At 40.2% G+C, this 55,992-nt stretch overlaps 1 protein-coding gene across 1 annotated transcript; it reads right to left on the reverse strand.

Annotated features, from left to right (window-relative positions):
• Positions 1–3,109: 3,109 nt before the first annotated feature.
• On the reverse strand, positions 3,110–46,798 carry FAXDC2 (fatty acid hydroxylase domain containing 2). Its single transcript, XM_043985799.1, has 9 exons — positions 46,660–46,798; positions 15,875–15,922; positions 12,091–12,182; positions 11,845–11,948; positions 9,818–9,939; positions 6,454–6,659; positions 5,792–5,897; positions 5,174–5,340; positions 3,110–3,867 (listed from the first exon to the last, which is right to left on the reverse strand). The coding sequence occupies exons 2-9, from the start codon at positions 15,920–15,922 to the stop codon at positions 3,711–3,713; spliced, it is 1,002 nt and encodes a 333-aa protein (XP_043841734.1). The 5' UTR covers positions 46,660–46,798; the 3' UTR covers positions 3,110–3,710.
• Between the last annotated feature and the right edge of the window lie 9,194 nt (positions 46,799–55,992).

Here is a 55,992-nt window from a genome sequence, read left to right on the forward strand (position 1 = left end):
TATGACTTTGGGCCTCGGTTTCTTTTATCTGTAAAATGAGGGAAGTGGGCTCAATAATCTCTAAGGGCCCTTCCAATTCAACTGTACCGTTCTATAGGCTCACCCTGCTATGGACCTAGCTATAGGATGAGAGAAAGAGCTGGCTGTCAAGCTGGTTCCCATCTTAAGTTCATTTCAGCAGCTGCAGGATATTCTGGGGCTGGTCCAGGGCCCCTTTTTGGATTCTTTTGGGTCTGGGGGGGTGATAGGGAAGGAGCTTCTGCTTAGGATTTCAGCTGCTTCCTTCCTGTCCTAGCTGTTCAGTTACCCCCCCCCCCCAGGAAGTGAGGGGAAATTGAGAACATACCATTTAGGGCCCTGGCTGGCTGTGTACCAAGGGCTAAAACCTTTGGAATATTATCCCCTTAAAAGTCTCATGTCGGGGCACTGTGACTAGGGCATTTTGGGGACTCTTCTGATGCTCAGCTGGGTAGCCGGGGCTTAGTGCTGGGGTTTATTCTAGCTTCTTTGCTATCTTGGGTCATGAACCCAGGGGTGCTCTATAGGTCAGAGTTTTGAGGATTGCTCAGGAGCAGAGCCAGAGGCCTTGTTCTCCTAAATGAGAGAATGTCTTAGCTAGCAGGTTGGGGGAAAATTGGACCATCTTTGGCAGGAGCCTGATCTCTTGGCATCCATCCTTGATGTAGTGGGTCTCCTATTTATTCAACCTGTGTGACGTTGGGCAAGTACCTCTCTCAGGCCTCAGTTTCTTCATCTGTAAAATGTGTGGATTCAACTAATATCCTTTCCCTAAATCTCATTCCTATGATGGTGTCTATTCAGGGCCAAGACAGAAGAAGTAAAATCAGCCACTTCCCTGACTTAGAACCTGAAGAACAAGAAGGCATTGTGTCCATCTCATTTTCCCCTTTTCCTTCCTTTCACCATACTACTGGAAAGGCTTCCCATGGCAGTTTCTGGCAGCTAAGAGTAACCCTGAAATAATATCTGATTGCAATAAGCCATTTATCCAGTCTTAAAGGAGACTATTAGATTAACAAGATTTCCCCATAAATTGGAATTTAGGGGCATACTTTCTTTTCTCCCTCCTCAGCTCTGCTCTTAGAATCTGAAGGGAACTCGAGGGCATTTAGGCCATATATAAGCAGGTTTTCCTCAAGTACTCATCCAGCCTACACTTGGAGACTTTAGGGCTGGGGAGCCCACTTTTGGATAGCTCTAATTGTTAGTATGAATTTCCTTACATTAAGCCTGAATCTGCCTCTGCATCTTCCCTCTATCCATCTGTTCCTAATTCTAACATGAAAAATTTAATTTAATCACTCTTCTACACGACAGCCCTTAAAATACAACTAGGGGACTTCTGGGGTGGAGCCAAGATTGCAGGGGAAAGGCAGTGAGCTCTCAAACTCATGACACGATCACTCTAAAAAACATCCAAATAACACTATAGGAAAATGCCTGGAGCAGCAAAACTCACAGAAGAATGTGCTGAAATCATCTTCTAGCCAAGAACGGCTTGGAAGGTCAGAAGGAGGGAGCTGCTGTGCTGATACAGGAGTCAAGCCCAACCCCACAGTCACCCTGACACAGATCCAGTCCCAGGAAGGCCTATCCAGAGAACAAGACCCCCCAGAGCCTCTGAATCAGCTGAAAAACCAGTGTCATCTGGAACTAAGCTCACAGTTTGGTGAGAGGGCTGAGCCCTGGGCAGGGGGGAGACTACAGGGGTCTATACTGGTGCTGAGGCAGAACTTGGATTTTTCACCCCTGCCAAGAACCAGGAAGTAGGCTTGAGTAGCAGTGGCCCAGGTGGGGGAGGGGCACAGGCTTGTCAGAGCTAACAACCACAACTCACAAAGCTGGTTGATTAGCAAGTTGGTCTGGGGTCAACCACAGACCAGGGAACAGGCCAGGCAAGTGAAGAACCTAATCCTCCTTAAATCATACCAGCTGGGACTTCTTAAGCTTGGGATACTGCAGCCTGGAAATAGTGCCCCACTTTAAGGAGCTAAAAGTCTAGTAAAAGAAAGGCAAGATGAGCAGACAGAGAAAGGTGAGGAGCATAGGAAGTTTCTTCAGTAACAAGGAAGACCGAGGTGCATCCTCAGAGGAAGATGTCAACATCAGGGCCCCTATATCTAAAGCTTCCAAGAAAAATATGAATTGGTCTCAGGCCATAGAGGTGCTCAAAAAGGACTTTGAAGATAAAGTTAGAGAGGTAGAGGAAAAAATGGAAAGAGAAATGAGGGTGATGCAAGAAAGACATGAGAAAAAAGTCAACAGCTTGAAAAGTCAAATTGGCCAAATGGAAAAGGAGGTACAAAAGCTCTCTGATGAAAATAATTGCCTAAGAATGAGGACTGAACAAATGGAAGCCAGTGACTTTATGAGAAACCAAGACACTATAAAGCAAATCTAAATGAATAAAAAAAATAGAGGGCAATGTGAAATATCTTCTTGGATAAACTGCTGACCTGGAAAATAGGTCCAGGAGTGATAATTTGAAAATTATTGGTCTACCTGAAAACCATGATCAAGGAAAGAGCTTAGACATCATCTTCCAAGATATTCTCAGGGAAAATTGCCCTGAAATTCTAGAAGAAGCTAAAATAGAAATTGAAAGAATCCACCAATCACCTCCAGAAAGAGATTCCAAAAGGAAAACTCCTGGGAATATTATAGCCAAATTCCAGAGCTCTCAGGTCAAGGAGAAAATATTGCAAACTGTCAAAAAGAAAGAATTCAAGTACTGTGGAGCCCCAGTCAGGATAACACAAGATCTAGCAGCTTCTACATTAAAGGACTGGAGGGCATGGAATATGATATTCCAGAGGGCAAAGGAATTGGGATTACAACCAAGAATCACCTACCCAGCAAAACTGATCATAATCTTTCAGAGGAAAAAATGGGACTTTAATGAAAAAGAACTTTCAGATATTTGTGATGAAAAGACCTAAATGAATGGCAAATTTGACTTTCAAATACAAGAGCCTAGAGAACTATAAAAAATTGGATTTGGGGGACATGCCTGGGGCCGTACGGTGGGTGACTGTCTTGTGTCTGAGGCTGGGTTTTGGCTGGGATACCCCTGGGTCCAGGATTGATGCTTTGTCCACTGTGTCACCTAGCTGCCCCATGATAACATCTTTAGGGTTAAATTGAGGGGTGAGGGTAATGCACTGGGGGAGGGGGAAGGGCAGAGGTAAAATCCTACATGAAAGAAAATACAACTAGGACATCTTTCCTCAGGTCTTCTCTCCTCTAGATTCAACATCCCTACAACCAGTTCTCATCTAACATGGCCTGCAGCCCTCTAATAATCCATTCTTCAGTCAATCCAGAAGTGAACCCCAACACATCACCTCCTTGTTCTCAAGGCTCTAGTGTTCTTCCTACATAATAGTGCTTGATGATACCCCCCCCCTTATTATGGCTAATTGATAGAGGGTGTTCACTATGGCATAGCTCTGGGAAGAGAATTGGGATAGGTACTGTCTCTAGGTCCTTTCTCCTACTTCTCTAGGAAGCCATGGCCCCCCCCCCCAATCCTGTTACAATCAACCAGTCATCAGGGAATCTACCTGTTTCATTAGAAAGTCATTTGGCAGAATTATCAGCTCTGGTTTGTCAAAGGAGACATCCTAGGTCTAATGGGGACAGTTCCCTGCTGGGAGCAGTGAGGATGGGAGCCAGTGGTCCATACCACCTCACTCTATCTTCTTGGGTGGGTCGGGGATGCTCTCAGATAGAGGAGTAAGGCTCAACAGCAACACGTGTCTTTCGTAGGCCTTTGTTTGCTTGAACGTTGCATCGGTCCCATGGAGATGGTCAAGTACCCCCAGCACTCCGTAGCACTGGTTGAATCTGGCAATGGAGCAGAAAGAGAGCTGCAGTTTCTATATCCAAGTAACAACAGTTCTCATTTTGATAGCATCTTATGGCTTGTAAAGCAGTTTACTCAAAGTAACTCTGGAAGATAGGGGACACTATTATTCTTGTCTCCATTTTATAGAAGAGGCTCAAAGAATGAAGTGACCTCCCCAAAATTGCTAAGCCGGTAAGCCACAGAATTCAAGAATTGAAAGGGACTCCAGGAGGCATCTCATACAAGCTCTACCTGGATAGAAGTTCTTTCTGCAAAGAATCTTTACATTGGAAGGGTCCCCCCCCAGAGAGCATCTAGTCCACTGAATGCTCAAAGCATGAACCTCCTCTGCTGAAAACCTCCAGGAAGTTAGTGGACTCATTCATTCACTCCCAAAGCAGTGCCATTTTTGGACAGGCTTTCATAGTGATGATTACATGAGGCAACAAATATAAAGACCTTTGTCAATGTAAGCTATTATTCTTATTATTTACTTATTTGCTTTTCTGAAGAATCAGAGTTGTGGGTGACCCATGATGGAAGGAGGAGGTGCATGGTAAATAGGGAGACTGCCTAAAAATAAGATATTGCATATTCTCAATAATAACTTGCACCAGAGGAGTGGCATGAAAGATGTTAGCACATACAGACATGACTGGAATAGAGGTGAGCCAGTTATGTAGCTTAGACATAAGTAAGGGCTGGATAATCCATTTGTCGCATTGATATGTATGAAATGTTTAAAAGACCTTGAAGAAAGACTCTGCCTTATTGGGTAGATCTTGCTATAAGTGAAGCACTCAGGAAAACACAAATGTGAGTTGTTGATATACAATTCCATCACTGGTATTTATTAACCCCTTACTTTGTTCAAGATGCTATGATGGGCACCAGGGAACCTTGTGCTCATACGGACTTTCTCAGCTCTGATTCTTGCTTCCCATTTGGATAGCAAAAAAGACAATTTAGTGGAAATAATAATAGGGTGCTAGTCATGGCTCTGACACAAAATAATGTTCTCACTTTGGGCAAATTACTTGACCATTCGGGGCTTCAATTTCCTCATCTGTAAATCTGGGGGTTAGATTAGGTGGTATCTAAGATCTCTCTTCCCTCTAAATAAATCACGTAATCTTTACTTATTTTCCTGGTTCAAGACAAGGACCAAAGCCCCATTTTGTGCCCCAACATGTGCCATGGTGCCAGCCATTCAGGCTGGCTGCAGGAGGTAAGGAAGTAGAAACTTCATATAGTTCACATCTGAGCTAATTCCCAGGGTCAGGGAGCTCTTGAGGAGAACCTTACTTGAGATGATGGTAGTCATGGAATTCTGGTGAAGGTAGAAAAGGCAGATGATAACCACAATGAGAAATTGTAGTGATGATGAGAGCCAAGGAAAACCACATGGTGATGGAAGACAGGTGAGAGCCCATTACCAAGGGACCTACCATGGCTGGTAGCATGTTGGAGACCTGCAAATAGGAGACAGCTTTATTTTGAGGAACAAGGAAGGAGATGTAGCAGTTGCTGTTATGAGAGGGGATAGTAGGGACTAAAAGAAGAAACTTGAAGAGGTCTGTCAGAAATACTTGAAGACCAGTGGTATGGAGGGTATATGCTGGGGAAACTGGGCACTGACTCTCCTCTCTCTTCATTCAGCCCCTTAAGACTAATTCTGCCTGATGGGCCTATGTTGTTTCTGAAAGGATGCTAAGACACCAGCGTTTTTCAGAAATTTAGGGTATGCTTGGATGATAATTCTGAGAATGGAGGAGGAGGGAGGGTAACTTAGAAATGAAGTGGCTTTTTGATGCATCCTAGACCACAGAACAAGAGAAGAATAAAACCAATCTGCCTGAGAAGTTGTAAATAAAGTCCCTCTCCTAGGCTAGGTGGGAAGGGAGTCATAGCCTGAGTGCTTACCACATGCTCTACTGGGTGAGCATAGAGAGAGACCACACCGATGGGGGCCGTCCACTCATGGTGTTTCTTATGGAATCGCTTATAGAATATGGGGTGATGAAGAAGCCTGAAGTGAAAAGGAAATAATCATCATTCTCCTGCTTGATAAATAGCATGGAGTGGCAGTAACAAGCCAAAGAATGGTAACTACTTCTAGAACACGCTTTTGATCTTTGTCCCATACTTCACAACTGAGGGACTTAAGAATGTTCTTGCAGCCATCCCAGGTTAGTGAGTTGGAGGTGGGGGTCCTCACGTAACAATCACCTGCATCTCATTATTCATTTAAGGTTTACAAAGTACTTTCCTCAACAATACTTCTGGATTAATAATCCCATTTTATGGATGGGAAAACTGAGACTCAGACAGGTGAAGTAACTTTTCCAAGGTCAATAAGTGTTAGAGATGAGATTCAAATCTAGGTCCTTCTTGGTTCAAATTCCAGAACTCTTTTTAGCCACAATGATGATCAGGTCAGAGGGAGGTTGGTCCTAGACCAGGGACTTGGGCTTTGGTCTCTTTAGTTTTGGCCTCTAGCTCTGAACTTTAGTTTCCTCATGTGTAAAATGTGGCCCAGACCACGGTGAAGAAGTCCTCTCTTCCCCCTTCCCAACCCAGCTCACCGGTGTGAATAGTAGAACATGACTTCTTCAATCAGTACGAAGACAGACAGCTCCAGGAGGAACCAGTGAAAGGTGGGCAGCTCAGGGCGGCAAGGATCTTCTTGCCACTTGAAGAAGGGATAGCAGAGCCCCAGCATGGGTAAGGAGATGATGTATTGGTTGAAGAGGACTGTAACAAGAGCCTGACGGAGTTTTGTGGAGTCTACCTGTACCAGAAAAGGAACATTCACAGCAAGGCAGAGGAGGCTGTGGTCTTTGGGTTGGGCCAGTTCAATCTGGCATAGGGCAGTGGGACAAGGGAAGGGAGCACAATGCCCTACAGATACTAAACACTCATTAAATATTTGGTGATGTTAATAATAGTAACAACAATAGTTGATGTATGTCTTTATAGTCTGGGGATTACAAAATACTTTCTTCCTGACAACTCTGTAATATAGAGGGTATAAGCAAGCCTCTCCCTTTTTGAGGGGAGAGAGGCAGAGCGACTTGTATGGACTGATCAGAAGCTTCACCTGTAAGGGCTAGAGTTGGGACTCAAAGCCTGGTCTTCTGACTGCTACTTCTACTTTGCCATGAGAATCATGGATACCCAAAAAAGTCACTTACAGCTCCATAGTTCTATGATGGTTCCACCCAGGAATATACTGGTAAATACTTAAAAACTGGCTTTGGGTGGGGGGAGGGGAGGAAAGTAGGTGTAAAACATTTTAAACTTTAGTCTACATTAGTAATATTTTTTCCATTACTTTCTTAAATCTAGACCAGGGGTGTCAAGCTCAAATAGAAAGGGATTCCTGGCAGCCACGTACTGACTTAGAAAATCACAAATTAACATCATCTATATTGTACTACATATTTATTTTGTTAAACATTTCCCAGTTATATTTTAGGTAGGAAGTTTTTCTGGCCCCTTGCTGTCTGTGGGCCACAAGTTTGATACCTTTGAGACCCTAGACCAAAGCTTCTTAAACTGTAGACTGAGACCCCATATGAGGGGTTGAGAAAAATTTGGCAGTAGATGTTTGATTTGTATAACTATTTTATATACCTGGGGTTGTGTAAAAATTTCTTGGGCAAAATAGGGTCATAAATAGAAAAAATTTAAGAAGCCTTGCTCTAGACCATGCCCCAATTTGTAGCAGCGCAAATGATCACACTGAAATTTTGACAGTCTGCAGCACACCCCAGGTTTTACCCATGAACATGCACAGTTGGTAGCTCCTCATAGCCTCAGCCTGCTTTCTCCTACAGATGCCAACAAGGCTGAAGTAGTTGACAACGTACTGCCATGATGGTTTACTGGTAAAACTCTGACTGGAAGTCTGCAAACTCAATAGCCTTTTTTTTTTTTTTTTTTTGGCGGGCAATGGGGGTTAAGTGACTTGCCCAGGGTCACACAGCTAATAAGTGTCTGAGGTCAGATTTGAACTCAAGTACTCCTGAATCCAAGGCTGGTGCTTTATCCACTGTGCCACCTAGCCGCCCCTCAATAGCCTTCTAATAGTTTCAGTCCCTTTGCTAACGTGGTTTTCCCTAAGGGAGGTCTGTTTTTGATCTGAGCGCTCTCTGGATTTCAGACTGCATCTTTGTCAAAGAGGAGGAAAAATAGGTACCTAGCACCCCACCCAGTAGGGAAGACAGATCTGGGGAGATCCCTGGCTATATCCCACCCAGAAGTTCTCATCATAACATTCTTTTTTTTTGGGGGGGGTGAGGCAATTGGGGTTAAGTGACTTGCCCAAGGTCACACAGCTAGTGAGTGTTAAGTGTCTGAGGCCGGATTTGAACTCAGGTCCTCCTGAATCCAGGGCCGATGCTCTATCCACTGTACCACCTAGCTGCCCCTCATCATAACATTCTACTGGGGAAAGGTCCAAGGTCCCAGAGTAATGCTTCTTGTTTAACTCTGTGAGCCTCACTCTGCTCTTGAACTATATACAGTAAAAGCTGCCTCTGGTAGCCAAGTAGGGCCTCTGGCCTCTACACATGGGGGCCATGTTCTTGGCAAATCCAAAATGGGTTAAAAAGAAAGGCAGAGCATGTCTTGTCCAAAGGAGGATGAATCACTCTGTGATATGGATTCTCACCACAGCTGTACTATCAGGCTAAAGGCACTGGATTTTTCTTTGTCCTAGAACCCTCATATCTGTTTTATTGGTCTGATACTACACACTCCCCGTTCCCCAGGTACCAGGGCACTGAGTAACAGTGAGTTTGTTCAGAGTCCAGAGGCCACCAGCTTTTCAACTCCCAACTAGTAAATAATGTGTGCTCTGATACCTATGGCCTATCTAGGGACAAAGGTAAGGAGGGCTGAAGCATCATGGAAAAACCAATGGTCAAGAGGTAGCTAGGTGGCGCAGTGGATAGAGCACCAGCCCTGGATTCAGGAGGACCTGAGTTCAAATCCGACCTCAGACACCTGACCCTTACTAGCTGTGTGACCCTGGGCAAGTCACTTAACCCTTGTGATGAAATAATGGGATTTAGTGGATACTCAAAGACCTACCTGGAGATTAATCTAGACTGATTGTATCAAGTGAGAGTGATTGACTGCTGATTAGCCTACTTCAAGTTAATTGGATTGTAATCACACCTGGCTATCCCTTAAGAAGGTATTGTTCTCAGAAGCTAGACTGTGAACTCAACTTGAGAACACCTTCAAAACCAATGGATTTGGATGACACCAACCAATCAGCTTGAAGCAGTGTGTAAGGACTGCCTCTGTTCCAGATCTATAAAAAGCTTCCACAATCAGCTTTCTGGAGAGTTCCTGATTAAAGCGGGCTCCTGGAGGACTTGAGGAAGAACCCAACCAGGCTGGAACTTTCGGCTAGGTAGGACTTCTTTTTCTTAACTTTCTGAACTCCATGTTAATACCTGTATGCTTTAATAAATGTTTAATGCCCAAAGACTGGTGCTGAAGCTTCTAATTTAAGGCGATCACACAATATAGATTTTAAACATCACACCCTCATTGCCCTCCAAAACAAAACAAAACCAAAACAATGGTCTGGGAGTCACTGGACCTTCAAATCCTACCACTCCTGTTTTCTGCCTGTGTGACCTTGGGCAAGTCACTTCTTTCTTGTCCTCAATTTCCTCATCTATAAAATGAGGAGGTGAGAGTTTTATTAAATGTCCTTTAATGTTCCTTCTAACTTTAAAGCTCATGATCCAATCCTATTTTGAAGCAAAAAGTCAGGTCACTAACAATTTATGATAGTTGTTTATACATGGACCTTAGCTTACCTAAATTTTTTTGTAGCTCTACCACCCTCCCACCCTATCCTACCTTCCCCCCCACCCCCAAAATTACATGAAGACCTCAAACAGTCAAAGTGCTGCTAAAAAGACTTACAGGATCATTCTTGCCATCTTGAATTCGGTAGCGGGAGATAAAATGTGGCTTCCCAGTTGTGTCCACCACCAGAAGAAAGGCATTAAAACTCCAAAATAATAAACTAGGAGTAATAACTGTACCTACACCAAGGGAGACAAAGTAAGTGCTTGTCAAAGCCAGCCCTACTTTTTCCATCCCTCCACCCCCAACTTTGGTTGTTAACAGGGTTGGACTACCTTTGAAGAAATAGGCCTAATTTTCTGATTAACCAAAGAGGGCAAGATGCCCTTTAAGCCTATTAACCTAACACAGGGTCTAGAGTGATTGAAACGGCTGTACTTTAGTTTCTGTGGGAAATAGACCATTAAAGAGCTCTCCAGAGATATTCTGAGCTGAGAGAATGAAATGCCCCCTTTCTTGGACAATGTTTTCATCTATAAACTAAATGGCTGAACTCAGTGCTTCCTTTTTCAGCCCAAATTGAGAGATGTGGTGGTGTAGAGAAAAAGAATACTTGGCCAGGAAAATCTGGATAAGTAACTCTACATCTGAGCCTCTGTTTTCCTACCTCATAAATGAGGACCCAACTAAACTGCATAAGGTTTTTGAGGATCACTTAGGATAACATATCATATATGAAAATGATTTCATTAAGTTCAGCAATCATGTATTGAGTCATATGTACAAGGCTTCAGAGTACAAAGAATGATGTGACCATAACAGGTTATCAAATGGCTTTTTGAAGATGCAATTTGAAAATCTCACACCCATTGGCCAGACATACTTCCAAGGTCATACCAATAATTAGTAGCAGAGATGGATTTAAAATAATCTGCCTCTCTAAAGATCACCTTTTATCTCTTCAAAAAAGCCTTCCTGTTCTACCCAAAGACACCACTTCTCCTTTCTCTGAATCTGGGTCTGCAGAATATGAGAGAGGCACGGGAGAAGTACTGTCTCCTACCATGAAGTATGATTTAGAAGAGAAACTTTTAGCTGCCCTGCTCCATTTCCTTTGCATTACCATGGAAAAGTCACTTGAATATCTGGAAGTATTGGTTTCCTCATATGTAGAATGCATCTATAAAATGGGGAGAGTAACTCTTGTATGACCTACTTCAACTGGACCATTGTATAGCAAATATTTTCTGAATGAAAGCACTTACAGATGCAAGCTTTGAACCTTAGTTTCCCTTTTTTCAAATGGGGGATAGGGGGTGGCTAGGTGGCGCAGTAGATAAAGCACCGGCCCGAGATTCAGGAGTTCCTGAGTTCAAATCTGGCCTCAGACACTTGACACTTACTGGCTGTGTGACCCTGGGCAAGTCACTTAACCCCCATTGCCCCGCAAAAATAAATAAATAAATAAATATCAAATGGGGGATAATTCTTCACAGCTCTGTTAAAGCTCCATTGACATAAGGACACGTTAGCAATATATTTTTGGGTGGCTAGGAAAGACAGTTCTTATCTTCATGTAATTTGCATTTGAAATTTCCTCATTTGCTTAGGCCTTTGCATGTGTCCACCTAATAATTATAAGAGTTCACAAGGTTATAATCTACAGTTTACAAAATTCTTATCTCACAACAGTTCCAAGAAGTGGGTAGGGAATATCTTATTATCCTCCTTTTTCAGATAAGGAAATTGAGACTCAGTACTTGCCCCAAACTCTCTTAGCTGATAAGTGAAGGAGTCTGGGGTTCAAGCCTAGGTATCTTGAGTTCAATACCACTAGTTATTCCCACTCCAGCAAGTGATCCTTCACTCTAATGATTTCTGTGTTTCTCTAAGCTCAGGACCTTGAACATAAGAGATCTTCAATAAACATTTGTTGGGCAGATAGTTGACACCTAGGAAGGTTTTTATTTCCCTTCTTTGAGCCATTTGTTTCTCCTTGGTCAGTATGTCAGCTTCCTCCCAAATGTCATTTTTTTTTTAAGTTGCTGAGCCTTTGAGGCATAAAGTGGAAGGAAAAACCAAGATCGTATGCCCACACCCGGGAGACTGCTCTATGGAATGGGACCACTGGGTAAGGGCTGTACCTAGATAGAAGAGGATCCACTCCTTTCCCGCAAAAGTAGAAAGTAACTTCTCCCACTGGGATTGCCAGAAGTAGCCTGAGGCACCCCAAAACTTCTGCAGATGCCTTCAAAGAGAGAACCCCCAGGGAAGAAAGGGAGTTTGGGATATGGAGGCAGGTCTCATTTCACCTCTTCTCTCCCTTCCCTTTCCCCTCTCCCCCCTCCTCTCCCCCCACCCCTTCCCTGGTTAAGTTCAAGCTGACTTACCAGGTGACAGAGTTCCAAAAAGCCACAGACAAAAGCAGACCAGAGCCCAGAATGAAGGCTGTCCTCTTCATAGAGCCCCAGATATGCCCCTCCTGCAGAGAGGGTAGGAAAGTCAGGCAGAGAAAGGATGGATTCCCTGTTAGCTCAGTTCCTTAGTCATTACTGAAGGGGTATGACAGTAAGGGCTCGTAATCAGTAGCCTGACACCACACACTCCCCATGCTTTTGCTCTTCCCCAGGCACCAGGGCACTGAGTAACACAGAATTCGCTTGAAGTTCAGAAGACACGAGTTTTTTAACCCAACTGGCTCTGCAGGCTGAATGTTAGACAACTACCAAATTAGGTTTGTTTTGATACCTTTGATGATCTCTTCTAAACATGATGAGAACATCCTTCTCATTGGAGTTTGTTTTTCTGAAAAATCTTGATGTTAGAAGGAATCCCATACTCATGTAGAGTTTCCTGGAGAGCATGAATTCTGGACTGAGGGGTGGGGAAGACCTTAATCCCAGAGAAGAGGGCAGGTAGGTGTTACCTAGGGAGTCCTTTCTAAAATATACTAGCTATGGGTTGTTGGGTGGGAATGAGCACATGGGGGTGGATTGCTCCACTAACTGTTCAGGGCTTGGGTTGCATGAGGTAAAAGAAAAATTACTGTTAATTGGAGTTGATTTCCAGAGTAAAGGAAACATTTGTGAAATGTCCCCCTTTCTCTAGCCTAGGAGATCCAGTGAAAGATACAGTGGCATCCCCCACTGCACCCCTCTTGGTTTCCCATCTATTTAACCTTGCTCTTGAGCCTTTCTTTCTCAACATCAAGAAAAAGCTAAAGGAATACAGATAGTCAATGGGTTTTGTTTTCTACCAATATTTTCTCTGGGGCAGTAAGCCTGAGTTAGAGGAACAAGATGATTAGAGAGTCAAAGGATTCACTGAAGATCAGAGTGTTAGAGGAAGAAAGGCTCAGGATATTGATGGTTAGAAGTTAAAGTAATCTTGGAACATAGTCTATCAGGGTAGAAAGAGTTTTCTTGAGTTCATAGTTGTGTTATTTTACTGAGATGTAAACTAAGGCCCATAGTTGTGAAATGAGTTGTCAGTGTTGTCTAATTAGCTAGTGGGTGGTAGAGGAGGGACTCAGACCTAGGTTTCCCAGACTGATGCTATTATCACTGTACTTCACTGCCTTTTACTGTGGTATGGTTTTAGTTTTTGTACAGAAGAGACAGGGTGGGTAATTATAGATTCCCTCCAGGAGACAGCCTGATTGAGGGGGAGTTGACCAAAAGCTGACAGGCATGTCACTGAAGCCCAGTGAGTCAGAGATTTTAAATATTCTTCACTCATCCTGTTGGTACAAGGTCAGATAAGTTTGTGTTCTTTTATATACTTTGACTCTTTGAGATCTAAAGCTAGTGGCTGCTGTAGTTTTATGATTCTGAAGCTATGTTTGTCATCACCATTAAGCTAAAGCAGTATATGACTGATTACTAACTGTCCTATGGAGTCACTGGTTTTCTGAGAAAGAGCCATATGCAGCTGTGGCTTAAGTATTTAATCACAGGGGCAGCTAGATGGTGCAGTGGTAAAGCACCGGCCCTGGATTCAGAAGTACCTGAGTTCCAATCTGGCCTCAGACACTTGACACTTACTAGCCGTGTGACCCTGGGCAAGTCACTTAACCCTCACTGCCCTGCCAAAAAAAAAAGTATTTAATCACAGACCTCAATATCATTTCAATTTCAAGCTGCCCCTGCACTCTGTTACATCACCCATTCCACAATCACTCCATTAGTGATGGAGATGTGTTTTCTTGTATGTGTGTCTCTTTTTCTGTCTGTTTATATATGGCTGGCTGCCTGTCTGTCTCTTAATGGACTGAAAAGTCAATATGAGATGACAAGGGGGATGTGGTAACCAAAAGGGCTAATATGATAAGTTACATTAATGAAAGTCTAATGTCTAGGACAAGGGACGTAATAATCTCACTATGCTCTACCCTGGTCATATGACATCTGGAGGGGACATTGACAAACTGGAATGCATGTGGAGAAGGTGGTCAGGATGGCTAGGGGACGATAGAAGATTATATGAAGGAACTGGGAATTTTTTACTTAGAGAGAAGACTTAAGGGACACATGATTGCTGCCTGCAAAATATGTGAAAAAGGCTGTGATGTAGGAGGGAGAATATACTTGTTCTGCTTATCCCCAGAGGGCAGAACCAGAAGACTTTTAGGTCTCTTTCGAGTACACAGGTTAACAAGACAGAGAATCTAGCCAAGAGTTTATACAACAAAAATACAGAAAATGCCTGTCACAGGAAGAGTTCGTGGATGGGTTGATTGCTTGTTGGGGAAACTGTAGCAGGGAGTCCTACTTCAGGTGTGGGTTGGCCTGGATGAATTCTGAAGTCCTTTTTGAGTCTAAGATTGTATTCTCAGCTTTGGAGTACATGCTGCTTCTTGTTTTCATTAATAGGGTGGCACAATGGTTGGAGCCTATTTTTAAATGGGCCAGTTAAAAGGCAGCCCCAAGCTTGCTGAACTGGTTGGTTTGGGCTTTGATAATTATACACTTTTCAGGGATTATGAAACAGAGGCAGGCCCCTCTTTTCTTGGCTACTGACCTCACCTTGAATTCCTAACCTTCCAGCTTTCAATTAAAACAACCAGGGGTAGTTAATGAAACAGCCATGAGCTGATGTTTCTCAATATGTTTTGGGGATCCCGTGAAAAGGATATTTACATTGAGGAAGAGGGTGTTTTGTGGATGTGGCATCTTTTGGAGTTGAGGTAAAATCTTGCTGTTGGCTTCCTTGGCCGAGAAGAAGCTAGGGGGTGAGAACAAACTTCCATCTCTAGTCTGCTTGTCCCAGAAAGAGTATGGGGTATAGAGCTCAACACTTAGTTACTGGGGGGAAAAAAAGAGCAGCTGCTGTACTATATGGTGGCCACACAGCAGTTGTCAGTTGGTCAATAAACATTTATTAAGCACATTCTATGTTCCAGGTACTGTGCTAAGCACTGGGGATACAAAGAAAGTCAAAAGATAGTCCCTGTCCTCAAGGAGATCACAGATGACTGCTGTGTTGGGAGCACTCAATTCCTGTGAACAGGTAAAAAGGGTAGTAACATAGCTGGTTTCCAAATATAAACTTGCAGACTCATGTTACTATGTGTAAAGGTGAATGATGCATAACTTTATCTTTATGCTGGGGGTTCTGGGGGAATGAAGCTTCTCTTACCTTAGCTATTATAACAGGTTATGTCAACACATGTTGTCCATATCCCTAAACTAAGCACCCCACCTTGAAGGAGAAATTGTCTGAATTCTTTTTTTTTTTTTTTTTTTACTGAGGCAATTGGGGTTAAGTGACTTGCTCAGGGTCACACAGCTAGTAAGTGTTAAGTGTCTGTGGCTGGATTTGAACTCAGGTACTCCTGACTCCAGGGCTGGTGCTCTATCCACTGCGCCATCTAGCTGCCCCGAAATTGTCTGAATTCTTACTTGGTGTACCTCTTCTTTTATCTCTAGTCAGACTAGAGATACAGGTTAGTGGAGGAAAGCAAAAGAAATGGGTTGGAAGTCAGGAGATCTATGTTCCAGGTCCAGCTCTGCCACTTCCTAGCTGGGCAACTCTGTCTCTGAGTCTTTCTTTAAAATTAAAATGATGATTTTTAAACTATCTACCTATCAAAGTTATAAAAAAAAGCAACCTGTAATCTGTAAAGTGCTATAAAAATATTAGCAGCTACTAACTCTAGTGGGATCTTGTTCTTACCTGCTTTGGCCTCTCACTTGGTAGTGGGTCCCCAACTTTTCCCTTCATCTAGAAGAAGAAAAAAACACAAATCAATGTCTCTTGTAATTATTATCTCAGGTAATACATAGAATGGATGAAGGCAAAAGAATAGCTAAATGTTAGTCACAGAACATAGAAATTTAGAGCTGACAGGAGCTTAAAATATAAAATGTTAGAATGAGGTGGTGCTTTAAAATATAACAGACTGGGGGCAGCTAGGTGGCGCAGTGGATAGAGCATCGGCCCTGGATTCAGGAAGACCTGAGTTCAAATCCGGCCTCAGACACTTGACACTTACTAGCTATGTGATCCTGGGCAAGTCACTTAACCTCCACTGCCCCACCAAAATATATATAACATAGACTGTCTGAGCTGTCAGTGACAGAGAAGCAAAGTGACCTACTTGTCCAAGGTCACATGACTAGTCTAGTCTGTGGCAGAACTGGAACTCCAATTCAAGTTTATGGGCCCAGTCTTCTTTTGACACTACAGATCCTACATTGAATTGGACTTTTTTCCCCCCAAGAGAACTGACTACCCTAAGCTGGCCTCTGGAACTGAATAGGCAGCCAAAAGGACTAAGCAGTTTTAGCTTGCAGTCTTCTGACCACAAACAATATAATGGTTTTGTAAGGAAAGAAACAGCATTGGGTAAGTTGGACTATAACAAAGCTAGCTTGGTTTATGAGTTGGTAGGAGACAAAAGAAGAAAAATATAGATTGGCCAAAGTAAACACAGGAGAAGAGAGTGTTATCTAAAATATAAAATATTTGTATTTTCATCTTCTACCTTCCCCATGTCAAACCTCAAGATTGAATTCAAATTAGTTCCTAGGAAGGCAGTGTCTTTCCATGTTTTCCAGGTTTGGTGAGGACAATGACATGACACCTTCACCAGGATGAAATCCAAATTAAACAACTCAACTAATCATCATTATTTATTAAATGCCTATAGTACTGGGTACTATAGGGAGATATAAGAGCCATCTAACACATGGCACCTCCCCTCAAGAGCTTTGCTTCTAATTGGGATATGATACAACAACAGAAGGCAGTATTTGATAAATCAATAAACATTTATTAAGTACCTACTATGTGCCAGGTATTGGGGATATAAAGAGAGGCAAAAGACAAGTTCCTCAAGGAACTTAAAATCTAGTGGGAGAGCCAATATGCAAACAAATATAAATGAAGTGAAGGAAGGAATGATGATAAATGCCAAACCTATTATAGAGAAATTGTGGCAGAGAAGGGAGAGGCCACTGGAGGCAAGGGTAATCAGGGATAATGAAGAAGAGCTATCACTACAGATAGTCAATAATCGATAAACTTTTATTAAGCACCTACTATGTGCGAGGAATTGGGGATACAAAAAGAGACCAAAGATAGCCTCTTCCCCCAAGGAGTCTAATGGGACATGATGTTTTTGGAGTTGCAACTGAGCAGAACAGCTGATGGAAGATGAGGAATTTAGCAGGAAAATTTTGAGCCCTTTATAAAGGAAAGCTTTGGGGAAAATTTATGGTTCTGCTTTCCAGCACTCTAATATAGAGTAGAGGCAGCCAAAGGTTCTGATAAGGTACAGGTTATCAAAGCTGTATCAATCTCTATGAATATGAGATATCTAGTGATGAGTTTATCCTGTGAGAGGCCTGATGTTTGTAGAATCAAAACCAAAAAGAGTAACTGATGGAAGATGAAGAGTTCTCTATTTACTCGTATACTCTCTGTTTTCATTTCCAGTGAGGGACAGCATTATAGCAGGAGGGAAGTTACAGAGTGATAATTCTGGAGTTGCACAGGATACCAAAGACCATTTGTACAGACCCCTGATTTTAGAGTCTGGAGATGAGGAAATTCAGACCCAGACGGGTTGTGAGTTCCTCAAGGTCATACAGGTAGCAAGTGGCAAAGCTAGTATTTGAACCCATGTCCTTTAACTCCAAATCCAGAACTCTTTCCACTGCACTCTATTACATCTTCCTAAATGATTGTAAATCCCTTTAGAGCAGAGACCATGCACATACAGACATCTGTATTATGTGTTTACATATGTGTGCATACATATATACACACACATACATATATATATATCAGCTCTGCTACTTTGGGCAATTCACTCCCCTGCTCTGGGTCTTTCTTTGATCTGTAAAACTGGGATGATACTACTTGTTTCATCCACTTCATACAGTTGTTGAGAAGATCAAAGGTACTCCAGTATCTTTGCCAAGAAAACCCTAAATGAGGTCATGAAAAGTCAGATGTCAGATGTGGTCTTTATGTTGGCTGGTTTTGCCAAAATGTTTGTTTTTGTTTTTCCTCTTTTAAAATCTTTGTTATAAGGGACAGTTTGCTACGGGTAGGTGACAGGAAAGGATATATTTGGAAATAATATGACATAACAAAAGGCATAATAAAAACTAAATTTAAAAGGAAAGATAGAAAAAGTTAAACAAAAATGAACAATATAGTTAGTAAATGTCTGCCAACAACATTCTATGCTCAAAGTACCCTCATGAAAGGAAAGAGATAAGTATCATTATTCATTCTTTGAGACCATTATTATTTTCCAATTATTCATTTTTTAAGACAATGTAAGTAAAAAGATCTCTCAAAAGGAAGTCACTGTGGATATTACTCTTCTAATTCTGCTTATTTTACTCTGGATAAGTTCATATAAATCTTTCTATGTTTCTCTGAATTCCTCATATTTATCATTTCTTTCCCTTTTTATCTGTATCTGTGATTTCATTGGTGTGGGGATCCCCCAGAAAAGGAAACTCCCTCTAGAAACCAGGGCAAAAAATTTTACAGCAAGTTTCTCTTACAAAAGTCTTATTTCTAAAATATTTAGGGAACTGAAATTTATAAAAATATCAGCATTCTCCAATTGATAAATGGTCAAAGGATACTAACAGGCAGTATTTAGAAGAAATCAAAGCTATCAATAATTGCATAAAAAACCCCTCTAAATTACAACTGATTAGAGAAATGCAAATTAAAATAACTCTGAGATACTACCTCATAACTATCAGTTTGGCTAACATAACATAAAAGGAACATAACAAATGATGGAGAAGATGTGGAAAAATTGGAACCCTAATGCTGTAGAATGGTGAACTAGTACAATTGTTCTGGAGAACAATTTATAGCCCCAAAGGGCTATATAACCCTATATTGCTGGGTCAAAGGGCTATATAACCCTTTGACCCAGCAATACCATTACTTGGTCTATATCTTAAAGAGATTAAAGAAAAGAGAAAAGGACCTATTTGTACAAAGATATTTATAGTGACTCTTTTTGTGGTGGCAAAGAATTGGAAATTGAGGGGATGCTCATTAACTGGGGAATGACTGAACAAGTTGTAGTATATGATTGTGATGGAATACTATTATGTTATAAGAAATGACAAGCAGAATGGTTTAAGAAAAACCTGGGAAGTCTTGTATGAATAGATGCAAAGTGAAGTCAGAAGAACCAGGAGAACATTGTACACAGTAACAACAATATTGTAATGATGACCAACTATGAATAACTTAGCTACCCCAATCAAGACAGTGATTCAAGATAATTCCAAAGGACTCATAATGAAAAATGCTACCCACTTCTAGAGAGAGAGAGAGAGAGAGAACTAATGAGCTCTGGGATCAAACTGAAGCAAACTTTTTCCCTTTTTTTCTTGTTTTTTTTTGTGGGGGTGTTTTTGGGGTTTCTTAATGTGTTTTACAACATGGCTAATATGGAAATATGTTTCACATGACTTCACATGTATAATCAATATATTTTTTTTTTGCTTTAGCAAAGGTTTGGGAGGGGACAGAAAGGAGGGAGAAAATGTTTTTTAATTAATTTAAAAATCTTTAAAATTGCTATTGGGAAATACTTAACAATTTTTTTTTAAAAAAGGGAACTCTATACTAATGCAGCTTGGCAACAGTTCTTTAGTTTAGTCTTAAAGAGTTGCTTAAAGGTACTAAGTGGTTAAGTGACTTGCCTAGGGTCAAACTGCCAGTGTGTATCAGAACTTGAAACTAGGTTTTCCTTACTTTGAGCCTGGCTCATTTCTTACTGTACAATAATATTTCATTACATTCTTACACCACAATCTGTTCATACTTTTCTCAATCCATGGGCACCTACATTGTTTCCAGTTCTTTACTACCACAGGAATTACTTCTATGAAAATTTTGAAATGAACCTCCTAATGGTTATATGCTTAGTAGCAAAATCAATGGATCAACAAATGTGAGTAGTTAAATTATTTCTCTCACATGTTCCAAACAGTTTTCCATTCATTTGACCAATTCACAGCTCCACCAACAGTCTTATTAAGTATACTTATTTCCCCATGGTCCCTCCAACAGTATATATTTCCGATTTTTTGGGTCATCTTTGTTGATTTTCAGGGTATATGGTAAAATCTCAAAGTTGTTTTGATTTACATTTTTGTTCTTGTTAATAGTCTAAGGCAAATTTGTATTTGGATTAGGGTTTCTGAAAATGAAAATATGATGTAAGATTAGGGGTGTGGCATAAGGTGAAGATAGGCAGGGAAAAGGTTTATAGCCACTCAGTGGCAGATCATGGGACCCTCTCCCATGTTGTCAATTGACTTGGCATCTCATGAACCACTCTTTTATAGTCCCATGGGATCACAACATATGTTTCCATAGATGAGGAGGAACTTGGCAGATGTGGGCCATGCCACCTGAATACTATATAATTGGAATACTATGAATATAACCATGAATTTATACTATAAATCCAATCTGGTTACAGTATATAGTCTTTGTGATATGTTGTATTTGTCTCTGTGTTAATATTTAATTTAAAATTTTTGCATGTATGTTTATTAGGGAGACTGGTTTGCAGTTTTCTTTTTCTGTTTCGACTCTCCCTTGTTTATGTATCTAGACCATAGCTATGCCATAAAATGGTAAAATGGTATGGGTGTTGGGAGAGAGTGCAACTCCAATGGGCTGGCCATGTTGTTCGAATGCCAAAGGTAAGTTTGCCTAAAAGACTACTGCTAGAGAGGGGAGCTAGGTGGCGCAGTGGATAAAGCACTGGTCCTGGACTCAGAAGGATCTGAGTTCAAATCTGGCCTCAGACACTTGACACTTACTAGCTGTGTGACCCTGGGCAAGTCACTTAACCCTTATTGCCCTGCAAAAAATTAAACAAGCAAACAAACAAACAAAAAACAGACTACTGCTAGAAGGCAAATGCTCACCTAGTGGTCAGAAAAAATAATATAAGGATACTCTCAAGGTCTCTCTTAAGAACTCTGGAATTGATTGCATCACATAGGAAACACTGGCGCAGGACTACCCAGCATGGTGTACCCTCATTAGAAAAGGTACTGTGCTCTATGAACAAAGCAGAATTAAAGTAGTTCAAAAGATACCCAAGATGCACAAATTTAGAGAATCTAATTCAAATGTTCACATGGATTATTTGTGCCCAACCTGTGGTAGAGCATTCCAAATTCCTATTGCTCTGGTCAGCCACAGTTGGACACACTGTAATTTGACTCTAACATAGTGATGTCATTTTGGTACTCTTTGAGAACAAAGGACAACAAACAACCAACCATTTCATGGAAGGATTTTGGCAGGATCCTTTATTTTGTTATTTTTGCAAGTAATTTATATAATATTGGAATTAATTTTTCGTTGAATGGTTGATAGAATTCACTTGTGAATCCATCAGGTCCTAGAATTTTTTTCCATTTATTTATGACTTGTTCAACTTCTTCCTCTGAAATTGGGTTAGTTAAATTTTCTATTTCTCATTCTATTAATTTTGGTATTTTCTATTTTTATAAATATTCATTTGTTTCTTACAAGAAACCTCATATGGAATGGGGGGATCTGTAAATGTTTGCAATGTAAAATAATATATGTCAATAAAACTTTTTTAAAAAGAAATAAAAAGAGTCCAGGAATTGTGGGGTAGTCTGGTTATTACTTATCACTCTTAGAAAACTGCAAAGGGGCGGATTTCAGAGAAACCTGGAAGGACTTAAATAAACTGATGCTGAGTGAGATGAGCAGAACCAGGAGAACATTGTACACAGTATCAACAACATTGTGTGTTGATCAATTATGTTAGACTCGACTCTTCTCAGCACTACAATGGTCCAAGATAGTTCCAAAGAATTCATGATGGAAAATGCTCTCCAAATCCAAAAAAAAAAGAACTGTAGCATCTAGATGCAGATTGAACCATACTATTTCTACCTTTTTTGGTTTTCTTTTTTGAGGTTTTCCCCTTTTGCTCTGATTTTTCTTTCAAAGCATGACTAATGCAGAAATATGTTTAATGTGATTGTACATATATAACCTATATCAGATTGCTAGCTGTCTTGGGGAGGGGGGCGGGAGAAAATTTGAAACTAGAAATATTATAAAAACAAATGTTGAAAACTATCTCTACATGAAAATAGAAAATAATAAAATACTTTTATGATAAAAAAGAAGAAAAAGAAAAAAAGAAAACTGCAGAGAGCCCAAGACCACATGGGAAGAAACAGGGAAGCATAACTTTGCAAGAATCCTGGGGATAATGCCAAAAATGGGCTCAGGTAACAAAACAAACTATAACAAACTAGGCTCATCTCTTAACTTATGAGAGTAATTATGTTGCAAAGAAAAGTTAAATTGAAGCCATGTCAGGTCTCTATTTTCAAGGTACAGACCCATGATCCTAAATGGGGACATCCAGAAAGACTTTTAAAAAGCTAGACAAATTGGGGATGTCTAATTTCTCAGATTGTTTCAATTTACTCCCAGTTGACCTACCCCTTACTATCTGTTCTGTCACTCAAGTCCAGACATAAATGAGACTGGGTGTCAGCTAGTCACTGCAAATTCAATTTCATTCGACAAACATTTATTAAGTGCCTGTTCTATGTAAAGGAGTTTTGTTCAGCACCGTAGCTAAAAAAATTAAGTTTCTGCCCTCGAGTAGCTTTCATTCTACTGAGAATACAAACATGTGATGAAAGAAATTATGTCTAGAATGAAATCTAGAAAATAGTTCACAAGGGTCCTCCTACACCTGGATAGGCAAAAAGTCCCATAGAAGTGACAAGGGCCCCACCAGGAGGACAGAAAAGGTTAGACTGGCTGGTTGCATGCTCTCTACAACTTGTCTCTAGCTTTGCAGTCAATTGAAGAACCTAAAATAACCTAACTGAAAGTGGATAGGACCTGTAGTCCTACAGGGACTACAGTCACTGGGACTTGAAGTGATTTCTATGTATTACCCTGCCCAGGGCCAAGGAAAATAACCAGATGTTTTAAGAGGCACTGAATCAATGACTCAGAAGTGATACCAGGACTCAAACTGGCACTGTTTCTTTTGTTAAACTTTCAGGAGACAAGTTAACTGAAGGAGTAATGGCGAAGAGCCTACCTTATCCCTGGACTACTGGGCCCCAGTTAGTACTTTGTAGTGCTCTCATTCATTCCTGAATAAATAATAGGAATAAATATATTGGCTAATTGGCACAAACCTTGTATTAGTGTGCTAGTTTTCTAATCCAGAGTATTAGAGCCAACTAGATGGGCTAAGCAGAATGATGCTTAAAACCCCTGAATGATGCATTATTCTCTACAACCATAAACCAAGAACTATCATTTACCCAGAGAAACAAAAGCTATAATAGGAGTCATCGAGAAATGGACAGCAAATGCTTTTTAGTCAATGATCAGTTTGGTGGTATGAAATGAAAAGGAACAATTGGCCAGCAGGAGATTACAGGGGTCTCTTTGCTAGCACTGAGGCAGGCTTCTGTTGCTATGCCCGTACTTGGATCCAGGTTCAAAGTCCTAGGTGGCAGTCCCAGGACAAGGAGGACCACTAGCATACCAGAGCTTGTGGCCACAGTGGAGTGGGGATACTCTTCACAGTTTCAGGGCAGAAAACCAGAATTGTGGTAACTCACAGACCAGGAGAGTAGTAAACACACCTCTCTTCAGATCATACCACCTTGGAAGAATTTACAGATCCCTAGAAGTATCTTACTTACAGATCTCTAGAAGTATCTTACAGATACTTACAGATCCCTTGAAGTATCTCTGGAAACAGATGCACAAAACCCCTGAAGCTTGGGACAGTGCATCCTCCACCCTGGAAGCAGAGCCCTACTTTAACAAAGAGTTAGAAGTCAAGAAATAGGCTGGGGAAATGAGCAAACAAAAGAATTCTGACTTGACAGTTCATTATAGGTGACAAAGAAGATCAAAACACACTCTCAGAAGAAGATAAAAAAGTCAAAGCTCATACATCCAAAGTCTCCAAGAAAAATATGAATTGGTCTAGGGCCATGAAAGGACACAAAAAGGACTTTGAAAATAAAGAGAGGCAGAGGAAAAAATGGGAAAAGCAATGAGAGTGATGGAAGAAAATTATGAAAAGAAAAGTCAAAAGCTTGGTAAAGGAGACACACACACACACAATAGACTAGGCCAAATGGTAAAAGAGGTACAAAAATCCAATGAGGAAAATTGAAAAGCCTAATTAGCCAAATGGAAAAGGAGATACAAAAGCTCAATGAAAAAAATAACTCTAAAAATTAGGATTGAGTAAGTGGAAACTAATGATTTTATGAAAAATCAAGAAATAAGAAAACCAAAAGAATAAAAAAATAGAGAGCAATAAGAAATATCTCATTGGAAAAAGAACTGACCTGTAAAATAGATCTGGCAAGCAGCCAGAAAGAAACAATTCAAATCTTGTGGAGTCACAGTCAGGATAACACAAGATTTAGCAGCTTCTACATTAAAGGATTGAAGGAATATGGTATTTCAGATATGATATTCTAGAAGGCAAAGGAACTGGGGTTACAACCAAGAATCACCTACCCAGAAATATTGAATATAATCCTTTTTTGGGAGCTGGGGGAAATGAGCATTCAATAAAAGAGGGGACTTTCAGGCATTCCTTTTTTTTTTTTTTTTTTTGCGGGGCAATGGGGGTTAAGTGACTTGCCCAGGGTCACACAGCTAGTAAGTGTCAAGTGTCTGAAGTCGGATTTGAACTCAGGTACTCCTGAATCCAGGGCCAGTGCTTTATCCACTGTGCCACCTAGCTGCCCCCTTTCAGGCATTCTTGATGAAAAGACTTGAGCTAAACAGAAAATTTGACTTTCAAATACAAGACTAAAGAGAAACATAAAAAGGTAAACAGGAAAAATAAATAATAAGGGATTTTAAAAGGTTAAACTGTTTATATTCCTACATGGGAAGATGATACTTGTAACTCATAGGAACTCTCATTATTAGGGCAGTTGGATGGAGCATCTATAGACAGGGGGCACAGGTGTGGGTTGAATATGAAGGGTTGATATCTAAAAATAATAAAATTAAGGGATTAGAGAAGAATGCACTGGGAGAAAGGGAAAGGGAGAGATGGAATGGGATAAATTATCTCACGTAAATGAAGTAAGAAAAAGCTTATGTAGTGAAGGGGAAGATGGGGGAGGTATAAGGAAGTGAGTGAACCTTATTCTCATCAGAACTGGCTCAAAGAGGGAATAACATGCACACTCAATTAGGTATAGAAATCTATCTTACCCTGCAGGAAACTAGGAGGGGAATGGGATAAGGAGTGGTAGTGATAGAAGGGAGGGCAGATTGGGAGAGGGGGTAGTCAGAAACAAAACACTTTTGAGGAGGGACAGGGTGAAAGGAGAGAATAGGGTAAATGGTGTGGGGAGGGAATAGGATAGAGAGAAATATAGCAAGAGTAACTGAAAAACTTTTTGAAGCATGTTTGTCTGATAAAGGCCTCATTTCCAAATCATAGAGAACTGAATCAAATTTATTAAAAGCCATTCCCCAATTGATAAATGATCAAAAGATATGAACAGTTTTCAGATGAAACAATAAAGCTATCTATAGCCATATAAAATGCTTTAACTCATGATTGATTGGAAAGATAAAAGTCAAAACAATTCTGGGGTACTACCTCATACCTATTGGATTGGACAGCAGAGGAAAATGACAAATATTGTAGGAGATATGGGGGAAATGAGATATGAATGCACTGTCAGTGGAGTTGTAAACTGATTCAACCATTCTGTAGAGCAATTTGGAACTACATTATCAAACCTTGTATATATTTTGACCTAGCAATACCACTACTAGGTCTGTATCCAAAAAGAGATAGAAAACAAAAAGGAAAAGGACCAATATACACAAAAATATTTATATCAACTCTGGGGCAAGGAACTGGAAATTGAGGGGATGCCCCTCAATTGGGGAATGGCTAGAACAAATTGTGGTGTGTGATTATTATTTTTCTTCATAAAAGTATTTTATTATTTTCTCGTTACATGTAGAGATAGTTTTCAACACTGTGGTATGTGATTATGATGGAATACTATTGTGCTATAAGAAATGATGAGCAGGATGCTTTCAGAAAAATGTGGAAAGACTTACATGAGCTGATACAAAGTGAAATGTACTGTGTACAAAGTTACAGCAAGATTGTAAGATAATCAGACTTCCAGGGGTGGAGCCAAGATGGCAGAGGAAAGACATTAAACACACAGAGCTCCTGACACAATTACCCCCAAAACAACAATAAAAGAACCACTGGAGCAGCAAAAACCACAAAAAGATGGGCTGAGATTATTTTCCAGACAAAGAGAGATTAAAGGAGGCCTTGCTGGGCTGCTAGAAGAGTCCAACCGTGCAATCACGTCAACACAGACCCCAGGCACACTGCACCAGTGGAACTTACCCCCAAACCTTCAAATCAGCTGTAGCACCAGGTCTTCTGGTAAGAGGGAGTTAAAAGTGAAGTAAAAGATAGCAAAATGAGCAAGCAAAGAAAGTTGAGAACTATTAAAAGTTTCTTTAGTGACAAGGAGGATTGAAGTACATCCTCAGAAGAGGATAACAACCTCAGGGCCCCTACATCCAAAGCTTCCAAGAAAAATATGAATTGGTCTCAGGCAATGGAAACACTCAAAAGTAACTTTGAAGAGAAAGCAGAAGAGATAGAAGGAAGATTTAGAGAGGTAGAGGAAAGAATGGAAAGAGAAATGAGAGCTATGCAGTAAAGTCATGAGAAAAAAGTCAGTAGCTTGAAAAGCCAAATGGAAGAAATTTATTGCTTAAGAATTAGGATTGAACAAATGGAAGCTAGTGACTTTATGAGAGAAACCAAGACATAGTAAAACAAATCCAAATGAATAAAAAAATAGAGGGCAATATGAACTATCTCCTTGGAAAAACAGCTGACCTGGAAAATAGATCCAGGAGAGATCATTTGAAAATCACTGAACTACCTGAAAACCATGACCAAAATAAGAGTTTAGATAGCACCTTCCAAGAGATTGTCAGGGAAAATTGCCCTGATATTCTAGAAGCAGAAGGCAAAATAGAAATTGAAAGAATCCACTGATCACCTCCTGAAAGAGATCCAGGAATATTATAGCCAAATTCAAGAGCTACCAGGTCAAGAAGAAAATATTGCAAGCAGCTAGAAAGAAGCAATTCAGATACTGTGGAGGTACAATAAGGATAAAACAAGATTTAGCAGCATCTATATTAAAGGACCAGAGGTCATAAAATATGATATTCCAGAAGGCAAAGAAGCTGGGACTATAGCCAAGAATCATGTACCCAGCAAAACTGAGTATAATCTTTCAGAGGAAAAAATGGGACTTCAATGAAAAAGAGGACTTTCAGGCATTTGTGATGAAAAGATCTGAACTGAATAGAAAATTTTACTTTCAAATGCAAGACCCTAGGGAAGCATAAAAGTGTAAACAGGAAAAAGAAATCATGAGGGATATTAAAAGTTTAAATTGTTTACATTCCTACATGGGAGGGTAATATTTCTAACTCATAAGAACTTTCTCAGTATTAGGGTAGCTGAAAGGAATACACTTAGAGGACACAGGTCTGAACTGAATATGAAGGGATGATATCTATAAAGCATTTATTTTTTGTTCATCCTGTTCATCCCAAGCAGGGTGGGGTGTCTTATGTCCAAGCCTGGATTTGGGCTCAAGGCTTCCTGGGTCCAGGGCTGGTGCTTTGTCCACTGTGCCACCTAGCTAACCCATGATGACATCTTTAAAATAGGGTTGAGGGGTAGGAGGAATGCATTGGTGGAGGAGGAAGGGGAGAGGTGGACTGGGGAGAGGTAGCTCACATGAAGGAAACAAGAAAAAGCTTATGGAGGGGAGGGAAAGAGGGGGAAGGAGTAGGGGAGTGAGTGAACCTTTCATCAAAATTGGCTCAAAGAGGGAATAACATACATACTCAAGTGGGTACAGTAATATATTTTTGCCCTGGGGGAAAGTGGGAGGGGAAGAAGATAAGGGAGAGGAGGAGAAGAGGGTAAGAGGGAAGGGCAGATTGGGGGAGGGAACAGTAAAAAGCAAACACTTTTGAGGAAGGTGAAGATGTTCTGCATAACTGCACATGTATGACTTATATTGAATTCTTTGATTTCATAGGGAGGGTTGAGGAGGGAGGAAGAAAAATTTAGAAAACAGAATTAGCTCAAAGACCTTAACCTCATCAGAGTGGGCTCAAGGAGGAAATAACATAGACACCCAATTGGGAGGGGTAATCTATTTAACCCTACAGGAAAGTAAGAGGGGAAGAGGATATGGAGGGAAGGGGGAAAGAAGGGAGGGCAGAACAGGGGAGGGGGCAGTCAGAAGTAAAACACTTTTGAGGAGGAATAGAGTAAAAGAAGATAGAAAATAGAGTAAATATCGCAGGAAGGGAATAAGATGGAGGAAACAGTTATGATGATTGACTATAATGGCAAAACGTATGGTACCTACTTTGCTGGGCTATTGTGAAGAAAATTCTTTGTCAAGTTTAAGGTACTCGATAAAAGTTCTGATGAACAGGATGCTATCAGAAAAACCTGGAAAGACCTACATGAACTGAAGCAGAGTGAAATGTACTGTATACAAAATAACAGCAATAGTGGAAGATGATCTGCTGGGAAGCACGTGGTTATTTTCTGTAAGGCAGTGATCCAATATAACTCTGAAGGACTTATGAAAATTGCAATCCATCTACAGAGAAAGAACTGATGGTATCTTATTGAAACACATTTTTTGACAATTCCTTAATCAGAAGTTTTGTTTTTATCTGTTTTCTCTCACAACCTAGCTAATGTAGAGATGTTTTCCATGACCACTCATGTATAGCTTATATTGAATTGCTTGAGTTCTTGGGGGGGGGGGGAGGGAGGGAGGAAGAGAAGTTGGAACACAAAGTTTTAAAAAATTGATGTCAAAATTTGTCTTTACATTTAATTTGGAAAATAAAATTCTAAACAGAAAAAAAAAGATTGTAAGATAATCAGCTGTAATGACTTAGCTATTCTCAGCAATGTAATGATCCAGGACAACTCTGAAGGACTCATGAAAAATGCTGTCCATCCCCAGAGAAAGAACTGTTGGTGTCTGAATACAGAGTGAAGCATATATTTTTTACTTTATTTTTCTTGAGTTTTTTTGTCTGTTTTCTTTTACAGCATGATTACTTTTGAAATGTTTTGCATGACTACATATGTATACCTTATGTTGAATTGCTTGCTTTCTCAAAGGGAGGAGTAGGGAAGGAGGAAGGGAGGGAATTTGGAACACAAAGTTTTAAAAATGGATGTTAAAAACTTTTTATATGTAATTGGGGGAAAATAAAATGCTAAATAAAGAATCAAGAAAAAAATTTAAAAATTTCTCGACTGAAAAGGAGTCATGAGTGGAAAAAATTTAAGAAGCCCTGTCTTAGACTATGGGATGCCAGTCCCAAGCGATAATGGTGTTTACATTATATGGTAGTTACTGTTGGGAGTGATTGTCAGGAGGAAATGATTTCCTTGTGAATTATGATCATTGCAAAGTTTTATTTTAAACCATGATTTGATGTACCTGCTCATATACTCAGGATTAACCACCATAAATTACTGTATTATTATAAAATGTATCTGTTCCTTCCCAATGAATTATCTTTCAAGGTATAATAGCTGAAATAAATTTGTTATTGTTGTTATTCAGTCACTTCTTATTTTTTGTGACTCCATTTCGGGTTTTCTTGGCAAAGATAATGAGGTGGTTTGCCATTTCCTTCTCCAGTTCATTTGACAGATAAGAAGACTGAAGCAAACAGAATTAAGTGACTTGCCCAGGGTCACACAGCTAGTAAGTATCTGAGGCAGGATTTGAGCTCATGTCTTCCTAGCTCCAGGCCTAATGCTCTATCCACTGCAATGGGAGTAGCAGGCCATACAATGTGTAGATAGACTGCAATCTCTTTGAAAGCAGGGAATGTTTCATTTTTGTCTTTGTATTTTTTTTTTTTGCAGGGCAATGGGGGTTAAGTGACTTGCCCAGGGTCACACAGCTAGTAAGTGTCAAGTGTCTGAGGCCGAATTTGAACTCAGGTACTCCTGAATCCAGGGCCGGTGCTTTATCCACTGCGCCACTTTGCATTCTTAACACCTGGTATAGTCCCTGGCAGAAAGTAGGATAAATGTTTTTGATTGATTAATATGGTGCCTAATTAGGGGGAGACAGCTAGGTAGCACAGTGGACAAAGTGCCAGGCCTGAAGTCAGGAAGACCTGAATTCAAATCCAGCCTCAAACACTTACTACCTGTGCGACCCTGGGCAAGGCACTTAACCCTGTTTGCCTCCATTTTCTCATTTGTCAAATGAGCTAGAGAATGAAATGAAAAACCACTCCAGTATTTTTGCCAAGAAAACTCCAAACAGGGTCACAAAGAATCAGACACAACTGAAACAACTAAACAAAAAGAACAAATTGGGGCAAGAAAGCGATTTTTCTCAATGGTCTTTTCTCAAACCTCATTCTTGATCTTTGTCAACAGCAATAATTACTCAATCTGGGGTCCATTCATTCATTCGTTTGTTTCTTTGTTCTCTGCAGGGAAATGAGTGTTAAGTGACTTGCCCAGGGTCATACAGCTAGTATGTGTCAAGTATCTGAGATCATATTTAAACTCAGATCCTCCTGAATCCAGGGCCAGTGCTTTATCCACTGTGCCACTTAGCTGCCCCCATTAATTAATTTAAAAAAAAATTTTTTGATAACCATATTTTACCATAATTGGTTCCAATTGTACTTTATTCTCTGTATTGCAAAAACATTATTCTGAGAAGGAGCCCACAGGCTTCACCAGAGGGGTCCATTACACCAAATAAGTTAAGAATTTCTAGTCTTATAGTAATTAGGTATTATTATAATACTGTGTTACATGGGTAATATCTAGAACTGACAATGCTGCATATATGATGTGGTATTTTTTATAATGTCCTTCATCATGTGTAAAGTCTGATGTGTGTGAGAAGTGAAGGGTTCAATGTATTAGGTAGATAAACTAAACAGGTTCACAGTACACTCATACTTATCGCGTGAATTTTGCTGTTTTTGCTGATGCAATGCTTTTGACATCTAAATATTCTCTTTTTATGATGGGAGACTATCATCTGGGCATTCCTCAATCTCCATCCCCAAACATATACAACCACTTGCATTCATCACTATTTCATTCTGTTGACTCATCAGCATTGCCCTGATAAGGATATAGTGTGAACTGTAGTAACAGATGGGTAAAGTTCAAGGTTTAAAATTACAAATTATATGTTGCAATGCCCTCCAGGAGGATTTTAAGAATTTAGCTCTTCCACAGTCTAGTGAAGTAGCCATTGGGCTGTATGTGTGACACCTGGCCTTGAATTCCAACTTATCCAGGATTGACTGGACCTCCAGAGACAAGCAGACTAGAGTTCAATGATACACACATACGTACATCTTTTTGAGTCCCTAGTACTTACTATATAAAAAGGCAATATAAGCCTAAATAAGAGTTAATGAATCAAGATCCAGGAATTTACAGGAGGAGGTAACTTATATACAACTAAGTATATATGTGATAATTTAAGGAGTGAATAAATGGGAAAGAAGCAGGAAGTGCTTCGTGGAGTAGGTGGCACTTGAATTTTGCCTTGAAAGAGGATGAGAATTTTGAGAGGTGGAGATGTGGTGGTAGTACATCAATTAATAAACATTTATTAAGTTCCTACTATGTGCCAGGTGTTAAGTGCTGGGGATACAAAAAGAGGCAAAAGACAATTTCTGCCATCAAGGAGCTCACAATTTAATGGTGGAGACAAAACACAAACAAATATGTACAAACTGTATAGAGGATAAACTGGAGATAATCAGCAGAAGAAAGGCACTGGAATTAAGAGGGGTTAGGGAAAGCTTTCTGTAGAAGGTGAAATTTTAGTTGGGACTTAAAGGAAACCAGAGAGGTCATTAGTCTGAGCAGAGAGGGAGAGAATTCCAGGCATGGGTGAGAGCCAGAGAAAATGCCTGAACAAAAGATGGAGTGTCTTGTTTGTGGAACATCCAGGAGATCAGTGTTACTGAATCAGAGTGTACCTACTGGGGAGTAAAGTGTAAGAATACTAGAAGGGTAGGCTAAGTTATTAAGGGCTTTGGATGCCAGGATTTTGTATTTTCTCTAAGAGGCAACAGGAAGTCACAAGTTTATAGAGAAGGGGGGTGACATGATCAGACCTGCATTTTAGGAAAATCACTTCAGTGACTGAATGGAGGACAGACTGGAGTGGGGAGATACTTGAGGCAGGCAGATCCAACAAGAGGCTATTGTAATAGTCCAGGAATCAGTTAATGAGGATCTACACCAGAGTGATGGCAGTGTCAAAGGAGAGAAGGGGGGGTATTCTAGAGATTTTGTAAAGGCCTTGGTACAAGTTTGGGTATGGGGGGTAAGAGACAGTGAGGAATCCAGGTTGCCTTCTAAGTTGTGAGCCTGAGGGACTGGGAGAATGGTGTTTCCCTCTATAGTAAAAGAGGAGGTGGGGGTAGGGGTAGGGTTGAGGGGAAAATATAATGAGTTCCATTTTGGACATATTGAGTTTAAGATATCTTTTGGACATCTAGTTTAAGATGGCTGAAAGGCAGATTGGAGGTCAGAAGAGAAACTGTGGCAGGATCAGAATAGAGATGGTACTTAAATATGTGGAAGCTGTTGAGATCACCAAGTGAAGTAGTATATATAGAGAAGACAAGAGGGTCCAGGAGAGAACTCTGAGGGACATTTACAGTTAGATATATGTTTTCTGTCTGTGATTTTGAAGATGATGCAACAAGAGACTGAGATGGAGCAGTCAGAAAAGTAGAAGGAAAACCAGGAGACAGTAGGGTCCTGAAAAGCCGGAGAGAAGATGGTATCAAGAAGGAGAAAAAGATCAACAGTGTCAGAGGCCAAAGAGAGATCAAGGAGAATTAGGTTTGAGAAAAGGTCATTGAATTTGGCAACTAAGAGATCATTAATAACTTTGGAGAAAGCAGTTTTAGTCAAAGGATAAGGTCAAAAGCCATATTGTTAGAGGTTAAGAAGAGAATGAAGGGAGAAAGTGGAAGCACTGAGTTTAGCTACAAAGGGCAGAATACTCCCTTCACCATCTTGTGGAAAGTGCTGAGTTTGTCTCCATGTTGGCAATTTTTCCCTCCCCCAAAAGAAGAAGAGACAGCATCTTAGGCTAAGGCAGGCCCTTTTTTCCATCTGGCAGGTAAGCTACCAGCTAAGGACTGAAAAACATAAATCATTAAGGGCTGAGGTGTGATGTTAATGGTATGGGTTACTTTGTAGGAGTTAAAAGTATTGGCCTTGGTGGAACCAAGTGTCAAAGTGATATTGGTTCACTGGGAAATACTTTTAAGGTTTAAAATAGCTGTAAGACTTTAGCAAATAGGCATGTTAATGTTTAGTGGGGAGCCAGTATTAGCTGTTTAGGGATGATAGAGCTGGACCTTAAATATCTTCTGTTTGTAGTCTAATTTCTTATTTTATAGTTAAGAAAACCAAAGCAGGGGCAGCTAGGTGGTGCAGTGGATAGAGTACTGGCTCTGGAGTCAGGAGGAACTGAGTTCAAATCCAGTTTCTGACACTTGACACTTACTAGCTATGTGACCTGGGGCAAGTCATTTAATTCCGATTGCTTCACCCCCCCCCCAAATTAAAAAGGAAAGAAAAGAAAACCAAACACATGAACAAATTGAGGTATGTGATTATGATGGAATGCTATTGTGCCATAAGAAATGATGAGCAGGATGCTTTCAGAAAAACATGGCAAGACTTACATGAGCTGATACAAAGTGAAATGTACTGTGTACAATGTAACAGCAATATTGTGGGATGATCAGTGTGAATTACTTAGTTATTCTCAACAATACAACGATCCAAAGACAACAATGAAGGACTTATGATGAAAAATGCTTTCCATCTCCAGAGAAAGAACTATTGGTGTCTGAATACAGATTGAAGCATAATTTTTTAAACTTTATTTTTCTTGAGGTTTTTTGGTCTGTTTCCTTTTACAACATAATATGGAAATGTTTTCCATGGCTACACATGTGTAGCCTATATTGAATTGCTTGCCTTCTCAAAGTGGGGGAGAGAATTTGGAGCTCAAAATGTTTAAAATGGATGTTAAAATTTTTTGCATGTAATTGGGGAAAATAAAATACTAAATCCCCCCCCAAAGAAAAGAAAACCAAAGCACAGAGAAGGAATATGATTATTTAGGGGTGGCACCCAGAGAGATATTGACAAAGCTGGAATTAGAGCCCAGGCCTACTGGCCTCCAAGAGCTCATTACACTATATTGAGTGGTAACTTCCTATCAGCAAAGCTGAGACTAGATTTTTTTTTTTTTGCTTATTTGTTATATCTTCTGTCTCTTCTGTTCTATCAGGCCCAAGGGGCTGAAAATTCAGTTTTGTCCCTTTCTCCTACCACTAATTCTCCTCATTGAATAATTCCATATTTGTCCAAGTATATATATATATATGACCATACTTAGCCAAGTGACTTAATCTCTCAATGATCTAGGCATCTCTCTAAAACTATACGTAAACTGCAGAGAAGGTGTTGACTTGCAAGGGTAGAGGGAATTTCCTTGCCATCACAGATCCATTCCTACTCCTGTCCTATTCTAACTCATTAAACATTCATTTAAGTTCAAATTACTATGGGTTATGCAGGGCACTAATTGCCATAATTAAGTTCAAAATATATAAGCCTAGATGGCAGAGGAAAGATATTATACATACAGGGCTCCTGATACAATCACCCCAAAAATAGCAATAAAAGAACCCTTGGGTCAGAAAAACACACAAAAATATGGGCTGAGAGTTTTCTCCAGCTATAGATAGATTTCAGTGGGCCGTGCTGGGCCACGAATAAAGCCTAGCCCCATAATCGGCCGACACACCAGACACCCACCAGAGGAATTTGCCCCAGTGCCTCTGAATCGGCTGCAGCACCGGTGTCTTCTGGAACCGAGTGCGTGGTAGGGCTGAATGACTGGCCTGGGGGGGTGGGGGGGAGGTAAGTGCAGGGGTACCAGTGGACTGGGGGGAATGATTCGACTGTCCCACCCAAGTGGGCAACCAGGAAGAAATCCTGAGCAGTGGGAGATCCAGGTGGGGAAGGGGAGCAGGGGAGCAGGCTCATCGGAAGCTAAGAACCACACCACAGAAAGCTTTGCTGGTTGCTTGCTTAGTAAGTAGGCCTGAGGTTATCTCTGGACCTGAGAACAGGCCAGGTGAGATTAAAACCTGACCCCCCCCCCCCCAAACCAAAACACCTGGGACCCTCTGAAGCTGGGAACAGAAGCAGAGCTGAGAAACAGCGCCCCCCCATCCCCCACTGGAGAGTTTAAAATAAAATGAAAGTGAGGCCAGGCGGGCTGAGAAGAAGCCCAACCATGCTGTAGCTTGAACAGTGTGTCCTGGAAGCAGTGCCACACTTTAAGGAGGAGTTAAAAGCCAAGAAATAGTAAGCCAGGATGAGTAGGCAGAGAAAACAGAAGACCATCAAAACTTTGGGGATAAGGTAGACCACAATACAACCTCAGAAGAAGAAGAAGATAATAACAGGGTCAAAGCTCCAACATCCAAAGCTTCCAAGAAAAATATGAACTGGTCTCAGGCCATGGAAGCTCTCAAAAGGGACTTTGAAGAGAAAGTAGGAGAAATAGAAAGAAGATGTAGAGAAAGGGAGGAAAGAATGGAAAGGGAAATGAGAATGATGCAGGAGAGTCATGAGAAAAAAGTCAACAGTTTGAAAAGCCAAATGGAAAAGGAGATTAAAAAACTGTCTGATGAAAATAATTGCCTAAGAATTAGGAATGAACAAATGGAAGCTAGTGACCTTATGAGAAAACAAGACACAGTAAAACAAATCCAATTGAATGAAAAAATAGAAGGCAATGTGAAATATCTCCTTGGAAAAAGAGCTGACCTGGAAAATAGTTCCAGGAGAGATAATTTGAAAATCATTGGACTACCTGAAAACCATGACCAAAACAAAAGCTTAGACACCATTCTCCAAGAGATTGTGAGGGAAAATTGCCCTGATGTTCTAGAAGCAGAAGCTAAAATCAAAATTGAAAGAATCCACTGATCACCTCCTGAAAGAGATCCCAAAAGGAAAACCTCCAGGAATATCATAGCCAAATTCCAGAACTCCCAGGTGAAGGAGAAAATACTGCAAGCAGCTAGAAAAAAGGAATTCAAATACTGTGGAGCTCCAATAAGGATAAAGCAAGATCTAGCAGCTTCTATATTAAAGGACCGAAGGGCATGGAATATGATATTCCAGAGGGCAAAGGAACAGGGACTACAGCCAAAAATCACGTACCCAGCAAAACTGAGTACAATCTTTCAGAGGCAAAAATGGGATTTCAATGAGAAAGAGGTCTTTCAAATATTTGTGATGAAAAGACCTGAACTGAATAGAAAATTTGACTTTCAAATACAAGACCCTGGAGAAGCATACAAAGGTAAACAGGAAAAAGACTTCATGAGGGATATTAAAAAGTCAAACTGTTTACATTCCTACATGGGAAGATAATACTTTGAAATCATAAGAACTATCTCAGTAAGGAATTCACAAAAGACACAGGTCTGAACTGAATATGAAGGGATGATATTTGTAAAGCATTTATGTTTTGTTCTTTGTGGGGCAGACAGGGTAGGGTGTCTTATGTCTGGGGCTGGATTTGGGCTTGGGGCCTCCTGGGTCCAGGGCTGGTGCTTTGTCCACTGTGCCACCTAACTAATCCATGGTGACATCATTAAAATAGGGTTGAGGTGTAGGAGGAATAAACTGGGGGAGGGAGAAGGGGAGAGATGGTCTGGGGAGAGGTAGTTCACATGAAGGAAACAAAAAAGCTTATGGAGGAGAGTAGAAGAGGGGGAAGGAATTGGGGAGTGAGTGAACCTTAAAATAATCAGAATTGGCTCAAAGAAGTACTAACATACATACTCAAGTAGGTATAGTAATATATTTTTGCCCTGAGGGAGGGGAGGGAGAAAAGGGGAAGGGGGAAGAAGGAAAGGAAGAAAGGGCAGCTTGGGGGAGAGAGCAATAAAAAGCAAAACACTTTCAAGGAAGATGAAGATGTTCTGCATTACTGCACAAGTATGACATATTGAATTGCTTGATCTCATAGAGAGGGTTGAGGAGGGAGGGAGGAAGAAAAATTTAGAACACAGAATTAGCTCAGGGACCCTGATCTCATTGGAATGGGCTCATGGAGGGAATAGCTTTCATACCCAGTTGGGAGGAGTAATCTATTTAACCCTGCAGGAAAGTAGGTGGGGAAGAAGATAAGGAAGGAAGGGTGAAAAAAGGGAGTGCAGAGCGAGGGAGAGGATAGTCAGAAGTAAAACACTTCTGAGGAGGAATAGGTAAAAAGAAGATAGAGTAAATGTCATGGGAAGTGGGATGGAGGGAAATAGTTATGATGATTGATTATAATGGCAAAACGTATGGTACCTACTTTGCTGGGCTTTTATGAAGAAAATTCTCTATCAAGCTTAAGGTGCTATATACAGGTTATAATGAACGAGATACTATCAGAAAAACCTGGAAAGACCTACATGAACTGAAGCAGAGTGAAATGTACTGTATACAAAATAACAGCAATAGTGGGGGATGATCTGCTGGGAAGCACGTGGTTATTTTCAGCAAGGCAATGATCCAGTATAACCCTGAAGGACTTATGAAGATTGCAGCCCATCTGCAGAGAAAGAACTGATAGTATCTGAAAACCGATGGAAACACATTTTAAACATTTTTTTTCTTTTCCTCTTTGACAATTCCTTAATCTGAAGTTTTGATTTTTTAGATTGTTTTCTCTCACAACTAGATAATATGGGAATTTTTCCATGACTACTCATGTATAACTTATTTTGAATTGATTGAGTTATTGTGGGTGGGGGTGGGAATGGAGTGGGGAAGAGAAGTTGAAACACAAAGTTTTAAAAAAATTGATGTTAAAATTTTGTTTTTACATATATTTTGGAAAATAAAATTCTATTCAAAAATATATAAGCCTAACACATGAAGAAGAATTCAGAAAATAGATTTCTGTTATCAGGCAAGAGATTGTCAAGATATCTTTAAAGAGAGTTAGATAGTCACTTTGGGTTTAGATGCATCTGCAGAATTGAAGCTTTCCTTGTGAATTATTTCATTATACTATGGCCTGAGGCTCTTAAGAATTAAAAAAAAATAAGACAGACCAGGATGAATTCAGTAATTTAATTGCCTCTCTGTCCATGAGAAGCAATGCTAGAAAAAATCCCTGGACGTCGAGTTAAAAGACAAAGATTTAGGGGCAGCTAGGTGGCACAGAGAATAGAGCACCGGCCCTGGAGTCAGGAGTACCTGAGTTCAAATCCGGCCTCAGACATTTAACACTTACTAGCTGTGTGACCCTGGGCAAGTCACTTAACCCCAATTGCCTCACTTAAAAAAAAAAAAAAAGACGAAGGTTCTAGTCCTGGCTCCAACACATCCTAGTGATGGGGGCAGGCCATTTTATATCTCTGAGTCTTGTTTTCTTGTCTGCAACATGAGGTTAGTAATATTAGTACTACTTATCTCAGAGGGTTGTTATGAAAAAAATGCTCTGCAGATTGCAAAATACTTAATCACAATTAGTTATTATTATTAATTTCCCTGAGATGGTTTCCTTATTTGTAAAATGGAAATTATAATACTACTTGCCCTACCTGCCTCCCAAAGATATTATTTTTGTTTTGTTTTGTTTTGCGGGGCAATGGGAGTTAAGTGACTTGTCCAGGGTCATGCAGCTAGTAAGTGTCAAGTGTGTGAGGCTGGATTTGAACTCAGGTCCTCCTGAATCCAAGGCCAGTTCTTTATCCACTGTACCACCTAGCTGCCCCCCTCCCAAAGATATTATAAGGAAAACTTATATTTATAGATTACAAGTGCACTCTCCTTCCATATCTGTCCTTATATATACACACAATCTTTCCATCCATATATTTAAAATGTGTTTCCAAATCAAATAGTAAAGCCTCTTCCCTTGGGCTCTTCAGGGTCAAAGCCCAACTTTTAGGCTATGAGGCAGGTCTGAAGTCCACCACAATTGTTTTCATAAAGGTAATGGACAGGCATAGGAGATCAGACATTGAATCTGCAGTTCAGTCAACTTTGGATAGACAGGGCCAATTCCATTCCACTTAATCTCTCTGACAAAAGGGAAAATATTTATTTATCTTTAATCCCCTTGAAAAGTGGGTATTTGACTGCTGCGCCTACAACCTGTTTTCACCTGAAGAAACAGCCTTTCATAAGGCACTGTTTATGATCACGCAATGCCAATACCTCTATATGCTAACTACTGAGATATTTATCTTGCCAGCTGCCTTCTTTGAGTCATTAGTTTCTGTCTGCTCACTTCTGATTCTTAAGGAATTATTTTCCCCAGTCAGCTTTTCAACTTCCTTTTCCATTTGTCCAACTGTATTTTAAGGCATTATTTTCTTCTTCCAAGCTATTTATTGACTCTCTCTTGGATAACTAATTTCTTTTCCCAATTTTTCTTCTACCTCTATTATTTGGTTTATAAAATCTTTTTTGAGGTCTTCTAAGAGGGCCTTTTAGTCTTGAGACCAATTCCTCTTCCCCTTTAAGGCTTCATGTGTAGGTGTTTTGACATTATCCTCCTCTGAGTTTATGTTTTGGTCCTCCCTGTTGCTATAGTAATTTTCTATGGTGAGGGTTCTTTTCTGTTTCTTATGCATATTTTAGCCTATTTTGTGCCTTTTAAAGTTGAGTTCTGCTCCTGGGGTACAGTATACACTGTCCCAAGCTTCTTTTGATGGGTGCCAGGAGCCTAGTCACTGGCTTTCTGCTTTGAGGCCACAGTGGCTTGTAGCTTGCTCACTGGAATGGGGTGGCCCAGTCTAGTTGCACCTATTGGGCAGCAGATACCCTGGTTGGCAGATTATCTTCTGTGTTGAACTTGGGAGCCTCACAACTGACCTGCTGTGCCACTGGCTTGCTTAGCTAGGACCTAGAGTCCTCAGCTGTTCATCTGTACTGTGGCTAAGAGCCTTCTGCTGGCTTGCACAGACACCCTCTGCACTGAGCTGTGCTCCCCTTTTACCCAGATGAGACAGACCTTTCTTGAAGTCCTTTTAGTTTATATCTTAAGTTAGAAAATTGTTTCACTCCATCTTTTTGTAGGTTCTGTGACTCCAGAATCTGTTTAGAGGCTTAATTTACTGTTGTTTCTGAAGGAAATTTGGGAGAGCTCAGACAACTTCCTCGTTTCTCTCCATTATCTTGGCTCTGCCTCTCTCAGCGGCCTTCTATGAGCTAAGAAATTGTAGCTGGATATGCTATACCCAAACATGTTTCTTTTGGTACTTTCCCTCCCTAAATATGCTGTTGAACCAAAGCTCGGTTTGGTGGCAGCTGGGATCAGAGATAATTTGGGTCTTGAGTCCTGGTTCTGCCCCTAACTAGCTGGTGTGACATAGCCAAATTAGTATTTCCTCTTCCTGAGACTCAGTTCCCTCATTTGAAAGATGAGATGTTTGTAATAAACAAATGTTCAAGGACTTTCTAGCTTTAACATTCTGTAATTCTGTGACCTCAAATTAGGGAGGGACCAGATATATCTGTACCCGAAGAGGATTCATGAGGCTCAGTCTACAGTGTAGTTCAGGATAAGTATCTTGACAAATCAAATTAGAAAACATTTATTGAACCCAATACTATGTATAAGACATTAACCTATTTGTATAAATGTGTTTATGCTCATAACATGAATCATTATATTATAAAGTATCTCTGTTTTCTTCTTTTCAACTAGATAGCCAACACATTAAATAAAGGAAATATCTTTCATATCTTTTGAAATTCTCCCATGTCACAGAACCATAGAATGTTACATAATGGAGGGACCTCAAAACATCTAATATTTTACCTCTGAAGACATAAGTTCTTTGAGGGCAGAAACTGTCTTGTATAATATATAATATATATCTTTAGAAACATAGTACTTTGAATATACATGTCTAATAAATGCTTGTTGAATTTTGGCTTTTAAATAGAATATTAGAGTTATAAGGAATCTTAGAAGAAAAACATGTTAATGCCTAGAAAATAGCATATTAAATGTGGAAGAAACTTGAGAGATCATCTAGTCCAGTTTTATTTAAGAAAGGAGGAAACCCAGACCTACATTGGGAATATGACTATTTAAGGATACCATGTTGGCAGACCCAAGACTATGACCAAGATTCCAGGTCTCCTTTTACTGAACCATGGTGTCTTTTTCTTCAATTCAAAAGTACCACATTATCAAATTCCCTATAGCTAACTTCTGTCCAACCTTGCCATCCCCATCTCCACCCCCTCAGGTCTTATTAAACTCCTCTAGTTCAGATAAAGCCATGAAGTCTATTCTTTGATACTATACCATTGAATTTCTTTGTGACCTGAAGAAAATGGTCACAATTTCTTTTGATTTCAGATTTCTTTTTTTGTAAATAACCCCCTTTCTGTCTCTTGTGGACATGGTGGGAATGAATGAGATGTCTATCAAAACTGAACTTTTTTTTTTTTTTCCGGGGCAATGAGGGTTAAAAGTCACACAGCTTGTAAGTGTCAAGTGTCCGAGGCTGGATTTGAACTTAGGACCTCCCGAATCCAGGGCCAGTGCCTTATCCATTTTGCCACCTAGCTGCCCCAAAACTGAACTTCTTGAAGAAAAAATTTCCATTCAGAGGAAAGAAGATTGTTGATGAAGGAACATTACAAAGTGTATAGATGGTCTGGGGAAAATTCTAGAAGAAAGATTAGATATGAGTTTATTGTACTTTGGCCACACTAAACTACTGGTTTACTTTCAGTCTGTGGGACTGAATATAAGCTTCATATGGCTGTGGAGAACAGTGAAAATGTTTCACTGTTTCAGGATAGCCACTTCTTAGAAGCTTATGTTTTTACAGTGCTTTTCAGTATTTGCACACCCATTTTACAGAAAAAATAACTGAGGTTCATGTTAAATGGCTTGCTGAGAGCTACAAAGCTGGAAAGTGGTAGTGTTTCTATACTGCCTCAGTGCCTAGAGCAATGTTATTCATTCAATGAGTGTTTTAGGAATGAGGGAGGTAGACAGGAGAGGGTAGATAAGAAATGTTTCTCAATTTTCTAGTAGGGATTAAAAAACAAATGAGCCAGTCCTTTGAGCTCACTACCAGTCTTCCAACCTCTCCTAGTTTCATATCAACAGCAACAGATGTCTATTAAGACTCCATTATGGGGGGCGGCTAGGTGGCCCAGTGGATAAAGCACCGGCCCTGGATTCAGGAGTACCCGAGTTCAAATCCGGCCTCAGACACTTGACATTTATTAGCTATGTGACCCTGGGCAAGTCACTTAACCCCCATTGCCCTGCAAAAAAAAAAAAAAAAGACTCCATTATGCCCCAAGTCTCCTAACTCTTGATCCAGTGCTCCTTCCATTATTTCACTTTATCATCCAGGATGTGTTTTGTGAGTTTCATTGTTACTAATGGGAAACAGGATACAAGAAGAGGAAGTGTTTGGCCTGAATTCCTGGCTAGTTATTAACATTAATGCTAAGATTTGGACTCTTAGCTTTTCAGTTTAATGTTCCTGGAGATTATCCCCCTGATTTATGCTGTTTGAATATTATAGGTCTTTTGTTTTTCTATATTCATCTTGAAACTGATCCATTTAATTGGGGAATCATCAAGAAGACCATTAAAATCTGACAGACCTAGTGAAAGGGCACACTGATTTAAGGATTAGAGAGACCTACTTGGGATGACTGAGATCCAAATTGGCAGCAAAGAGGAATCAGAGGTAGTAAAGTAATAAAGGCTTGTAAAAATTTGAAGCATGAAAACAGGAAGGATGGAAAAGTTATTAACCCTGTCTCAAATAGATTACATAACAAAAAATGATAGAAAACCCAATACCTTTTATTTAGCCTGGAAAGTTTCTGTAATCCCACCCCTAAAGACACAATAATGTAGCACTTTCTTTTACCTTGCCTTATTTGTATTTCAAAAAACTCCTATAAAAAAAAAAAAAAAGCAAGTACAATTCCTATTTTATAGATAACTAAGGCCCAAAGTAGGAAAGAGCCGTAGAAGTCATAGAATATTATTTCTGGAAGAATTACAGAATGGAAAATGTTATGAGTGAAAGAGACTAAGAAAACATTAAAATCAGAGTTGGAAATGGTCTTAAGCAATCCTAAAAGACCAATGATAAAGCATACTATATGCCTCTAGAGAAAGAACTGATATTGATTGAATACAAACTGAAGCATGTTATTTTTCACTTTCATTCTTTTTTAAAATTCAAGTATTTTTGTACAAAATGACTAATATGGAAATGTTTTACATAATTGCACACTATGATCTATATCTGATTGCTTACTACAATCAGGGAATGATGCAATTTGGAACTCAAAACCAAACAAAAATAAATAAATAAATGAAGAGTAAAATAAATAATGAAATAAAAATATTTTTTAAAAAAAGAAATAGTCTTAAGTCCTCTAGTCCAACACTCTTATTTTATGGTGGAGCCAAATGAAGCTCAGAAAGAGGCAGTGACTTGCTCAAGGTCACACAGATAATAAATGAAATTCCTAGACTCTGAGTCCAGGCTTTTTTCTACTGTACCATGTTGCCTTATATAAGAAATGAGACTGGGTTTTAGAGAGCTTCCTTTCCCTTCTCTTTTACTGAATTTCCCTCTTAAAATCTCATATCAAGAGATTCCCTAAAATATGGGTTTTTTCTTGACCTTCAATGTTACCACAATATCTTCAATTGCCACAATGCCCCAGTAAATGTGCAAGCTCCTTCATAGCAAGAAGTATTCTAGTGTCATAGTGTTTTCCATGGAGTAGCACTTAATAAATGTTTTTTTAACTGAATTATTCAGTATCTTTTGTTATAATTCCCTTTTGCTAAAAGTAAAGCTCTTATCGATATAGTACTCTAAGAGTTACAAAGTACTTTTCTCACTATAACCCTATGGAGTCATTTGGTTTTTCAGATGTGGAAATAGGCTTAAAAAATTAGAAGTAATTTGCCTGAGCCAACATAACTCTTTAGAAAAGCAAGAACTCAAAACACAGGCCTCCTGGCTTTTGACTCAATTCTTCCACTATTCTCTGCTTCCCTGAATTCTATCACTGGAGAGGGAATCTTCGGCCTCCTTCTCTTAGATCAGAATGAAATACCAGGTACTTGGAAACAAGTTGGAATGATGGGAAAAGTCACTTAACTCATATACCCTTTGATCCAGAGAACCCACCATGGGGGAGATAGATAGATGGATGGATGGATGGATGGATAGATAGATGATAGATGGATGATAGATAGATAGATAGATACATACATACATACATACATACACACATGCTGCAAGAAGGTCAACAACAGAGGGAAACAACCCATATATACTTAAACATTCATAGGAGTCTGTTTATGACAGCAAAAAAAAAAAAAAGAAACAAATGGCTGAATAAATTGTGGTATATAATCTTTTTTTTTTTTTTGGCAGGGCAATGGGAGTTAAGTGACTTGCCCAGGGTCACACAGCTAGTAAGTGTCAAGTGTGTGTCAAGTGTCTGAGGCTGGATCTGAACTCAGATCCCCCCAAATCCAGGGCCAGTGCTTTATCCACTGCACCACCTAGCTGCCCCCTCCCTTTTTTGTGTGTGTGTGGTATATAATCTTTTTTTTTTTTACCGCATTATTTGGGCATGAATGGACGGGTTTATCTGGAGCTTGTGGGAGTCACAGCCTCTCCTCCGCCATCTTGGCTCAGGGCATCCATTTTTGAAATGTGGTATATAATCTTAATGAAATTACACTGCCATAAGAAATGACAAATATGAGGAATTTATAGAAACTTAGGAATGCTTACTGTGAATTGATGTTATAGAATATACAAAACTAGGAAAACAATAATTAGTAAAGGAAATTGGCACTAAAGGCAACCCAATTCTGATTGATTTTAATAGCCTATATTGGGTGTCACATATATAAAGAGCAGGTAATAAAATAAACCTTTCTTATCTAGGTAGAGAGGTGGAGATTACCTGTGGAGAATTACATATGTTGTTATTATGGTGGTTGTGTAATTTTAAAAAAAAACATTATTTTGTTACAAGGTAGGGTTAAATTTCGTGTGTGTGTGTGTGTGTGTGTGTGTGTGTGTGTGTGTGTGTGTGTGTAGCTATCTGGGAGCAGATATATGTGAAACAAAAGGCATCAATACAATTTGTAAAAAAGAAAAGAAGGAGACTGTTGCAGTCTCCATTTTACCAACCGGGAAGCTGAGGCTACAGGGCAATGAAGATCTTAAATTTCTTTAATCCCCCTGGTAGTCTCCCCTTACTCTTAGGCTTTCTGAAAAACTGACTCACCACTCTGTCTCAACAGTACATCCAGCCCCTATCCCCATTAATACCTGATAGACTAACAGCTTCCAGATACAATCAGTCCAATTAAGATTCTGATGTTACTTCAAAACAGGCTTTGCTATCAAGTTTATACCCAAGCTGACTACTTCATTCCTCAAATCTTAAAATTAAAGCCATTGTTATTGTAATTTTAATTAGTGGAAAGAACTTGGGATTCAGAAGACCTGGCTTCAGGTTCTGACTTGTGGATCACTTCTCTGAGTTTCAGTTTTCTCATCTGCAAAGTGGGGCAAATCATACTTTTATTGCCACCTCTCAGGATTGTTGGGAGGAAGGTGCTCTGTAAATTATTAGGCATAATAGAAAGGGGAGCTGCTATTAGTCTCTCCTGGTCACCCTCAGGAGAAGTTCCTCCCCAACACTGAATCCCTAAAAGCTCAGGTTTTCTCTTCCTTATTTTATCTGATTCTAGTCCTGATGTAGGAAATCCTGGCTAACTTCAGAAGCAGTGGATCAAAACAACCTGTCAGTTAGGAAAACAAAATGAAGAGACTCAAGCTATTATAGGACGCAGAATGTAGACAATAATGAAAGAAGATGGGGAGGCTGGGGATGGACCGAAAGAATATGCTATAGGGGGTGTCCCAAAAGTGGACTTCACTCATATTGCACCAAGGCAATACGTGTGAATATGTATTTTCCTTTTATATCTATCCATTTTAATATACAGTGATATATAAAACAAATATATGTGTGTGTGTGTGTGTGTATTTGTTATTGTTGTTGGGGGAGTACACTTACACAATCATACAAAGTCTTGATTGAGGACCTGAGCTGAAACTTTCTGGCCAAGATTCCTAACTAAATCTCCTTCCCTGCCCCCTTTTCTCCTTTTGCCTTCTGTCCCTTTTCTGCTCACCTCTGCTCACTGCTGCAATCTTGGGCTTCCAAAAACTGCACTGGTTTACTCCTGGTCACAGTTCGATCTTCCTTTTCCAAGCCCCAACCTGCTGCTGCTGCCGCCGCTGCCGCTGCCAACACTAACCTCTAGTCCCGAGGCTGGCTGGGTGTGTTAGTCATGTTACTGAGCAGTCAACTGGCTCTCAGCAGGCACGTGACACAAAATGAGTTGGGTCACTCACTCATGACTGCAGACAAAAATTCCCTTCTTCTAGTAGGGCGAATGAACTGTAGGGCAGATTTTCTCAGAGCCCAGGAGAAAGTGGGTCATTCTGGTGGGAGAAACCTTTGGACTGAGTTGTAGAGTTTTGTTTCCCTCTTTGAAAGGGTAGTTAAAAGGCAGCAATTTCAGCCATTAATTCTAGTTAGATCATTGGTGAATTTTTAAAGTATTTTCTCCAAAACAGCCATGAGAGAGGGAGGTAGTACAAGGATGATCATCCCCATTTTACAGGTAAGAAAACTAAGCTCAAAAAGAGGTAGTGTCTGGTTTGCCCAATGTCACACATCTAAGAAGTATCAGAGCCAGAACTTGGTTCTCCTAAGTCAGGTCTTCTCAACTCCTAAAGTCCAGTGTTCTTTCTGCTACACTGGATTGTTCCCAACTATGTTAATGAAAGAGTGAAAGACAGTCCGGGATAGATTAAATGGACAGGAAGATACTCTCTACGATTTTAAACTACCTGTTGCTTTTTGAAAAGCACTGAAATGACAGTTAATCAGGTAAAATTGAAGAGGGATCGTAACCAGGCAAACACTAATGTAGGAAGTTCCTAGAGTAATAGAGTTAAAAATCAAGTGTTTTTAAGCATTTGCCCAAGAAGGCTTTCTTAGCTTCTAACACCATTTATAAGTTTGGTGCTCTTTGGACCAGTATTTCTTTTCTTTTTTTTTTTTTTAGTGAGGCAATTGGGGTTAAGTGACTTGCCCAGGGTCACACAACTAGTAAGTGTTAAGTGTCTGAGGCTGGATTTGAACTCAGGTACTCCTGACTCCAGGGCCGGTGCTCTATCCACTGCGCCACCTAGCTGCCCACCAGTATTTCTTTTTGAAGATGAAATGGGTCATGGTAGAAAAAAGCATTGGCCTTGGAATCATGATATGTAAATTTGAAACACAATGCTCTGTGTGACTTCAAGCAAGCCCTCTAACTTTTGTGGCCCTCCAATTTCCTCATCAGTAAAATGGGCACAAGGATACACTTTGTACTTCCTTCCTCACGAGGTTGTTATGAAATGAAATGGCACTTAACTATGTGGTTATGGCATTTACAATGCCCAGCATTGTGCTGAGTACACATTCTAATATGGGTAGGTGGGTGGGTGGATGGGTGAAGAAACAACACATAGAAGAGAGTTCAACTCAGGATAAATGGCTAGGCCTCAGGAGTCCTTAGGGTATATCTTTACATGGAAATCAATTTGTAAACTACTAAGGGCCATAGAAATGGGAGCTATTTTTTTTTGAGGCAGGGTAGGTAGGAAACAGAAGTCATTACTCCAGTGCTTCCCAAAATTAATGATATATACTCACACATATATTATGTGAATAATTATTTTCTCATAAGCTAAAAAACTGCTTCTCTTCCACTGACAACCCAAGCTGGTTCAGCCTCCAGATTAATCCTTTTTCTCCCATAGTGATAGTTTCCCTGTCTAGAAAATGTGAAGTTATCTTTGACCCTTCCCTCTCCTTCATGTCCATTGGTACACTGGAGATATCCTTTGAAATGTGCCAGATCCATCTCTTCTTCATTCCCACAGCCACCTTATTAAATAATCTTAATACACAAATGGATCTGTGATCTTATTGTCATATGGGTACTGTGATATATGTGGTATGCGTATTATGATATATATGATATGGGTATTCTCTACATTCGTGCTGATTATGACCCATCTACATCTTATGTGTATGACATTTTGCCCATAAGTTGCATAAATTCTTCCATGGGAAGACAATTCCATGTGCCAGTGACATACCTTACTCTTGCTACATTGCTGGTCTACCTGCATTACTTTTGGTAATTCTTATTATATTCTTGGTTTGTAATATGTAAGCTTAATTCAGTCCACCATGTGTTTTCCCCATTGCCCTTTGATTGATCTCAATCTTAATTTTTTGGAAATTAAAAATACTATTGTAACAAAGTCAACCCACTTCATGGTTGTAGAGGTGATCAAGGCTAGGCTGGCAGAGTGCAAGTTCCAGCAGTTCTCACCAAAAGAAAAGGTATTAGATCTGGTGCTGGACTGCATGCCTAGCAGTATATCTGTGATCCGAGAACCAGTCTAGTTAAGTTTGAGCTTAGACTGATCTAGATAACAAGCCTCACCACCTGGTTGGCTGAAGGGTGATGAATTTTTTAGCTACAGAAACTCTAAAAGACTATCTACTAAATTATGAGAGATTTTGATCTATATCAATTACCACCAAAATTGAGGATTCTTGACATTATCTAATTTATGGAATCCAGACTCCTCTGCCTGAGTTTCAAGATCCTCTAAACTCTGGCTCCATTTTCCTCACCCAACCTTAATTCATCCCTACTTTCTCCACAGGTATCCTCCACACAACAAATATCTGTCTCCAAACTATACTAGGGACCCTGCTCTACCATGCCCCAGCTCTTCATCCTGAAACCTCACTCCAGACCTGGAATTCTCACATAGGAAATGCCCTCCACCCTTTCAACCTCTCTCTCTCTGATTGGGATGGGATAGCTTCTCCCAGAGCCTTCATTTAAGGAGGGTGCCCAGGCCAGCCACATCTCATTCTTTTACAGGCTATATTTTGAACTCCCTCTACCATGCCCCTCCTGTAGAGGGAACCTTTTTTCCCTCTCTCTACTGGCCCCCCTCCCAGCTTTCTTTTATGTGTTGCTTTCCACATTAGAATTTAAACTTCTTGAGGTCAAGAACCTTCTATTTCTATAGGGTGGGCCAGAAGTCACAAAGGGGTCTGATGTTTTAATAATTTTTTGGAAATTATTTTTCTTTATTTCATATATACACATACATATTTATTTCCTATATATACCATATATAATGTTATGGTATTATAAATTACAAAGAAAAAATAAAGGTATTATTAAATATTGAAACCCCCTATGTGACACTGTGACTTCTGGTCTACCCTGTATTAACAGCTTAGCACCTGACCTGGAACGATAGTGAGCCATTAATAAGTGGTTACTATCTAACCAAGATCAATCTCCCTATTCTCTGAAATAAGTGGTACTTACAGTCAAGATCTGGTCAAGATCACCTGGTTTAGCACTCAATTTTTGTCTAATGGTTAGGAAATAGATAATGTTATTCTATTTTCCTCCAAGCCAATTATTCCATTGGTAGTCATTTGGGGAACCAGTCCAACACTGAACTTATCAGCCTTTTCCCCTCAAACTGGCTTACAGCAGTCTTTTATCTTCCTTTCACTAATTGTAAACTGCCTAAGTACAGAGACCAGGTCTTCAACTTTTTTATATCCCTCATAGTGCTAGTTGCATACAAAGTGTACAATAAACATTTGACTAGTTCATTCTTTCTGGAAAGTGAAACCATTCCACAATTATTCAGCGTCTACTTTATGCAAAGCACTTTGCCAGGTTCTGGGAGAAATGCATAGACCTGACCTGATTGTAAGCCTGGCAGAAAAGACTGCATCATCATTGTTACTATACTTATTTCTATTTAATACAATGTATTTAAAATATACCTTAGATATAACATAAAATATAATTACTATTAACTTCTTGACAGAGTTTTCTATGTCAGATGTTTCCACTTCCTTAACCTTTCAGTCCCTCCACAACTCCTTGTATTCTGATTTTTCTATTTGTTATTTGTATTATTGGAGTTTAGCACAGTAGGTCAGCTAGTAGTGGCGAAATGGCTAGAGCACTGGGCCTAGAGTCAGGAAGAGTTGAGTTCAAATCCAATCTCAGACACTTACTGGTTGTGGGACTCTGGGCAATTCACTTCACCCTGTTTGCTTCAGTTTCCTCATCTGTCAAATAAGCTGGAGAAGGAAATGGCAAACCATGCCAGTATCTTTGCCAAGGAAATCCCAAATATGTCACTAAGAGTTGTATATCACTAATTGACAAAACTACAACAAAGTTTAGCACAGTGTTCAACAGGTTTGTTGTTGAGTTATGTCACACTCTTCGTGAACTCATAACCAACTTGGCAAAGATACTGGATTGGTTTGCCATTTCCTTCTATAATTCATGCAGGCAGGGGTTAAATGACTTGCCCACAGTCACACAGCTAATAAATATCTGAGGTCAAATTTGAATTCAGGTTCTCCTGACTCCAGCCACAGTGCTCTATCCACAGAGCCACCTAGCTGTCCCACCTGACGTATAAGTACTTAATACTTGCTTGCTGCCTTGACTTGACATACTAGTGTTTAATAAATGCTTGATTTGCTTTGCTTCCACCATTCAACTAACAGTGCTCCCTCAAAGATTAACTGTCCTATTTATCACATCTAATGACCTTTATAGTTTTATAGTTCTCATTTTTCTTAATCTTTCTTTAGTTATTTGTCATTTTTAACACTCCCTTCTTCCTCTCCTTTCTAGAGAAGAGGTTCTTTGCTTTCAGAGGCTCCCTTTTTGTTCTCCTCTATACTTTGTTATTTTCCTGACCCTGTAAAGTATGTATGTGTTCCCTGTAGTTGTGCCTTTAGCTCTCTTCTTTTTTCTCATTACAATTCCAACAGTGTCATCATCACTTCATTCACTTCCACAGTGTCATCTATCATCTTTACCCAGAATTTAATTGTTGAAATTTTTATTTCTGGTATACAAGGAACCTCTCTCATGTCCTCCAGACTCACAAATCAAGCTACTAACAGGATATCTCTGTCCTAAAACAACTCAAAATCATCATATCAAAAACTGAGTTTACTATTTCCCCTAAAATCTCTTTCTTCTTGTGACTAGCTTTGTCAGTGGTATTACATTAAATCAATAGGCCAAGTTTGAAACCTTGGTATCATCTCTTTCTCACTTATCTTTAGTTACTGAGTCCTATAAGTTCTACCTCTGCAAAATCGCCCCCTCCCCAGCTTCCCCCCTCCCCATTCCCACAATCACTCTAATACACAAATAGCCTAAACATTTACAATAACCTCCTAACGGGCCTTCCTGCTTCCATGCTCTTCCCACTTTATAATCCACCCTTCTTTTGTTAGACTAATATTACTAATGCATAGATTTGGTCATGTGATCCCCTTGCTTAAAACATTTTCAAGTGGTTCCCTATTTCCCACTGAGTAAAGTTAAACTCCTTTGCTTTGGGATTCGAGGTGCTACATAATCTGATGCCACACTACAATTCTAGCCTTATTTTAAAAGGAAGTCTTTCATGTATTCTATACCCTAACCAAACTTGACTGATATTTCTCCCTGTATTCTCCTAACTTCATGCTTTGCTCACACTGTGTGCTTTATCTGGGATGCCAGTCTTCCCCATCTTTTTCGGTTGAAGTCCTTTTTTTTTGGTGAGGCAATTGGGGTTAAGTGACTTGCCCAGGGTCACACAGCTAGTAAGTGTCAAGTGTCTGAGGCTGGATTTGAACTCAGGTCCTCCTGACTCCAAGGCTGGTGCTCGATCCACTCCGCCACCTAGCTGCCCCAGTCCTACCCATTTTTAAAGAGCTGAATTCAAATGCCACTTTCTTCAGAAAGCTTTCCTTGACTCCTGTCCTAGTCCATTACAGTTTACCATCAATCAATCATTAATAAACCATCATAACTGTTTCCCTCCATCCTATTCCCTTCCCATGATATTTACTCTAATTTCTATCTTCTTTTACTTTATTCCTCCTCAAAAGTGTTTTTGCTTCTGACTGCCCCCTCCTCTGCTCTGCCCTCCCTTCTTTCACCCTTCCCTCCTTATCCCCTTCCCTTCCTACTTTCCTGCAGGGTTAGATAGATTACTTCACCCAGTTGGGTGTGTATGTTATTCCCGCCTTGAGCCAACTCTGATAAGATTAAGATCTTTGAGCTAATTCTGATGTGTATAAGACTCCTTCACTTCCCCACTCCTCCCCATCTTTCCTCTCACTCAATCTTCCCTTTCCTACTTCTTTCATGTGAGATTTCACCCCATTCTACCACTCCTCTATCCCCTTCTCCAGTGTATTCTTCTCCCCTCTCAATTTTACCCCAAAGATGTCATCATGGGACAGCTAGGTGACACAGTGGACAAAGCACTTGCCCTGGACCCAGGAGGACCTGAGCCCAAATCCAGACTCAGACGCAAGACACCCATCAACCCCTGACCACCACCCCTCAAAAAAAGAGAAACAAAAAATAAATGCTTTACAGGTAATATCCCTTCTTAATCAATTCCTACCTCTGCTCTCTGTCTAAATTTATTCCTATCATCTGCCCTAATACTCAGAAGGCTCTTATGATTTAGACATATCATCTTCCCATGTAGGAATGTAAACAATTTAACCTTTTAATATATCTCATGATTTCTTTTTCTTGTTTATTTTTTTGTGCTTCTCTAGGGTCTTGCCATTTGAAAGTCAAATTTTCTATTCAGTTCATGTCTTTTCATCACAAATACCTGAAAATCCTCTTTTTCACTGAAGTCCCTTTTTTTTCCTCTGAAAGATAGTTTTTGGTTGTAAACCCAATTCCTTTACCCTCTCGAATATCACACTCCATGCCCTCCAATTCTTTAATGTAGAACTTGCTAGATCCTGTGCTATCCTTACTGTGGCTCCACAGTATTTGAATTGCTTCTTTCTGGCTGCTTGCAATATTTTCTCCTTGACCTGGGAGCTCTGGAATTTGGCTATAATATTCCTGGAAGTTTTCCTTTTGGGATCTCTTTCAGGAGGTGATCCGTGGATTCTTTCAATTTCTATTTTACCTTCTGTTTCTAGAATATCAGGGCAATTTTCCCTGACAATCTCTTGGAAGATGATGTCTAAGCTCTTATTCTGATCATGGTTTTGTAAGGGCCAAATTTAGTATGGGAAGAGTTAATTGGGTGGCTTCTTTCAAGTTTTCTTGCCTTAATATTGGGTAAGAAAAGAAACAGCCTCTTTCAAAAACAAAACAGGTTTATTAATGGGAACAAGTTTAAAACAATATCTGAATCACACAAGTGAGATTAATAGAACTAGAAACAATGTTTGTTTGGGGACAAAAGGCCCCAGGCACCCGAACCTGCCTCCAGCCCAGCTATCTCCAAAAAAGCTAGCTTTGCCTCAAAAACAAAACAAACTCACCACACCCAAAATCTGCAGCTTTAAGGAGAATCAGCTGTACAGTCTCTTCTGTTTTTGTCTGAAGGTCAAACACCAGCAGCTCCTCTAAATGTCTCTACCTTCCTTCCCTGTTTCTCTCAGAACCTCTCTAACTGCCTTTTATTCCTAACTCCCTCTAACTGAATCTCAACTGCATCTCCAACTGTAACTAACTGACTTTTTTACAGGAAGGGGAGGGGCGGTTCTTAGCCATGCTGAGTCTCTGATTGGCTCAGCACACCCACATGGGCTGTCCCCATTATAATCTAGCCAGACCCATGTGGGCGTGGGAAAGCTATTAGAGGAAGGCTAGTTACTTAGTTTCTTTTTTGGGGGGTGGGGCAACGGGGTTAAGTGACTTGCCCGGGGTCATACAGCTAGTAAATGTCAAATGCCTAAGGTCAGATTTGAACTCAGGTCTTCCTGAATCCAGGGCTGGTGCTTTATCCACTGTGACACCTAACTGCCCCGTTACTTGGTTTCAATAAATGTTCCCTGTGGTCAGAGTTCCTCTTGTTTGTTCAATTATCTCTCAAAGTACACACCCATCCTCCCTTAGGCTTTTCAAGCTTATGTTCTTTTAGTCTGACCATAATAAAGCAAAGATAAGGTAAAAAACCCCAAATCACAATTAATTCCTTACAGTTTTCAGGTAGACCAATATTTTCAAATTATCTCTCCTGGATTTATTTTCCAGGTCAGCAGTTTTTCCAAGAAGATCTTTCACATTTCTCTCTATTTTTTTATTCATCTGGATTTGCTTTATTGTGTCTTGGTTTCTCATAAAGTCACTGGCTTCCATTTGTTCAATCCTCATTCTTAGGCAATTATTTTCATCAGAGAGCTTTTGTACCTCCTTTTCCATTTGGCCAATTTGACTTTTCAAGCTGTTGACTTTTTTCTCATGACTTTCCTGCATCACCCTCATTTCTCTTTCCATTTTTTCCTCTACCTCTCTAACTTTATCTTCAAAGTCCTTTTTGAGTGCCTCTATGGCCTGAGACCAATCCATATTTTTCTTGGAAGCTTTAGATATAGGGGCCTTGATATTGCTATCCTCTTCTGAGGATGCACCTTGATCTTCCTTGTCACTAAAGAAGCTTTCTATGGTTCACAACTTTCTCTGCCTGCTCATCTTGCCCATCTTTTACTTGACTTTTAACTCCTTCTTAGTGTGGGGTCCTGCTTCCAGGTTATACTGTCCCAAGCTTCAGGGGGTCCCGGGTCTTATGATTTAATGAGGGGCAGTTTCTTCACTCACCTGGCCTTTTCTCTGGTCCACATATAACCCCAGGCCAACTTGCTAATTAACCAGGCAGCAAAACTATGTGTGCTATTGGTTGTTAGCTCTGAGGAGCCTGCATGCCTCCCCAACCTGGGCTGCCACTGCTCAAGGTTTCTTCCTGGTTCCCTGCTGGGGTAGGACATCTAAATACCGCCTTAGCTCCTGCATATACCCCTACAGACTGCCCACTGGCCAGCTATTCAGCCCTCTCACCAGACCGTGAGCTTAGTTCTAGAAGACTCTGGCACTGCCACTGATTTGGAGGCTCAGGGGTAAGTTTCTCTGATGCAGCCTGCCTGGGGCTGTCTCTGTGTTGGCGGAATCACTGGGTTGGACCCCAAATGCAGAGTCAGGCATGAATGAATAACTACACTTGCCACGCCATTTCCCATCTCCATGAATTTTCACTGGATTTCTTTCTTTCTCCTCTTCTTCCTCTTTCTCTCCTCCTCCTTCTCCTCCTTCTCCCTCCTCTCTCTCCCTCCCTCTCCCTCTCCTCCTCCTCCTTCTTCTTTTCCTCCTTCTCCTTTTTTTTTTTTTTTTGCAGGGCAGTGAGGGTTAAGTGACTTGTCCAAGGTCACACAGCTAGTAAGTGTCAAATATCTGAGATCAGATTTGAACTCAGGTCCTCCTAAATCCAGGGCCAGTGCTTTATCCACTGCGACACCCCCCCCCCCCCCGCCTCCTCCACTGGCTGTTTCACTGGCAAAAACATACTTTCTCCTCTTCTTA

This window comes from Dromiciops gliroides, chromosome 2, assembly GCF_019393635.1.
Source record: "Dromiciops gliroides isolate mDroGli1 chromosome 2, mDroGli1.pri, whole genome shotgun sequence".
Classification (NCBI taxonomy): Eukaryota; Metazoa; Chordata; class Mammalia; order Microbiotheria; family Microbiotheriidae; genus Dromiciops; species Dromiciops gliroides.

Bases quoted from the DNA above. Each gene is read 5' to 3' on its own strand.
- FAXDC2 (XM_043985799.1), bottom strand. From the start codon at position 15,922: ATGAAGGGAAAAGTTGGGGACCCACTACCAAGTGAGAGGCCAAAGCAG. The intron at 9,940-11,844 runs GTACAGCCCTTA...CCCTTGGTGTAG, and splicing joins GTGGATCCTCTTCTATCTAG to GTACAGTTATTACTCCTAGT. The intron at 3,868-5,173 runs GTAAGGTTCTCC...CTCCATTGCCAG, and splicing joins CATGACTACCATCATCTCAA to ATTCAACCAGTGCTACGGAG.